The 72,089-nt window shown below is 26.6% G+C and overlaps 3 protein-coding genes, 1 long non-coding RNA gene and 1 pseudogene across 6 annotated transcripts in view; 3 read left to right on the top strand and 2 right to left on the bottom strand.

Moving 5' to 3' along the window:
• Positions 1-17,084: 17,084 nt before the first annotated feature.
• LOC132923755 (calaxin-like) lies at positions 17,085-17,954 on the bottom strand. Its single transcript, XM_060987714.1, has one exon. It carries the CDS (start codon positions 17,952-17,954, stop codon positions 17,085-17,087), a length of 870 nt encoding a protein of 289 aa, XP_060843697.1.
• Positions 17,955-22,582: 4,628 nt separating this feature from the next.
• Positions 22,583-45,712, top strand: LOC132927554 (uncharacterized; annotated as a pseudogene).
• Positions 32,667-53,503, bottom strand: LOC132927555 (lachesin-like). Its single transcript, XM_060992102.1, has 6 exons — positions 53,129-53,503; positions 34,100-34,338; positions 33,747-34,003; positions 33,378-33,641; positions 33,168-33,307; positions 32,667-32,975 (listed from the first exon to the last, which is right to left on the bottom strand). The coding sequence occupies exons 2-6, from the start codon at positions 34,262-34,264 to the stop codon at positions 32,938-32,940; spliced, it is 864 nt and encodes a 287-aa protein (XP_060848085.1). The 5' UTR covers positions 34,265-34,338; positions 53,129-53,503; the 3' UTR covers positions 32,667-32,937.
• On the top strand, positions 47,622-48,820 carry LOC132925317 (F-box only protein 44-like). Its single transcript, XM_060989725.1, has 4 exons — positions 47,622-48,005; positions 48,104-48,377; positions 48,440-48,575; positions 48,650-48,820. Exons 1-4 carry the CDS (start codon positions 47,681-47,683, stop codon positions 48,818-48,820), a joined length of 906 nt encoding a protein of 301 aa, XP_060845708.1. The 5' UTR covers positions 47,622-47,680.
• A 13,564-nt stretch (positions 53,504-67,067) lies between the features above and the next one.
• The window catches only part of LOC132927723 (uncharacterized), a 10,273-nt gene continuing 5,251 nt past the window's right edge, over positions 67,068-72,089 (top strand). Inside the window, exons 1-2 of one of the 3 annotated variants that reach the window (XR_009661817.1) lie at positions 67,068-67,691; positions 67,874-68,007. This is a non-coding gene — a long non-coding RNA (uncharacterized LOC132927723). The remainder of the gene's footprint in view (positions 67,692-67,873; positions 68,008-72,089) is intronic. The other 2 variants (XR_009661815.1, XR_009661816.1) reach the window with 2 other exon arrangements.

Here is a 72,089-nt window from a genome sequence, read left to right on the forward strand (position 1 = left end):
CCATTATGTACTAAGATAGTAACTGTTATACTTCGTGGTAGAACAATATCGAATTTATAACTTATAGTTCGCGTGGTCTTTATATACTAAAAGTATTATAACCAATGCCAAAATCACCTGTGGGCAAACTGCGTGATATTCTGCCAAATTAACATTATACAATTTTACCTTTTGTACTTACTGAATTGATTTTAAATTTGTAATATATTATAATATCATAGATCATAAAGATCTCAATTGCTGTGGTACCGACTATAATATCCGCTAAATACCTATAAAAAAAAAACTACCATATACATTGATAAGCTATATTTGGCCAATAGATTAACGAAAAATTTAAATTTAAAAATAAAATATATTTTTAATACATTGATAGATTTTTAAAAAGGTTGTTATTTTAAAATCGAAATTTGGTAACGGTTTAACAAATAAAGGTGAATAAAATAAAAATAAATTATAATATTAAAAACCATGCAACTAAACATTTTCAAAAAAATCAACATTTTGAGTCTTTGAAGGAATTTATGTTTTTACGTTAAATAAATCATTCTGTAGTATACATAATAGTTTAACGATATTTACTATAATTAATGACGATATTGTGGTATTGGTTTATAATTATTATGTGTGTCACATTTGTAACTACAGTTACATCGCAAAATTAACTTTGTCCATTTTTGGTGCAGAAACATATATCATAATTAATTATTATTATTACATGTATTTAAACTTGTATGTCAGAAGATAATATATATTGATGTTGATATTGAAGTAACTCAATGTAAGTTTATGTGAATAATAATACACTTCAAAGGAATACGAAATCAACTAATATTTAATACTTGAACAATCAACATTTCTGGTTTTGATTTCAATGTATGTTTTAAATTAATCTTTCTACATTAAACAATTCATAATTAACATTTTATAAATGTATTTATTAGTTGTAAATGTTGTAATATGTATAGTTAGTATCATAAGAATTCATAACATTTGTACAAGATGAAAATAATTTAAATCATTTCAATAAAACAATTTAATAATATATTAAACGTTAACAATAATATGATTGTAATTATAAAATTTCCAATAAAATATAATGTATTAAAAACTAAAGTAAACTAATAAATTGATTCGATATTGAATATATTTTATTTGTAAAAAATATTAAATAAATAACTGCATACTACCTTTTAATTAGAATTTAATTTTCAAATAAAAATTATAATGCATAATTAAATTTAAAGATATATTTTAACAAATACAAGTATATAGTATATAGAATATACCCTTTAAAACTGTTAATAGTGCATATAAAAAATTCGAATGTATTATGTACAATGATTTGGGTTTGAAAGATACAAAAATGTATGATAATATAATATCCTAATTTCTAGTCAGCTATAAATAATTCCGTTATAAATTATCATAAATTCAAATCTCTCTTAAGTCTATTATTGTGTAAATGATGTATATAGAATAGAGATACATATTATTATACCTATATGGCTATATATGTGTGTTTATGGGGTTGTACATAACCGTTCGTATTTTTTGACAAATTGCAGATATAACCCTCATAATATTAAATAATATTATATATTATAATATATTACAATTTACGTATTAGAATATGTTTATATTTCAAGTAAATTTATTGCAGGACTTAGAACCATGAGATAATCCATAAATTAAGATAAGACGTATAGAGTATAATATATAAGCTATTACAATATAATAAAAAAGTATTAATCTGTCAGTCTATATTTCTAAAGATGTTTTATATTTTTTCATTACAAGTAACGCGGTAACAGTAGTTTTTATTGTTTTTAATAATATTTTGAAAATTCCATAGTATATAATAAGTTATAATATACATAATAGCGAGAACAGTTTTAAGTCCCTACGAATAACATTTCATCATTACAACGAAATAACGAAGATCACTATTCATCGTTTAATTATTCAATTCCGTAAAAATTTTAATCTGAAATGTCTGTATCATACAAATAATTATTTAAATGATTATATGTATTTTCGGTGTTTTTAAATGATTTTAAAAAATTTGGATAGATTAAAACAAGTTTTCCATGTAATTTATAGTATATATAATATTAATCAAATACAAACACAAAGTAAAAATTACAGTTGAAAACTGGAAAAATCAAGGCTTAAAACCAAAGTCGTTTGTCAAAAACCTTTAAAAAAAAAAATCAATGATTTGAGAATATTAAATTGAATGAAAGAAGACCTATATGTGAAATAACATTAAGGAGTAGATATATATTTTATGCCTTCAACAAATGTTTGTATACCTATGAATTGTAACCATGAAAGAGAAGTAACACTAATGACAAATAATCATATAATTGCGGAAACTCTTATAATTACTGAAAGATAAATAATAAAAACTTCATTAATTATGTAGGTATATTAAATTTATGAAACTTTAGTATTATAATTTAAGTCAATAAATATATGTATTAAGTTTAATGTCTTACTAATTATTTTGGAAACAATTTTAATTTTAAGTATTTAGTTTAAATACATTTTTTTTTACATACTAATTAAATATAAATATTATTTCTAGATTTTAGGTTAGGTTAGGTGATGTCAACTAGTTCAAACAATATTGCAGAATAACTTAAAATAAAATATAATTACGTGGACACTAAATAAAATACCAAAAAATTACAAATAGTATTAATTTGAATTAAGAAGTGTTAACGCTTTCAGTGGTTCTGTAGGAAAAATATACGATAACCCAATGATCACTATACTGTTTTTTATTTGAGGTCAAATAATTGTTGGGAAAGCTGTGGTGACACAAAAGATCAAATTTCCCGGAAAAAATAAAAACCAAAAAGTAAATATAGAAATTCTTATGTTTACAATATGAAAATATGAAATTGTTTTTACTTGTTGTAACCAGCTTTTTGTACAAAAATAAACGATGAGTGTACATTAATCACGAGGAAGTTGGTTTTTAATTTGACAGTTACCTAAACTTTTTAGTTTTATAACATACAATTTAAATTTAAAATAATCTAAAGTAAGTATACCAGATACCTATTGAGTAAAGATGATAAGTGCAATTTTGTTTATCAAGAAACTGATTGACTCAAGAAAGTGAATATTGAATTTTACAACACAAACTATACATACTATTTTTCTAGTTTGGTTTGAAATTAAAATTTTTATTTTGGGATACTCAGCTGAGTATTTCTTATAGGAAAACATTTATTTAATGGTTACAATTTTAGTTATAAATTCTGATTTTTCAATTACAAGTTATTACAAATTGGTTACTAATTAAAAAAAAATAATTCCACTTTCAGAATGCCATGCTGCTGACGGACCTCTAAAAAGTATTGATTTTGAATTAGTTCAATATTTCAGAACAGTGCATTTATCTACTTTAAAATACATTTTTCATTGGGCACCGTACACAAAAAAAACCACACACAACATTGTAAAATCAATTATTATTTCCTGTTAAATGATAGGATTTCCGATTATAAATTATGATTATTATATAACCATTTATTGATACGTCGCAGTCTTTTGTAAATATATTTTAATTTTATTTCAGTATATTTCTGTGGTTGAATTTTACTTACTGCATGCGTTAATAACATTAGGAATTTCCCCTAAAGCGGTTAATGGAAATGTGCTGCGTATCAAACTTTTAAAATGTCGACAATTAGTATATAATATGTGTAAAACAATATAGTAATAATAATTTGTTTCGAAAATAGGTATGTAGGTCAATAGTATTTAACATGTTTCTTACATTAAAACTCAATTATGGATTAATATATTAGAAGAAAATTCTAAATATATTTTGATAAAATTACGTTATTATTTTAATCGAATTGTTGTTTTAATTTCGAACTAAAATTTTTATAACTCTATTATGTTTTAATCATTTTTGATTTATTATTTTCATATTTTATAACCAATTTCACTATTTCAAACAAAGAAAAATCATGATAATAATAAAATTTAGAAAATATTTATAAATAATTATTAATTATATTTTTAACAACAAATAAGTACATATTAATACAAACATAGTTGTTATAAAATATGTGGCCATATTTTTAATAGATGATATAGGTATAGGTCTATAAGTATAGAGTATAATATAATAAACATACATAAACGATATCTAAATTACATCAGCTGAATCAATTACGGTAATATAAAAAAGGTTAAGTTAGGTTAATAGGTATAATAGTGATAATAAATTAAGCTAACAATATAATAATATGTTTCCATAGTAACTCGTGGGTAATCAAAATTATTAATTAGATACCTAAGCATCAAATTTAAATAATTATAATTTATTAAATTCTAGAAAAATATTAGAAAAAAAAATATATATATAAATATTATACTTTAATATTAGAAAATTATTGGAAGCATTAAATTACGTCTTAATATAATAATAATAGTTTATTGTCGAAATAATATTTTACTAATTTTTAGTAATGATACTTATTTTTATATGATTTTAAATTAATATTAAGCATATAATGCATAAACGAATGTCGACATTAATAACAATTTTTCTATCAAATTCCTTATTGGTTACTGAATACTGATATATTCAGATTTACTGATTGCTTAAGACGTGTTTGATAGCTAAAAATGGTGGGTAATAATTTTTTAAATCTAAATTAAAAATATAATTAAGGATATTCCTTATATACATATAAGCCATTGAGGTTTCTTACATTAAATGTATTGTAAAGGTCATCTACGTGAAAATCACACGATTTCAATAGTATAAATGATAAATCTCAACAGTGAGTTCAATGTAATAATAAGCGGATTTGAAGCAAACTTTGATGCATTAAATTTCCCAAAACAACAATACCATAGCTAATAATAGATTGTACAAGTGCTAAATAGACTGTACTCAAGGTGTTGGTGTTGAAGAAATCTTTAAACAATTAAAATGTATAAAACAATTTTCGTACTAACTACATGAATAATATGTGGTCTATCTCAAATTTCCTTCTATCAAAAATCATCCCAAGGTATTTAATTAAGTCAACGTGTTCAAGCTTATCACATTTACAAGAATCTAAGGATCCATTACAATTTGAATAGGTTGTGTAACACTAATGGATTGTATATTAAACTTTTACTTTTATAAATTTCAAAAAACATTTATTTTGATTTTTTAATATTGAGTTCGAGTAAATTAATTTCAAACCAGTTATTAATAGTTTCCAAATAGAGTGTAGCTAATATTTTAACTATATTATTTAAGGCACCACTGACCAAGATTAAGGTATCATCAGCAAAACTAATTATTTTAGCATTTAAATGTAAACCAAATAAACCATTTGTATAGATTATAAAAAATAGAGGTCCTAACACTGTACCCCATGGGACTCCGTAGTTAATTTATACAATTCACATAATTTTATGTTTCCATAGTAACTCTTAGGTAATCAAAAATATTTATTAGATACAACCTAAGTATCAAATTTAAATAACTATAATTTATTAAATACTAGGCAATAATAGACAATAATTAGAAGCGTTAAATGACTGAAGGAGCCTCGTTACTGCTGTCAATTTGAGCTCAAAAGACGTAAAGTTTTGACAAAATTAAAGTTAGTTTAAGATGTCCGATTTTGATTCTGAAAAAAATTCTGACCTCTGCAGAAAATTTTCTAAAGATTGTACGGAATACTCTGAAAAACACAAATCTTATATTTTAATGAAGTGGTAATAAAAACCCGAAAATATGAATTTTTTCAAATCATAATATTAAATTTAAAATTAAAATTAAAACCGGAATGTTTCGTACGATCAACAGACATTTTTCTGCTGACTTTAAATATTATTTTTTCAGAATTAAGATCAGACAACGATAACTAACTTTAATTTTGTCAAATCAATAAGTAAGTTGTCGTCGAATTCGTATAGTGAATTTTTATTGTTATCGAGTTACATGTGCATGTGCGTACGAAAATGGCAACCGTCAGTGACTCCAGCCGGTACCCACATTTCACTTACACTAATAATCATTTACAACTAACATCTACGAGTAGACCTCGGGCGGCTAAGACGAGATTATGATTTACCTAAAATGTTGTCCCTTGAATAATAACCGAAGCGAGGCCCCTTAAAACTTGGAAAATTAAATATTCATTAACCAAGTTAAAAACTTATATTACATAAAGACATTTTTCACTTAAAATTTACAAAATGTTTTAATTACATATTTATTTATTTGATTAATTCATTAATTGGTTTGCAATTAAGTTAATATGTATATATATATTGTGTAGTATACGATGAGTAAAGTAAAGGCATATATTATAAATTATAAACAGATTAATAATTGTCAACATTTGATTTATAAGCTAATTTACTCATGATAAAATATTATGAATGGAAATAAAAATTAATTTGTTGTTATAGATTAAATTTAATATTAAAAACTGTATGCGAGAATAATGAATAAAAACATATTATATTAATATAAATAAACAAAAATAAGTTATTTAAAAGGTTTGTATAACACTAATATGTAGGTATAAGTTACAGGTATACTCGTATAAGTATAACTTAACAAGTTAGCGAAGTACATTTGATCTAAGTCAGTTAAATCGAGTTTTTAAATAAATATAATACTTTATTTTATTTTATTTGTCATCTAATAAAAACGTTCAGTATTCAGTTATTATTAATTTGACATATAGTTGCATGAAATTCGTTATATACTTCTGATGTGCATCATGCTAAATCATAAATTTGTCTTAAATTATTCTATCTATGTATTGAAATTAAAGACATAAGTAAATATGAACATGTAAATTATTATTATTATTTTATTAGATGTATGCCAGCTTTTCATATTTATACACAAAGAGTGTGTTACTGGTGTTTTATCCAGTAAAGTTCTCGAACTTTGAAGATGTTGTAGATTTATACGACCATGTTATGCAATGTGCAATCTTTCAATGGGCTTTAAATAACGATATAACGCAATACGATCTTTGTAAAAATCACATCGTTTGTATATTTATGACGAAATTTGATAAAGGAGAATATTATTACAACGTCCCGTAAATATAATAAAATATTATATTATATTATAATCCGGTGTATCGCAGTCATATTGTAGTTAGTTTTTCGAAAAAAAACCACGAGAAATAACCTTTGCAACAAAACACCAAGTTGAGCATTCTGAACTATTAACGACTACGCAAAAGTTTTGAAGTAGGTTCAATAAATGTTCACATATGAACTTAAAAAAATATTGCATTGATTGATAGATATATAATAATAACACTTAGAGGCTATTTTGATTTTCTCAAGAGCCATAATAGAACTTTTATGTATTAACATCAAAAACTTTTGAAATTTTAACTTAGTATTCATTTTCTAGACCGTTTTGATAATATCTATTACTTATAATTATTTTTATAAACTAAACAGCTTTTTGTCCACTCAATAATAACGTCATCGTGTAATTTGTTTTTTTGATCTATAAATCAAAGAGAAATATCGTGTCCATACAATGAATAATGTACAACAAAAGGTATAAGTAATGACTAATAACAAAAATACACAACTATTATTTGGATAATTTTACCAGAGATAAGTACCTACTCAACAAACACAAGGTTATTTTGTCTGGCTACTTAGACAAACATTATGAAAAATTAACCAATTCTTAGTTTATCTATGTACATATATGTGTTTAAATACATAACGCATAATATATATGTTATATTATTTATGAAAGTTGAAAAATGTCAATAAAATGAAGTGTCAATCATGCAAATGTTAGTTTTCTACACAGACTTGTAGCTGTTTTGCCTATACATAATGCCGTGTAATACATCATGTTAGTATAATATATTTTAGATTTTGAACTGATCGATGAATGTATAATAAGTTTTACAATGATCTGTTTTATTTATGTTAAGACAAGGAGGGGAGAGGAGATCAAAAGTTGAAATTTTAAAATAATTTGGGAAAAGTATAATTTTTTTTTTAACGTAATACTATAATTTTCTTTAGTAACTTTAATTACCATAAATGTATACTGTATCTGCTCAGAATAGTTTTTCGTCGTATATGACGACTTATCATTGAATTCACAATTCATTTTAACACGTCCGTTACAGCAACCTACTAAACGATGAGGTACATTTTACATTTAATGCACAGAAGAGCAGACAGCAGTGAATTTTGAATTCTTATATTTTTATAAAAACTATACACGTCTTGTGGTATACATCGTAAATAAATGGTTACTATAGAAATATATGAACTATATACTAATAAATTATCAGTGCTATCAATTATTAATTTATTACATTGAAATACAATACGTATTAACAATAGGGGGATAATACGTGTTATGTTTGTAGAGTTCTTATTTCCCGATAAATTAGACACATAAAACATATTAGTTTTGTTTAATTTAGTAATGAAACAATGTTTAAAAACGAGTTTCCACCTAAAATACCTATAGTTATAAAAAAATCTGTTAATTTTATGTAACTATATTGAAGAGTTTCACGATACAACTTGTATTTCATAAAATGCATGATATGTCATATATTACCTTTATAATGTACCTATTTAATATCTGTATATTTTTATATTTATATGTACATAATTTATGATTAGATAATTAACTTTGAGCTATAAAATGATAACGAATAGAAAGCTATTTTTAAAACACAATAACGGTTTTACACGATTTACTTATAAATTATATGGTTTAAATGCATTACAATATTTTAAAACGACGTTCATGTAAAATAGCTTATAAATAAAAATGTGAATGCTATTTTCTAAACATGACTTGTTTTTAATATGATAACTGTATTATATTTAAGATTTATGACTAATCAAAAATATTTCCATTTTACTGAAAAGAGTTACTTATTAAAATGAAATATTGTCAGTTTATATTATAATAATATATGTATATATAATATTTAATAATTATTAAACTGGATTTAAGTGCAAACAAATATTTGTTTTTGTAAGAGAAATTGCCATATTACTATGTCATTAAAAAAGCAAATACAAACGGCTAATTACTCCAAAATAAATAGACCTATGTACATTTTTTTAAACCTAAGGTATACAAATTAGAACTTAAGTTTGGGCTCCCACGAACGACAAATTATTTTGTATAAAATTAAGATCAATGTACAATAGTAAGGGAAGCTGTAAAATATATATTTAAAATTAATTTATAATCAGGTTTATCTAAAAAATACTGATTCCAATGATTTTGCATAACATACCAGTATAATAACAGTATAACGAAAAAATATTAATGAATTAATAAATAAGAAACGGAACTTTAGTTTATTACAATAAATAATTATTATGAACGTACATATTTTTATAATAATATATTATAAAGTGTTATACCTATACTAATATAAACGTTTAAAATTTAACTTTTATTTTTTTTATTACTTTATTACTTTACTGTTTCTTGGTTATAAATATAATAGCAAACTGCGTGAAAATAAAATAAATTGCCATTTTACTTAAGGTTTTAGTGGGGAAGTTTTATCATAATATTCGTGTAAAAAGTACCTTTTAGTTATTAAACTGTTTGCTAATGTGAACGTCCCAAGATATTGTATAATAAATTTAATATTTACTGTACATTATTTTATTCGATTTAATATTATTCTAACCAATAAATAACACAATACTTGTCTTAATATAAAACTCTAAGGTTCAATCACGTCGGCAATTTAAAATATTTTAAATGACATTATTTTGTATTGAGAGTATAAATACTTAACAGCTCAGAAGTATTTTATATCGGTAAGAATGGTCGATAAAAACAATTATAGTAATAATTATTTGCTGGTTTAATTGTTCATTTATATGTACAATGTACATATGGACAATTTAAGACTCCGTGGAACCACTTTCAAAAACCATTATAATAAAATAATGTGTCTTAAAGAAAGAAGAAAAGATTTCAAGGGGATTACATCGATTCCGCCAGACCTTTCATTATTTAGCGAAAGTACATTGATCCAACAAAGCTCAGAAAATATTAAGTACATCGATTCCGTCAATTAAAAGTTCTAAGTCTAAACAACTCGATTTTAAACTACTGTTTCTCGTGCCTAAAATATTGACAACTATTCGAATCAAGATGCATTAAAAGAAAATTACGAAGCTCGAAAAATTAATTGTTTGCATTCCATTAATTTAGCACGATCACATCATGAGAAATAATATTTTATAACTAAAGTGCTTTGATTTTAAGCTTTGAAGATAGTTTCTGGAAGGAAAGTAAATTTAATTGGTACTTTAAAAATAATTTATAATTTTATATTTATTATTATTATTTATATTATATTGATTGTTACATTTTGGTTTTAATATTTATAAATGATCCGGTAACTGATTTATTTTTTTGTATATTATTAATATATTTCAACTATTATACTAACTATAACCAACCACATGTATAATATAGTAATAATTGAATTATTACACTTTAGAAATTATTGTATATCTATTTTTTATATTCCTACTTGAATATGTATTTCAAAAATATCAATACTGTATTGAAATAAATAATTATACTATCCATAAGCACAAAATAAAATAAAAATTGTATTAAACAATTCAATTAAGTATAAATTTATTTTTAATTAATTAATACAATGAAGAATCAACCAAATAAAAATTGGTCAAGTAGCGGGAATCAATAGGTCGTTTTAAAACTACTTGTATGCGCGGAATAGATGCTAGCTTGTACCTTATAAATTATTTCCACTGATTCTAGGTTCTAGTACAACCGAATAATGATTTTATTTATTTATAATTTTTTTTTTTACATACTTAATATATAAGTACAATAAGTACATACTATGTATGTACAGGCCGTAGCCAAATTATAGGGCTTTACAAATAATTTGGTGCAAATAATAATACATATTATATTATAACGAGTTACAAATAAAAATAAAAACACAGTAATTTCAATAACACACACACACTCAATTCAGGAACGCAAATATTATATAATATGATATAAAAATAATACTACAAAGAAAAAGACGGATCATTATCTATTAGCCATCCGCATCATCCTGGCAAGGGGACAATTTCTTTGGTAGTAAACTACATAATATAAAGGACTATATTATAAAAATTATATGTATGACGAAAGTTACGTCCTGGTTGGTAAACGAAAGTAATTCTATATCATATATAATATTAACTCGAAATATTTTATATTATTATTCATGAATTCGTATTCATTAAGAGACTAATTAATTTTTATCAAAGCAACCTACCTGACAAAAATAAAGATATTTTCTGAAATTCGTTTTTTAAATATTGAAAACATGTTTGATGATTAAAACTTATTTTTCAAACATAAAACATGTTTTTAATTATTAACTACCTATTAAAAATGAATGGAATTTTATTAATAATTTCTTATTAACATTAATAAAATACTGCTTAAATTGAAAAAAAAACTCCAACCACTGCAAAGTATCCTTTTTTATGAATAAATTGCTATACATTTTTGTCAGTTGTTATACTCGTAGATATTTTGCGCTTTTAAATCAGTTTAAATATTAGAATAGGTAGGTATTTTGATTTACTGCTGTTGTGACGTTGTGCATGTTGCATTCTGCTTATTACCTGTATACGCGTAACCGATTGATGCGGTAATATCGGTCGTGAGCACACACACTACACATTAACGATAATTTATTACTCACACTCAAAAAAGTATACATTTATATTTTATATATTATTTAAAGTGGCGTAAAAACACATAGTGAAAAAAAAAGCTTAAAAAGATTATATAATAAGATTATTACTTAACAATGAAGTCGTTAGGAATGCGTTTGGAACGCATCGGCCAAACTTTGATTATACAACCATTATTATAATATTATTTACCGTCGCGATAACGAGATCTAGCGGATTTCCGCCGATGCCGTTTTATAGTATCCTACTCGCCCGTCTGATGGCGCCGGTAGTTTGGTCGCGCGCAAAAGTCGTGAACGTCGCTCTCTGGTCTCCAGTAACAAAATGCTTCGTTCTAAACACAAGTAAATCGGTGGTTGTCTGCGGGGTTTGCCGACGTGTGGCACTGTGTCACGGTTTCGGCGGTGACCATCGAACCGCGCGCCGTCAACTAGATGTCGGGGTGTACACTAAAAAAAGAGAAAAAAAAAACAAAATCAGGAAAAGCCGCTCGGTTGTCTGTCATCTGTGTATGATGGGTGTCGCGTCATCGAGAAGCCATTTTTTTAGAGTGGTTTCCTCCGCACAATCCAAAAGCAAACATGAATAAATTCGTGCAGGTATTGTACAAATACAACACATCATTAATAATAAACTGAAGGGCAACACGCGAAATGTATTAATCGGCAGTTGTCATCTAACACCACTACAATTGGTCCCAAATGTACTCGAATTCGAGTAAAAAACCTATCGTGTGTTTATTAATGTCGGTCTGGAAGTGCGTTTTTATTTTACCGTTTTTAATGTATTAATACACCTGTCATATAAAGACCATCATCAAATACGCGCGTATACATATTAAATATAATATTATACAATATTTAATCGGGTACTTTTGTTGTAACGAGCTAATAAAGCTAATAAAGGTCACCATTATTATAGATATTTACATATAATTATAAAAAAAATGTAACTTTGTATACAAATATGTATATTCCAGTATAACTGGGACGCCTGGGACAATTTAAATCAAACTTATTGACTATTGTTAGGTGGTTCTCACACCGATGCAGTGCGACGTCAGTGGAACGAGAATTTTGTTAATTATTGAGTGTATATTATAATTATTTTCATACTTATTCGCCCAAATGGTATTTTTAGTTGAATAAATCCTAGTCCAAATGGTATATTCACCCAAACAGACCATATTTTTGGTCAATTCGCCAAAACGGTCTACGCCCATAAAGAGTTTTGGAATAATATTTTATGACTAATATTAACTAATAAGTAATAAGTATTTTAAATATATGAGTGGAAGAGAATGGTAGACAGTGGCGGCTTTGGGGGTATTTTTTTGGTGAGGCGACTTATGTATCACCCCCCCCCCCTCTTCATAACAAAAATTAAACTTCATAATAATGTAATTTAAAAATATAAAAATAATTATAACTATAATAATATACTTGTTACGTATAGTAAATAATATAATAAAGTGAACATTTTAAAACTTGGTAGTTCTGAAAAGGACTTTTTTAAGTATACATTATACCTACCTAATACCTAGTCTTGAAAAAGACTTTTTAAGTAAACCTAGTCTTGAAAAAGACTTTTTAAGCAAACCAAGTCTTAAAAAAGACTTTTTAAGTATGCAAAGTTCTGAAACTATGAATTAAATAAAACTATATCAAACTATTATGTTTTGTATGTTAAATTTATACTCCTATCTTTTTGATTAGCATATATGTTTATAATATTATCATAAAATGATTCTGTCTCTAATAATATAACAACTTCGTCTGTCACTAGATTCATATTCATAGTGTTAAATGTTAAATGAAAAGCACAAGTTGACAACACAAGTAAAATTTAAACGAATTTAAACAAAAAAGCACGACACGAGCGACGACTGCTGACGACACGATCGAGATATAAACTAATAAACTAATAATGAAATTGGTTTCATTAGGCGCTGTTACAATAATAACGGTTTATCGGTTTATGATTATGCAATAATATCTATATTATGTTATTGTTGAACGTGCCGCAGACATGATTGCGGGCTAACTATCTATTTTTAGTATTAGAGGCGATGAAAAAGTCGCCTCACTAAGATCATTGCGCATGCGCTATTCAGCTTATTTAACAGTCGCGCGCATTCGCGTACATTCGCATGTGTGTGTAATTAATGTACACAAGTTACAATTCTGAGGCGACGTTGAACGTCGCCTCTCTGACGTCATCGGAATATTTCCGCCGGCTGAAATATGAGCGTTGGCTTACGTAATTATTATTTCGTGCATTTCTTATCGGTTTATTGCTATTTTTTGGTAATAAACACGAAATAATATTATACTATAATAAAATAAATGATAATTCATATTATTAAAATTCGTAAAGAAGAATTTTTTTCAAATAAAATCATAAAAATGTTAAAAATTATTAGCGAAATGTTATTGTCAAGAAATATACTTTTAGCGTATAATTTGCTACAAAATTTTAGGTGAGGCGGCGCCTCACTTGCCTCACCCCCAAAGCCGCCACTGATGGTAGAGGTGTAGTACCCCTCAAAATGTCGCTCCTCTACCCCAGTCATCTATACTTCAAATACTTACCTATATGGCTATATAAGATATAACTAATAAACTACTTGTCCGAAATTTGATTTTCATATATTAAATATTCCAAATTACATACTTGTTGGGAATAAAAATTAAAAATGTACCTATATGCTAACATATGAAAGAGTAAAAACTAAAAACATAAAAAAAAATTATAACGATGGAAAGCTGTAAATAATTTTGTTTTGTATAATAACTTTAAATTATATACAAAAAATATTTTTAAAACGTTAGTGTTTTCTAAAAAAAAATTTGCGTTTTACGTAAAATTAATTATTCCGTATGTATAAATAAGTAAGTAAGTTTATAGGTAAATATTTAAGGTACTGATATTGTACTGATATAGATATACGGTATCTAGTACTTAAGTTAACGAGTACAACAACTCGTACAAATTATATTTAAATATTTTAAACTTAGAAAGATGACCGAAAAGCTGGAATATACCATGTACGTTAATAAATAAAACCTAACTTTTAAGAGTACGTGATACAAGATTTCGGAGGGAACCTCATTGTGGTTTTGTATTAATCTAAGTACACAGCTCACAATTAAATGCACAAAAACCTCTTTTTTTACATTTTTTAAATAACTAACTTTTTTAATACTTGATATTTCAAAAAAAGCCGATGAGGTTCCCTCCTAAATATTGTTCTCTATAAATTTCATAATAGGTATTTTTACTCTAAAACCACTTTTTGATTTTGCATTAAAAATAAGGGGGTACAGGATATCATGCACTGGAAAGCTACCGAGTATCGTATGTTTTTGTTATATTTAGGACCAATAGTACTTAAATTAGTTTAAAATTATGAATGTTATCATCAATGATAATATTAACAAATTGTATACTAGTCGTATTTGATACGGCATAACAGAATGCATTTTACCACGACCAAATGATTGTATTTCTATATTATAAACATTATATTTTTGATAAAAATGCCGTCGAAGGGGGGGGGGGGGTCAACACCTAACACCCGCCCCCCCCTCGGGTTACGCTAGATAATTGTTCCTGTTTATGAGACCTAACTTCATCGACCATTTTTAGCGAAATGTCCAGTGTCAAAAATTTTTCCTACAATGGTTTCTGTTACCAAGTCAGCACTTGTTTTAATAAGTTCATCTTGAACTTTCCAGATGGTCAAGTTTATTTTTTTTGATAAAAGCTTTGAAACTCTGGCATAAACTTTGCAAAAATTACATTGCATAATTCTTTAAAATTACCTATGTATATTTATAAAATCTTACATTAAACTAAGCTCAAGTACTAATTTATTTTTAAACATCATTTTCCTTCATTATGTCCTCTTAATGCAATGCCTTGTTTTGCAATATATAACATTATTTCAATTAAACTTGACATATACTTGCAATTTCTTCGAACTTCTTTGTGAAAACTAGATAATTGAGTAACAACTTATCCAGTTTTTTCACTAGACTTATATGCCAATGTCATCATATGATGTTTTATGGTTAATAGTAATTAGTAGCTAAATTACTTTAAAGTTCCCCAATATGCTGAAATACAAATAGGTAGCTTATATTTTAATAGAAAAACAAGAATATAAGTACTTATATCAATATAATATTTTAAATGTTTTTTTTTTTTTGAAATTAATAAGAAACATTTTCAATTTTGATATTATTTAATATAAATAATATTTAGATAATATATAACATGTAATTATTTTTAAAATGATTACTTTTTCCTTTCAACACCCCCCCCCCCCTGGCTACGCCACTGGTACTAATAAATAATACTAAATTAAATGTGTCTTGCCTACCAATTCTAGTATTGCGCATGCCGTGTGATGTAATTGAAATACTTACCATAAAAATATATTATAATATATTTATTAGCGCTATTGTATAATTGTTTATTTCACCATTTCATTAATCAATTTTCATGTATCTATAATCTATAAATTAATAATGTATGGACAGATATGATGACGCATTATCGATAAACAAAATATGTGTGAAAAAACCTATTATTTGGTTTTTTGGGAAAAGGCTCAATCATTACCATATTTTAGGAAACAGTTTGTTATCATTTAATACAGTTTGTAAGATTAAAATAAACGTGTATGATATAGTTATATTGAATAGGTAATATGAAACTAACAATAAGGGGATCGAGATAACGGAGTTCGACGCTGGTTGCCAATTAGCTTTAGAAGGAAAAAAAATTATTAGGTGTTTTAATTACGAGTATGCGACGATAGTCTGAACGATACATACAATTTGAGCTTTATTCTAATATTGTGTTTGTTTATTATACATTTATAAAATATACATTAATATGAATATTAGTCTCGGATTTGTTCTCGTACATACACGCACATTTATCAATATAAAATGTTGAACATAAACTTTATTCTTATTACTGATACTGAACAATTCCTTATGATTAGTAATTTCTTAGATATACTATTGGTATTTGGTAATCAAAGTTGAATTCTTTAAAAAAAACATTATATTCTTACAGATACTTATTTTCTATTTATATAATTGAAAAAATAATATTTTTGAATACTCTACACATTTAAAAAAGCGTTTAGTATATTTTAATTGATCAAATAATTTAAGTAATTAATATTTTAAATATTTAAATATTTTTTCAATATTAAAATTTGATAACGATAGATCAAAGTAGAGAATGATTTATATAGAAGGAAAAAATGTACATTTATTATGTATATTGTATATTTATCACTCATCTGTGATTTGTTAAAATAATGTTAAATAATTTCCATCTGATTCTGTTTGATTTTTTCTTTTTATAGATAGAGGAATACCACGATTAATCATCAAACAAGTAGAATCACTGGAAAATGATGTACTACTAGCGATGTTTTCGATTTGGCTAACCGTTGATTTCAATCTGCCTATACTCTCCCTGTTTTTTCGACTCATCGCTGCAGCTGTAGTCTGTATATTATTGACATATGGTCGAGTCGTAAATAATCGCATAAATGATTCTTTATTGGTGGACGCTGGAAGGATTTGTCCCAAGAATTGTAACCAAGCGACATTTTCGTGCACAGCCTTACGGTAATCTTCCAGTGATATTCTATTATCACGATCTTTATCCACCTCGGTCATGACGAAGTCCACAAAACTCTGATCGTACTCCTCCATATTGATTATTTTACACATTTTCATACTGTTTCTTCTGGCCATCAGTAATACATCCTCTTTTTTAATGTATTTCGGTGACCTAATCATTTCCGTGTAAACTTCAAAGCAAAAGTTTATCAAATCGGGTAGTGTTCCTTTTAACATCATTGACAATACCTTGACGAATTCTGCCCCAGTAAGGTGTTCCTTGTTTGTTTCGGCAGTAAGTAGAAATATTTTATCTATGGCATCTATGTTTCTTAACCCCAAAAAAACGTCCATGAATTGTATGAAACTTAACTTATCCATAGGTGATGTATTTCCTTTAGTTAGCATATAATGGAACTGCAGTAATCGCAATACTTCTATTTTATTAAAATGTGTTGTACGTGAAAGATTCGTTCCAATGTCTGCGTACCTGTGCTGCAGACGTATGTCCACAGTCACTGGTAAACACTTATTTATCGGTGTGTACGGCATTTTGATTTAATTTGAAATTATGAATATTTTTAAATCATACTGTGGCTCAAAGAGTATTTTAAAATTAAAACATAAATAAATATTTTATTTTCACTGTATTTAACGAACCAAATACAATAATTAATTTTAATATCTGTTGTCATGACAACAAAAATCTAAAACTATGATATGTGACTGTATCAAGCTCGTGACGATTCTATCTAAATTTATTTGTTTAATAATTTTAGATCTAAGTGCACTAGTGCATCGAAGCTAGAACGAGTATAAACATAAATTTAAATATTCAATATCAGACGCGACTTTATAGGTGGTGGCCGTGAGGGATTTTTACATTTATCCAATATTATTATATTCATTAATTTAAAAAAAATAATAGAAACTTATTTTATTATATTAAAAATTAGTCATATTCATTTTTTATGGATTATCATACTAATATTTATACCGTCTGAAAGCCAGGAGTTGAGAAATGTATTAATATGATAAATACTGAACATTTTTTTATTTATTTATATTATAAATTATTTATGTTGAAAATAATTTGATTTAAAATACGGGAAAAAATGTATAGCGGCAACGTTTATTACCATCTTTTATATTAATAATATATTTATTGGTTTTTCAAACGGGCGAATAGTTATAAAAATAAATTGGCTTATTTTGCTTACCTTGTACGTAGTATTTGTAGCACAGCTATTCTAAATTAATAATATCTTAAAATAAAATATCAATAATATCTTTGTGTATAGTAAAATTCAAAATAATATATAATATAAATATACGTAATACGTAAAAGTTTTAAGTTTTCATAAATAAAAATGTTTTTAAATTATAATAAAATGATGAATATTTCATTGTTATTTTTTTTTAAATGAGTAAGCTCGCCTAAATTTGAAGTTATAGTGTCTATAAAAAATTATTGTCTATACACTTTTTACGCCATTTTTTAAAACGGTTATTCACCTGTATTAACTCATATTTTAGATTCTGAACGAAGTGAGAATTGTATTGATTTTACAATGATGTATGTTTTTTTTTTTTTTGTGTGTGTGTCTGTCATCACATTTTGGAGTAGAAATAATGCTTTGATTTTCGACTTCAGCCCCTCTTTGAAAAGGAAAATTCATCTAGTTGGTACTTTGGGGGGGGGGAGGGAAGAGTAAAAAATGTTCAGTATTTTTCAAAAAAGTCAGGAAAAACCCTAAAAAAAGTAACGAAAAAACGGGAATTTTTACGTATAATCAGTTTTAGACAAAATCGATTTTTTTATTTTGTGCTATAACTCAAAAACGAATTGTAAATACTTGAAAACTTTACCAAATGTTTATATTAGCATTATCTATTTACGATTAAATTTTCAAAATATTTTGACCTTTTTTAAGCTACTTATAGACAGTTGACATTTTCGACTTTTCTAAGTTTTTATATTTTGAAATGACTATAAAAAAAAAATTGGCTATCCAAAAAATCTTTAAAATTTAATACAAGGTTCGTTAGTCAACATTTTTGTTTATAAGCATTTAAAGTTCAAATGTTTACGAAATATATCAAAATCACGAATATTTGCAAGGAATTTTGATGTTGAAAATTCATAAAATGTTTGTGATTTATACTTAATGTTAAAAAACCCTATACAAAGTCATATGGATAACTGTCCATAAGTTTTCCTTCAAGTAACTGTAAAAAAAATTCCAGCGTCAATATAGAAAAAGTTTTATGAAATAAATAAATAAATAACGATATATTACAATTTAAATATAGGTAATAAATAATATAATATAATATCCTACTAATTATCATTGACTGACAACTGACAAACCATCTCCGTTCAGAATCGTTTTTCGTATACGCAATGATACCTGTCATTGCATTCGAATTTAACACATCCATTATAATGACCAGTGACATATACTCTCCATCTCTACTATACATCAGAGTGATACCCACTTGCCCAAATTTATTTTTAATAATTTTTATAATTTTCAAAGTATTTCGAATTTTTTTTTATCTATTTATACTCGTGAGAAATGTTCAGTTTTTTTCAGTTTTTTATGTATTAATATCATTAAAAAATTATCAAGATCACATATAAGTTGTTCTTAAATCTGTATAAAAATATTAAAAATAAGTAGGCAAAATATTTTTATTATTATTTGAAGTAAGAATTTTGACGAAATTCGTTAAATTCATAAAAAATTGCAAACTATTTTTCAATTAGAAATTCATAAAAAATTTCCTTTTTATACTTAAGTTTTGAAAATGTAATTCAAGATTTCTCATAAGTATAGTCCATATTTGAACCATATACAATTTAAAAAACAAATTAAGACAATTATTTTGTTTATACATTTTAAATTTAAATTTGGATGAACTTAGTATTCACTTATTTAAATATTTAGTCCAAAATATTACATTATTACCTCTTTAATTTTATTTTTAGTAATAATGGTATTATGATATAACTGACAATTAAAATAATCCTATAATGTCCTAACTAGACTTTGTCTGTTGCGCGTATCATTTTCAATTTTAAGTAGTGAAATATAAGAATTATTCGTTTACGACAAAAATATGAATGTAGAAAACTAGATAACGTAAGTTGAAAGAGTTTTATAATAAAAGAGCATAACATGATTCGTCATAATAGTGTAGTATACTAATATACATTAATTATCTATGTGTGGCGTGTAGACTAGGTGTATTTATACTCTCTGGGAAATAGGAATAGGTCTACATATTATCTATAGGAGTATAGGACTATAGCAAATGACTATTCGAATAATTTGAACCTCAGCTAACGGAAAAAATAAGACAACTTACTATTTGTAGACCATGTTTTGAAGTAGACTCTGATCCGGACATAACATTGTGGATTGTTTAAGTACCTAGTATGTAAACAGTATTTATTGTTGTTTATTAGTTATTAGTTTATTACAATATAATATTACACATTAAATGTATAACCTAACCGATCGGCAAGAACTTGTGTATTTCTTCAGTATACCATTTTCATTTTCATTTTAACATTATGTAAATATCGGGTACAAAATGTATTAAGAGGACGCCATACCCGCATGTGTTGTCTCTGTCATACTAACCGTACATGGTACATCAAAACAAATTTTCGCTCAGCAGAATACATTTTGTGATGTTAGCTTTAATATTAGAGTAAATTTACCTATTATCAAATTTAAAGGTAAGAATATTATTTAGTCAATGACATATGATTTTATTGATATTATCATTTTAAACTTTTAAAGTGAGTTTTAAACATTTTAAAGTTGTAATATTTCACATAGCTGTAACTCACTTTAAAATAATAATATCATTAATAGCATATGTCATTGTCTAGATAATATTCTTACCTTTAAATTTGATAATAGGTAAATTTACTCTAATATTAAAGCTGACATCACAAAATGTGTTCTGCTGAACGAAAATTTGTTATGATGTACGTTAGTAAGACAGAGACAACACATGCGGGTATGGCGTCCTCTTAACTATATTATTTTACCTACGCTAGTGAAGGTACGTTATCTTCAATTTTTATAATTTTTTTTTTTTTTGTATTCAACACGACTTGAAAAAAAGTAAACTGTAATACTTGTAGGTACTAAATTTCCCGCCGTGTAAGAAACTGTTACAAAAAATTCTTGAAATATATATTTTGAGGTCCAATGTAAACATAATAATGTAATGTTACCGGAAAGTTTCTGTAATGTTCCACAAAAATATAAGTTATGTTCATTTAATGTTCCAATGTAAACATAACAATAAAACGTTCTTTATATACCTACATTAATGGTTTTATAAAAAACATATTGTTTTATGTTTTCCAATACGTTACGGGAATATTTCAGAAAAACACAAATAAATCTGACAATAATATTCATGGGTAATATTGACGGTTATATTTCTAAAAATATACATTGATGTAAACAATAATTTTTAATGATAGCGTATTATCCTATTGCGCGCGTACTCTTGTTGTTGTGTTAGTGACGACGACATCTCGCTCCGCTGCATTTGTCTTAACACTCCTTAAACATTGGACATTGGTTATTTACTCGTACCTAATACGTAATCCATTGCAGTATTGCACATTTATTGTTATTCCATCATTAATATAACATGGTTATTATAATTTTGTGTTGAATAATTTATGAATTGTTTCTATTACTTACTTTCGTGTGGTGAAAGCTGTGTTTTGGTTAAGATTTTAGAACCTATTGTAAGCAGTTATGTCAAATATTTCTGATAAAAAGGTAAGTTTTTAAACAAAATTGTACTATATTTTTAAAAGCACTGTACAATATTTAATTGTATTGCTGCATTCGGATTGTTTGTATTTGGGTGATATACCTAATATTTCTTAGTTGGTAGGTATTTAGCGTTTGTGCAAAAACCTTTGTATTTCCCATTGTCATCACTCATCTTAACAGACTTTTGAATTAAGATGTATGTCTAACCACAGATATGATTAAAATTACATTTGTACTAAGATCACAGTACAGCAGTTGTTTTCCAAACTCCGAAAGACGTAGTAATAAGCCACTGATTTTTTTTTTTGCGTTCGTGTTACAAAAGAAAATTACCTATTAGTTATCATCTAAATGCACATACAAAATTTCAATTATTAAGTCCAAACACATTATATGCCTTAAGAAGAAAAAACTTAGTAACATAAACAAATGGTGGGGCAACTTATATACTAGGTATTTAATTAATGACATTAAAAACTTAGTTTTATCATTGCAGATGTTTAAAAAAAAACAGAAATGGGTAGTTGTCATATTTTTTATGAGCAAAGATTATAGTGTTATACCTATTAATTGGCTTTTAGAGACAGAAATTGATAATTTATCTAGTAGTTCTATAAAGTATTGTTACTGGCCACCCTTCAGAGTTACTAGTATTCATTTAAAAGAGGCCACAGATCCAGATTCATCATGGCAACAATATCAAATTAATGTTGTTGGTGGTAACAAGACTTATGGTATGAAAAATAAAACAATTTTAATTGAATACTTTTATATAAATACTTAATTCTAATATAATATTAATAATTGTAATTGATTAGAATTGTTTACTGATTTCTTTTACATTTTGATTAAAACTGTTTTACATTTTTATACTCAACAATAATAATAAAATAATATATTATTGTTAGTATGTAGGTACTTTACTTTTAAATATAATTTATTTATTTTTATCAATAATATATAATATGTATACATGTTAGTTGGTAATTTCAATAAGGCTTGGTACAAATGATTAGAAGTGGAATCAACTGATACTGAAAATGTTTTAAATGATCCATTACTATAAAAAAAAAAAAAGAAAAAAAGAACTTTGACAGTAGTGATAGTGATATTGAAGGTATAAATATTACTATTTTATGTTTTATTTTTATTTCGTGTATTATAGCATACCTAACTATTATTTTATTTGATTTAATTTAAAGATTCTGGTTACACTGTTGTCTGTTATACCTAACATTCAAGGGTCATCAATGTTAGGAACTTTCCCTAATGGGTCATTGCAAACACCTTCAAAAGTCAATAGTAATTCTGTGTCATCAGCAGTAGCCTCCACATCCTACAAAGATAATAGTTACACAAATTTGGAACTTTAACATTGTTTGATTCAAATTCTATAGCATCTATGATGCAAGATTCAGATTACATGCATTCATTTTTAGCAAAAAAAAGAGAATCTTCAAATTCAGTATCACAGGTAAATACATTTGGGTTTTAATGTCTTTATCATAGTATTTACTAAACAAAATCTAATTATTATTATTATATACACAGAATGTAAAATCTATGGCATCTCAAAATCAACCCTTTCCAAATACTTATAGAGAATTCGTTTCAAGGTAAGATCATTTAAATATGCTTAATAAAAGTGACCAAACATAGTGTATTTAAAATTATTTTTTTAAAATTAATCTATATATCTATATAATTATCCTTAATAATATAGGTGCCTAAATCTAATTATTCTTATATCTGTATCATAACAAATTATTGACAAAGATAATTACAATTTGAAATTGGTGACTAATTTAAGTCCAATTCACTATTTATACATTAAACTTTTAAAGTGATTAAGATTGAAAAAACATACTTAATAATTTACATAATTTTATGTTATTTTAACGTTAATTATTATAAACACACTAAAATTAAATTATTAATACTTTTAATGATAAAATTAACAACTAGGTAATTGTGCAATGACTGTGCAATAATAGTTGAAAAATATTATATAACTTATTAACTAAAACATGTTTACATCATGAAATACATTATTATTTATGTATACTTAGTTTATCATAATTTTGTATTTATTTATAAGAAATGGGTATCAATCCCTGATAAAACTTTTATTACTTAATTATTAGTTTGTATAGTAGGTAAAGAGTAACAGTGTTATTCAATAATACAGAATTGTAATAAAATATCTATTTTTCTCTAACATTTAATATGGGTACTAAATGTGTTAGACAGAGCTGGTAGCTTGTACGTTTTTATTGTTCATCAGTTAAATCCTAAAGTCCCATCAAATTTTTGAGATTGGATTGGTTTTTTTTGTTTATTTATTTTTTTTGGTGAGCTTAAGCCCTGAGGTTTTAGGGCTCTAAGCCTCCCAAAATTGTTAAAATGTTAAACACCAACTAAGATATAATAAGTAGGTACATGAAGTATCTAAATTAGTGCTTATTAAAACTTAAAATACATAGACTAAAACCTACATATATTAAATTATATATAATAGACACTGCTGTGTATATATCATAACAAAGGCATATACAAGTCATATAATTAAGTGCTACACAATATTAAGCATCTCCTATAACTGAAAATAGTAATAGGTAATTTAATGATATGTATAGGTCATAGGTAGGTATCATATTTGATAGTTTTTTTTCCGCTCTTTTAGTTGATGCTTAATATGTATAGACTTATATAGACATGTTTATGATCAAAGTAGAGAACATAAATATTGGTGCTAAAAAAAATATGAAAAATAATAATAATAAGGTTGGTGTTCAATGTACATTTATCTATATCGTCTTGGGTCGGGTATAAAGCAGGCACGGGTCGTCAGTGGTTATCTAAACGTTGCGTCGGTGACAATACCGTAAAATTGCGACAGTCACCTCATTAGTGACAACAAGTGTACTCTTGTATTATTTTTTTATTATTATTAAAATATTATTTTAAATTATTATTATCCAATAAATTACAATATCATACAGTCCACTGGGTCTTTTTATGTGTTCAATTACATCTAAAGCCCAAACATTGGTCCAGACGAGCCGGATCGAATCGTGCGCGTCAATATTATTACACGCATTGTAATTTGATTTACAAATTCACGGTTGACTTAAAAGTTCAAGGAAGAAGATCAATAAAAAGCTTCAAAAAAGAAGACAGCATCAGGTAAGTGAGTCTCAATTTAACGCGTATTAAAATAAAAAGTGGCCTTTTCCATAAGTCTTATTAATTTGTCCTTGACTTAAAATAAATCTGTTAGGGAAATTATACTCTATATAAGTCTATATCCACAACATTATATCATTATAACATTAAAAACAGTAGATAGTGGGTAGAGGTCGATCACAATGGCCAACGATAATAATGAATTAGCGGTATACGTTCTACGTCGTGGTCAAATAAAAGGGCAGCTTACTCGGTTTCAAACATTTCTGGACGAGCCAAAGTCCAACGTTGCTACGCAATTAAGATTACGGGCTGAAAAGATACGCGAAGCATGGAGCGAATTTGATGCCATACAAAATAATATAGAGATATTAGATGTTAGTAATGAACAGGTACAATATAGGTCCACATTCGAAGACTTATACTATGATTTAATGTCACAAGTCGACGATAGATTAACGGGAAATAACGCGCCTGCGCAAGGCCAACAATTAACACAGGCTGATCAAGGGGAAGCTACAAAAAGTCACAATTTTTCATTTGTAAAACTTAAGCCACTCGAAATTCCTAAATTCACGGGAAAATTCGATGATTGGGTCACGTTTCATGATATATACTGTGCAATGATACATACAAATAATTCATTATCAGATATACAAAAAATTTTATTATTTAAGAAATGCGTTAGAAGGCGAAGCCACTTCGTTAATAAAAAATTTGGAAACGTCCTCATCGAACTATGCAATTGCGTGGAAAATAATTACCACAAGATATAATAATACACGTATGTTGATACAAACGCATACGAAACGTATTTTTTATTTAGAACCAATCAATAAAGAATCGGCAATTAACTGATTCACTAAACGGACATATGCAAGCATTAAAAGCTCTAAATCACGATCCGTACAAGTGTTCAAAATATATTTAAAGTACCTAATGAAAGTTTTAATTTCAAGTTTAGTTATACATATTATCAAATATTCAAATCTATTTTTACACTACAATCAATGACAAAATAAATGCAATATCTTTATTTTTATAATGTTTAATGTTTAAAAAAATGTAATCCAAACTTTTGTCTTGTAGATAAAACTTAATATAATATAATAAAGGTTTTAGGGCTCTAAGCCTCCCAAAATTGTTAAAATGTTAAACACAAACTAAGATATAATAAGTAGGTACATGAAGTATCTAAATTAGTGCTTATTAAAACTTAAAATACATAGACTAAAACCTACATATATTAAATTATATATAATAGACACTGCTGTGTATATATCATAACAAAGGCATATACAAGTCATATAATTAAGTGCTACACAATATTAAGCATCTCCTATAACTGAAAATAGTGATAGGTAATTTAATGATATGTATAGGTCATAGGTAGGTATCATATTTGATAGTTTTTTTTCCGCTCTTTTAGTTGATGCTTAATATGTCACCTCATTAGTGACAATAAGTGTACTCTTGTATTAATTTTTTATTATTATTAAAATATTATTTTAAATTATTATTATCCAATAAATTACAATATCAAACAGTCCACTGGGTCTTTTTATGTGTTCAATTACATCTAAAGCCCAAACAGTTGGTATAATCCCTGGCACTGGATTCGACAACAGGTTTGGATTCTAACCATCTGTCGACCTGACTGACATCACCGCCGTCATTTGTGAAGTGTGTTAAACAGGTACTTACCGAAATTCATACATAGCAATAACAGTACGCCGTAGATGAACTTCATTTCGGAATGTCAACAGTAATAACGAGATATATATTAATAAACTTAATTGTCTTTCACGGAAAGGGATTTAGAAATATGAAAATTATTGTTAGTTTGAACAAAAAAGACACGAAGAAACAATATGTCTAGCCAACTAGCGTTTGCCGTAATGGCGTAATGATAAATGCTGTTCGAGTAAGCAGGGCGCAGACTAGGTGTGTTGTTTTTGCTTTTACCGAGATTTAAGGTTAAGCAGTATTTCCAAAAAAATGAATCACAGTAATTCGTAAATTATCGGTGAAAATACTGTATTTAGAACGTTATTCCAGGCCCATAAACGATCACTTAAAATTTGAAGCGCCTTTTGAATGATTCAGTGGTTCATGACTGATCCCACGAATTTGAGTAAACAATAAATTTATTGAATTTTCAATCGGCAATAATGAGCTTTTTAATATTGTGAAAATTGATTAAATGACTTAGATTTGGACGATAAACGATTTACAACTAATGATGATGAGCAATTCACGAAATTATAGACATTGGTTTGAGATTTTAATCTTCTGTCTTCGCCTAAGATCCCACGACTTTAGATGCTTGAATTTTTACTTTGAAGTTCACTAAATGTAGATATTAAATGAAAAAACTCGTACTAATATTTTATACATTTTAATATATATTTAAATAAACTAGTGATGGGTCGAACTGTTCGAATCTCGAACCGAACCGAACCGAACCCTTGATGTTCGGTTCGGTTCGAAATTCGAACTCGGCACGAAAAAAATTCGAACCGAACTATCAAACATCTTTTACTGTTCGAAAATCGAACTTGAAAATATTTGTCGAACCTGACTTACTGACCACGATAGTTCAGAGACCAAATATTTGTACAATTCTTCAAAATTTATTTAAAAAAAATAAAAATTGATAATCATTTTTTAGAAATAATTAGACTATTGGCGATAGAAAGTTATAAACTGTAACAGGCACCTTATGTATCATTTATAATAATAATGATAAAAAATATTGAGTTCGAGTTCGAGTTCGACTTAAAATGATTCTAGGTTCGTTTCGGTTCGGTTCGGTAGAAAATATGAAGGTTCGGTTCGGTTCGAGTTCGAAAAAATAATTTAAAGTTCGGTTCAAGTTCGGTTCGATTTAAAAAATCAGAGTTCGACCCATCACTAAAATAAACTTAAAAACACTTCCAATGTAATCTTAAACAAACCCAACAATAAAAAGGGTTAATTAGTGGCTAATTTTGTCAATATCTGAAGAAACTGTTTTGATATTGACGAATCTTTATCAAGTATAGATTTTAGTAAAAATTATAAAATATTGGGTACAATTATTGTTTGTTTTTAAATATTGTACCAACACCTGTCTATTATGGAACCCCTGCGTGATACTATAATATCCTCCATGAAATAATCTATGCATTTTACCATTTCTTCCAAGGCAGGGTTAGACAAAACCCTGCTTATCGCTTTCGGGCTTCGGAGTAGTATCATACAGTTATAGCAAGACTAGATATTTATTTAATATGATAAGTTCATTATTCGACAGTTTAGTATTGCAGTCTGCAGGCTTTTGAGAGTGTTTAATAATAGTTTATTTAATACCTCGTGTTTTGTGTACTCATTTCGTTGGAATAAATTCAAATTCTTTTTATATCAGTATCGTTTACATTATAAAAATATTATTTATTGTTACATTTTTAATAATGGAAGCGTTAAAAAATCATAACCAACTTTTTGATTTACTACCGAATGAAGTAATTGTAAACACATTTACCTTTGTAGACGCAGACACACTTTTCGATTGCAGACTTGTGTGTAAACGATAGAAAGAACTTATAGACGAATATGCATTTCAAGAAAAAGCTGTTCGAAAAAACGAGTTTATGAATGATGGCCGAGGGTACCACAGTTTCTCACAAATCAATTCAAATGACATTAGAAAACTGGATTTACCGTGGTACGTGTTTTACGCGATAATCAAGTATGATCCATTCAACAGAAATTTGGTGAAAAACCACTGTGGGCAGGGTAAGTAGAAAATAAATTATATACCAGGTATATACCTGTTTCTTATAAAAATGTAAAATAATTTATACAATCTCATGATAACTATTTTATTATATATAGACGGATTGAACCATTGGGGAAATGTTACTAATACATTATGGTCTATGCCTGGCGATTTTGATATGTTTAACTTTGTTGACATGTCGTGTATTCAACAAATACTACAGGATAAGTGTCATGTTTTATCTGATCCAGATTTTGATGGACATACAAGTTGTTTTGCTATAGATTTTCAGTATTTACGAACAATAGATCAAAAAATTATTTTAAAAGATTATGGTTTAAATGAAATCTTGATGAAAACTCTTCGACCTAAAATTTCATTTAGTGCATGGTACTGATACTTATATTTAAAATATTTTCTGTATATCACATAAAAAAATTAATATTTTACAGGTATTATAGAGATAATAGACAACATATCATTTATACGTTACGCGCCACTGTTCACAGTAGAACAATCATAGGCTTATGTGATAATATTGATACTGGTCTACAAACGGAATTTGGATGGAATAAAGTTTGTATGATAACACCTATTCTAAACTAATATTTTAAAAGATTCTAACAAAACTATCATTAAATATTATTTTTTAGGTTTCAAATTCATTTGACACTCGAGGCGATGAAACTAACTTAATTCTACATCATTCTATAATGGACTCAAGGTTTTCATATTCAATGACCAATTTTAAAATGTCCTGCTCCGTAGTTAAAATTCCGCTACCAATAAAATATAAAAATGTTAACTCTTACATGTATATCTAAATATATTTTAATGTTTTACATTTTAAGTTGATTTGTTATTATTTTTAAACATTATATTGTATATTTATTATTTTAAATATTGTTTATTACTTATTTGTCACTTTTAGTAATCTTTTACACAGTAGAATTAATAAATTTATTTTTATAATTTGTGTGCTGTAATTTGTGAGATTTTTAATTTTGTATTTAACCTTTTTCAAATTCACAAAATATTATAAAACAAAGACATTACAATAAACATATAGGTTCTAGCTATTTTATAATAAACGAATACATTAAAGGTATAGTATGGTTATACTAGATGATGTATATTATCAAAATCTTAATATTTATTTTATTTTGAACATGGATTTATGCAAAGACTATTAGTTTTTAACTATAACATATTCATAATATGTATATAAGATCAAACAATATATTGTGATTGTTTATCTTGTTGATGAAAATAAAAGAATAAAAAAGTAAAAGTGTATATAGTTTAGACCGGCAAGTAAATTTTGTAGTTTACGTCATATCTATTTAACCTAATGACGGCAGAGTAAGTTTAATAATTAATAACATATTTATTCTATGTACCTATAGTTATTAATTACTCATCAATTCTGAAACAAAATAAAATGATTTTAATAGAATAAAATATATTATCAAAGTAAACCAAAAGTGAATTATGCAAACATTTTAAACAACTTTTTGGACCCAACTAGTCACAGAAGTATACTGATTAGGTAGATAAATTTAACACTGTCTATTGCCTAAACCACCTAATTTACAATTCAAACTGTTTTTACATTGTAACTTATTGTATATTATACATTTATTTTTACATAATAGACAATAGTTTATATTTATCCAAATTAATTAGTAAAATTATTGACTTCTGTTAGAAATTTATCATTTAATATTAATATTGATAGGAAGTTATACTTCTTATTCAAATAAAGTATATCCAAGATTAATTATATTAACATTTATCTATATAATATGTATATAATTTAATATGATAACATGAAATTGTTAGTGAAAATATGGCCAATTCATATACATAATACATATTACCTAATACCTATTGATAATAAAAAAATAATTAAATCACATATTTGATGTACATATAGATTAAATCCATTAGACTTATATCAGAATCTATACAATGTATACGGATATATAAAGAATATACTGAGATTGTATTCTACGATTTACTGATAATTAGTTAATGAAGGGTATATTATACAATAATACATTTTATAAGTCAAGCGGTTCTTATAAAAGTAATTTTAAAACTATTTTTCTTTGGTATAATTAAAAATAAATATTAATATTCTGATTCTAAATTTGAACTAGTAGTACAAAGTAAATGTAATAACATTCCTACTTTTAAAAATTAGTTTAATACATTTTATGAATACATACCAAATACCTATATGATAAATGTATATATATATATAATAATTAAGTAATAAATTTTATGAGTAACCTTTTAAATTAGGTATTTAAAAAAAATGGATACTGATTTTAGTGTTGTTAACAGTTCACAAATGCATTACAGATATCGGAACTATATCTAAACATCAGTTTCAGAGGCGCATAAAAATAAATTACAATTACTACATAATAATCCAACAATAACTAAACATTCTAATATTCAGTCTTCATCACAAGTATGTTTTAAAATAAAAATATTTCTTGTATATTATACATACAAGACATAAGTATATGTTTTTAGGTAACAAATTCTCACACTATTAAAAGTGTTTTCTGATGAAGAAATTAATTCCACAAATTGTATTGAAGCATGCAATACTAATACTATGAATATTTTAACTAATAATGTGCAGACTAATCAAAAACAAAGTTTCATTGCAAGAAATAGGTATATTTAAATCTATTTTTACCTAATAATTTTTAAAAATTATAAAGTATATTAACTTTAATTTTTTAGAATTTTTCTGAAGATGTACAGCCCATTGAAGACTGTGCAACTAGTCCGATTAAAGATAAAAACAATGATTTAGTAGAACATCTTTGAAAATGGGCAGTGCCGTTTAACGTATCTCATGTGTGTGCTAATGAAATGCTGAAAATTGTATATCTAAATATATTTTAATGTTTTACATTTTAAGTTACTTAAAAAGTACATAGAACTAAAATATTGTTGATTTGTTATTATTTTTAAACATATTATACATTATATTTTATACATATTATTTTAAATATTGTTAATTACTTATTTGTCACCTTTAGTAATTTTTTGCACAGTAGTATTACTAAATTTATTTTTATAATTCGTGCGCAATAATATTATGATAATAAATTGTTGTATGATTTATGTGACATGTTATTCGTAAAAATTAGTTCAACCTACCATTTTATTAATAGAGAAATAAATTATAGGTACTATAAATATAATACCTTTAGAAATGTAGATTTTTAGTTTCTTAAATGTTATTTTATCATGTGTATGCAGACAACAAAAAAAATAACATTGAAAATCAATAGGTATAGACGTATATTCATTGCTCCGTTTAAAAGTTTAATAATGTGTAATATATTTTTTATTAATGTCCATCAATTGTTACAACCTAATAAACATAGGTATTTAGCAGGTATATTAATGTTGTAACCACCTTTGCAAAATCGATCGTTTTATGAAAAGATGACCATTGCATGACATTTATTTTATGATTTTTTTACAGTAATATATTTATAAATATTTTTTTAAACGGTCACTTTTTCATTAAATGGTCAGTCCAATTTAATATTGTGTAATTTTTTTCACAATGCGGTCGTTTACTTAGTTTACAGAAATACAACATTTATCAATTTTATTATTCCAATCATTGATATATTGTTTTTGAATTGAAAAATATAAAAGTTAAATGTACATGATTAAAACATTCAGCACCTATAACTAGAATCAAACAGCAGCTTGCTTGGCCAATTGAGCACGATGATATTTAATCACAGACAGGAGGGCATTCTGGTAATAGTGCTTCTGTAACACAAAAAAATATTATAATATGTTAATTGTCAAAAAATTAAATTGTGTTAATGTCAAATTATGAAATGAACAAAAATTAAAAATTGTATTTAAAATCTTTTCATATTGCCTAGTATAAAACTTAAGCTAATAAAATTGAAAAGCAATTGATTTTCTGTATAATATGTTTATGTAAACAATATTTACCATAAACATTAATTGTCATTTCGGTACTTCCTAATACATTTGACGCACTGCAGGTATAATAACCATATTGATGATTATTAATTGTGATAATTTGTAAATTAGTATCCGATATTTCGTCTGAAGTAGTAGAATGTGATATACTAAATGTTAAACAAAAATCACATTAAATTTCACTTCAACAATAAAAATAATCAAGATTAATGAGTATACCTGTAATGTTTATTATTGTGTATTTCTATTCCATTATATAACCAAGCAATAGCTGGTTGAGGATACGCCTCAATATGGCATACAAGATCTAAGTTAGCACGTAAAACTTGTCCCAAACTAGTATAAAGAACAGTGATTATTGGTGCAAATTCTACCTCTATGGAAATTCTACGTCTGGCACCTTTTCCAACACCATTTTCAGCGACACAGTAATAGGTTCCACGATCTTCTTTTGTTATAGCAGGCATTTTCAAAATGTTACCTCTAGAAGATGAAATGTATGCTTAATTTATGTAATTATTTGTATATAAATTATGTTTAAATTAATGTTTGACTTGTTTATATTGTATTTTCTATTATTTTTGGTACCTATACATTGATGCACCTATTGATAAAATTGCATTGTTAGCTCGCCTCCAGGAAATTCTTGGACTAGGATACCCACCAGCATAACATTCAAGTTGCACTAGTTGACCTTCTTTTACAACAAATGATCTTGTCGAGTTATCATAAATAAATGGGGGTCTACGCACTATTAACTCGGTATAAGCGGATATTTTGTGGTTAATCCCAATTACCACATCGCAGCGATAGACACTGGCATCGGTTTCCTGAATATCATTAATCTGAAAATATATATTATTTCCATACTTAATTGTTATTAAATAGGCACATGGTGCTTATAATTTTTTTTTTAATTGTATTATTATATCTCTAGTTACTTGTAATATGTATCGATTGCTATTCATGTCCTGTCTCAATGATAATCTTGGATCATTGACAATAAGTTTGTTTCCAGATGAGAGTGCAATAGATTCAGAACTTTCTTTGTTAACTTTAATCCATAAAACATTGAAATCCTTGCTATTTAAGGCTGTACATGCCATTTCTGCTGCTCCGCCAATATCTTTTACAAGTTTTTGTGTAATATGTGTTATAACTGGTGTTCTTTGAGAATAAGCTAAAGATAAAATTTTAAAATATTTGTTATTAATTAGATTATGCAACATTTAATAACTAAGAGTAGGTGTACATTGTATTCATTTTAAAAACACAGACAATTTTAATTCAGCAGAATCTATATTGTATTGTTGGTTTTAATAATACAGTAGTTATTTTACCTACCATCACCTTAAAGGTAAAAATATTAAACATATTGTCTAGTGGATTTTTTTGAAATTTTAATTTAAAGCAAGTTATAATAATATGTAAAATACAAAAAATTAAAAATTAAGCCTTTAAATTTGATAAAAAATATTCTTGATTACAAATTGAATTTACCTAATTCCTTAAAGCTATAGCTTGTGTTAGAAATAGGGAGTTATAATAATTACTAAATATTAAGTATTATTGATGAAATATATACTTCAATAAAATGAATTTATATTTTATTATCTTTGAATTTTTTTTTTGTCTTCTTAACGCGTTATTAATTTTAGAATAAATAGTTAAATCTGGTAATTATTAGACACCTGTTGATTCATGCTCTATCCTATTAGAAATAAAATCATAATACGTATATATAAAAAATACATTTTAAACTTTGGTTTTTAATACTTTCAAAAAACTGTGGTATGCTTATTATAAATATGTTTATATTTTATTATTTTGATATTTAAAATAATATACTGAAGATGTTCTTACACAGTTACATCGTTAAAACTGAACAACAAGAAATCACAGTTTTTATAAATAAAAACCATTAAAAGTTGCATTTAGTTTTTAGTTTAGTTCTTTTTTTCTAACAAATAGTAAATTTACATTCTGCAGAATTAATTTTGTGTTGTTAATAATTGTATTAAAATCAATACTATAATCTGAATAATATAAACATAAAATATTATGATAAATAGCTGTAGCCAGTTTTATTTTAGGAAATTTAATTACAAAATTATATTTACATAATATATTTATTATGTTTAAAACCTAATACATTTGTATGAGATATGTCACTGTTTAAAATTAGAATCTTTTTGTTTCTAATTTTCTATTTATTGGTTCTCTAATATCTAATTTACTTAAAAGTTCCAAAATATTCTTTTTACTCTCTTGCATCCTTTAATATTCCTTAATAGAGTGCAAAATACTATATTAATTATATAAAAAGACAAGCGAATTATGAGATATGGATAAGGTTATCACCTTTCAAATTCAAATTTAATAAATTTGATGGGATTCATTTCATAAATTCTTGTATATTTGTATATTATAAAATACAATTAATCGTTTAATTTTTCTCAAATTTATTATTATATATTGTTTAATAATCGAACTTTTTATAAAGTATATTATTGTATTATTGAGCTCAGCCTGTACAATTTAAATAAATAAGGATGAAAAAATTGTTTTATGCATTGAATATGTATTAACATTTCATAGTATATACAAAATGAAAAGTATTGAACAAAACGTAAAAATTAAAAATATTAAAATAGAATCATTTCTGTCATCAGACGCACAGCAACTAGGACATTTGAAAACATATTACATTTATTTAAACATTACTTATTATAAAAACACTAAAATTAAATTATTAATACTTTTAATGATAAAATTAACAACTAGGTAATTGTGCAATGACTGTGCAATAATAGTTGAAAAATATTATATAACTTATTAACTAAAACATGTTTACATCATGAAATACATTATTATTTATGTATACTTAGTTTATCATAATTTTGTATTTATTTATAAGAAATGGGTATCAATCCCTGATAAAACTTTTATTACTTAATTATTAGTTTGTATAGTAGGTAAAGAGTAACAGTGTTATTCAATAATACAGAGTTGTAATAAAATAATCTATTAATATTAAAATGTCAAAAAATTATGTATGAGTGTAAAATATCTATTTTTCTCTAACATTTAATATGGGTACTAAATGTATTAGACAGAGCTGGTAGCTTGTACGTTTTTATTGTTCATCAGTTAAATCCTAAAGTCCCATCAAATTTTTGAGATTGGATTGGTTTTTTTTGTTTATTTATTTTTTTTTGGTGAGCTTAAGCCCCGAGGTTTTAGGGCTCTAAGCCTCCCAAAATTGTTAAAATGTTAAACACCAACTAAGATATAATAAGTAGGTACATGAAGTATCTAAATTAGTGCTTATTAAAACTTAAAATACATAGACTAAAACCTACATATATTAAATTATATATAATAGACACTGCTGTGTATATATCATAACAAAGGCATATACAAGTCATATAATTAAGTGCTACACAATATTAAGCATCTCCTATAACTGAAAATAGTGATAGGTAATTTAATGATATGTATAGGTCATAGGTAGGTATCATATTTGATAGTTTTTTTTCCGCTCTTTTAGTTGATGCTTAATATGTCACCTCATTAGTGACAATAAGTGTACTCTTGTATTAATTTTTTATTATTATTAAAATATTATTTTAAATTATTATTATCCAATAAATTACAATATCAAACAGTCCACTGGGTCTTTTTATGTGTTCAATTACATCTAAAGCCCAAACAGTTGGTATAATCCCTGGCACTGGATTCGACAACAGGTTTGGATTCTAACCATCTGTCGACCTGACTGACATCACCGCCGTCATTTGTGAAGTGTGTTAAACAGGTACTTACCGAAATTCATACATAGCAATAACAGTACGCCGTAGATGAACTTCATTTCGGAATGTCAACAGTAATAACGAGATATATATTAATAAACTTAATTGTCTTTCACGGAAAGGGATTTAGAAATATGAAAATTATTGTTAGTTTGAACAAAAAAGACACGAAGAAACAATATGTCTAGCCAACTAGCGTTTGCCGTAATGGCGTAATGATAAATGCTGTTCGAGTAAGCAGGGCGCAGACTAGGTGTGTTGTTTTTGCTTTTACCGAGATTTAAGGTTAAGCAGTGTTTCCAAAAAAATGAATCACAGTAATTCGTAAATTATCGGTGAAAATACTGTATTTAGAACGTTATTCCAGGCCCATAAACGATCACTTAAAATTTGAAGCGCCCTTTGAATGATTCAGTGGTTCATGACTGATCCCACGAATTTGAGTAAACAATAAATTTATTGAATTTTCAATCGGCAATAATGAGCTTTTTAATATTGTGAAAATTGATTAAATGACTTAGATATGGACGATAAACGATTTACAACTAATGATGATGAGCAATTCACGAAATTATAGACATTGGTTTGAGATTTTAATCTTCTGTCCTCGCCTATGATCTAAAGTTCTAAGTATAGAATTGAGTAAAAATTATAAAATATTGAGTACAATTATTATTTGTTTTTAAATATTGCACCAACACCTGTTGCTATCTATTATGGTACCCCTGGGCGATACTATATTATCCTCCATGTAATAATCTATGCTTTTTACCTTTTCTTCCAAGACAGGGTTAGACAAAGCAATGCTTATCGATTTCGGGGTTCGGGGTAGTATCATACAGTTATAGCATGACTAGGTATTTATTTAATATGATAAGTTCATTATTCGACAGTTTAGTATTGCAGTCTGCAGGCTTTTGAGAGTGTTTAATAATTGTTTATTTAATACCTCGTGTTTTGTGTACTCCTTTCGTTGGAATAAATTCAAATTCTTTTTATATCAGTATCGTTTACATTATAAAAATATTATTTATTATTACATTTTTAATAATGGAAGCGTTAAAAAATCATTACCAACTTTTTGATTTACTACCGAATGAAGTAATTGTAAACACATTTACCTTTGTAGACGCAGACACACTTTTCGATTGCAGACTTGTGTGTAAACGATGGAAAGAACTTCTAGACGAATATGCATTTCAAGAAAAAGCTGCTCGAGAAAACGAGTTTATGAATGATGGCCGAGGGTACCACAGTTTCTCACAAATCAATTCAAATGACATTAGAAAACTGGATTTACCGTGGTACGTGTTTTACGCGATAATCAAGTATGATCCATTCAACAGAAATTTGGTGAAAAACCACTGTGGGCAGGGTAAGTAGAAAATAAATTATATACCAGGTATATACCTGTTTCTTATAAAAATGTAAAATAATTTATACAATCTCATGATGACTATTTTATTATATATAGACGGATTGAACCATTGGGGAAATATTACTAATACATTATGGTCTATGCCTGGCGATTTTGATATGTTTAACTTTGTTGATATGTCGTGTATTCAACAAATACCACAGGATATGTGTCATGTTTTATCTGATCCAGATTTTGATGGACATACAAGTTGTTTTGCTATAGATTTTCAGTATTTACGAACAATAGATCAAAAAATTATTTTTAAAGATTATGGTTTAAATGAAATCGTGATAAAAACTCTTCGACCTAAAATTTTATTTAGTGCATGGTACTGATACTTATATTTAAAATATTTTCTGTATATCTATCACATAAAAAAATTAATATTTTGCAGGTATTATAAAGATAATAGACAACATAACAGTTATACGTTACGCGCCACTGTTCACAATAGAACAAATGAAATCATAGGTTTATGTGATAATAAAGATACTGATCTACAAATGGAATTTGGATGGAATAAAGTTTGTATAACACCTATTCTAAACTAATATTTTAAAAGATTCTAACAAAACTATCATTAAATATTATTTTTTAGGTTTCAAATTCGTTAGACACTCGAGGCGATGAAACTTCCTTAATTCTACATCATTCTATTATGGACTCAAGGTTTTCATATTCAAGTACCAATTTTAAAATATCCTGCTCCGTAGTTAAAATTCCGCTACCAATAAAATATAAAAATGTTAATTCTTACATGCATATCTAAAAGTGTATATCTAAATATATTTTAATGTTTTACATTTTAAGTTACTTATAAAGTACATATAACTAAAGTATTGTTGATTTGTTATTATTTTTTATCATTATATTGTATATATATTATTTTAAATATTGTTTATTACTTATTTGTCACTTTTAGTAATCTTTTACACAGTAGAATTATTAAATTTATTTTTATAATTTGTGTGCTGTAATTTGTGAGATTTTTAATTTTGTATTTAATCTTTTTCAAATTCACAAAATATTATAAAACAAAGACATTACAATAAACATATAGGTTCTAGCTATTTTATAATAAAGGAATACATTAATGGTATAGTATGGTTATACTAGCTGCCCTATATTATCAAAATTTTAATATTTATTTTTATTTTGAATATGAATTTATGCAAAGACCATTAGTTTTTAACTACTACATATTCGTAATAGGTATATAAGTTCAAACAATATATTGTAATTTTTTAATTTTGTTGATGAAAATAAATGAATAAAAAGGTAAAAATGTATATAATTTAATCTATAGATCTGCAATTAAATTTTGTAGTATACGGTATATCTATTTAACCTAAGGACGTCAGAGTTAGTATAATAACATATTTATTCTATGTACCTATAATTATTAATTACTCATAAATTCTGAAAAAAAAATAAAATGATTTTAATAGAATATAATATAATATCAATGTAAACCAAAAGTGAATTATTATTCATTATTCAAACTGTTTTTACATTGTAACTTATTTTATATTTTACATTTATTTTTACATTATAGTTTATATTTATCCAAATTAATTAGTAAAATCATTGACTTGTGTTGTTATAAATTTATCTTATAATATTAATATTGATAGGAACTAAGAAGGTATACTTCTTATTCAAATAAAGTATATCCAAGAATAATTATATTTACATATATCTATATAATATATTAATATGTATATATATGGAAAATATTTATATTTAATTTAATATGATTACATGAAATTGTTAGTCAAAATATGGCCAATTCATATACATATTACCTATTACCTAATACCTATTGATAATAAAAAAATAATTAAATCTCATACTTGGATGTACATATAGATTAAATCCATTAGACTTTTATCAGAATCTATACAATGTATATATATATATATATTATAAAGAATATGTGATTTATGTTTTGCACTAATATCATATAACGTTTGAACGTTCATTATAGGTATAGTATGTTATGTAAAAAAATAAATATTACAGAACGGTATTATATTCAAATTAATAATATATTATTTATACTTATGACGTATCACATAAGACAATGAAAGGTAGGTATGTTTAGTATATACCAGTGTTATGTCATATCAATTTTATAAATCATAAGGTTTGTCTCAACATTTAAAAGTAGGCCTATGGTTGTTACATACTTTTATGTAAGGAGGAATTCATATTTTGTTCAAACAAATTTATGAAGAATTGATAGCTAATCGTATGATGAACAAGAGACTTTGTAAAAAAAATTGATAGTTTAAAAGATGATGTTAAAAAGTTTGCCAGTCAAATGGTACCAACATTAGGTTTTTCAAATAATACTGAAGATGTGTAATTTATATCACAGTTTCTATTGTCATCTAAAGAAAGTATTATTGAATGTGAAAAAGTGTTACAGATTGATTGTAATATTAAAGAGAAATTGGTACATTAATAAAATAATCTATTTATATAATTTATTCTTAAAATTGTAATTTATTGAGATAGTTCTGAATAAATTATGTTAACAGAAAAATGTTTTTTTCAATTGGCGGTAATGATGATAAGACACATCTTCGACATATTTTATCCAAAACATTTAGTAACAAATTTGCTATTGACTATTCTTGGACTGGAAGGGCTTTTGAAAAAGATATCACAAAATTCAAAATCAAAGATTTACTGATAATTAATTTAATGAAGGGTATATTATATAATAATACATTTTATGTGTTTTAAGCGGTTCTTATAAAAGTAATTTTAAAACTATTTTTCTTTGGTATAATTAAAAATAAATATTAATAATCTGATTCTAAATTTGAACTAGTAGTACAAAGTTGGTTTAGAACTACTAATACTCGATATGACAGGACAAAGTAAATGTAATAACATTCCTACTTTTAAAAATTAGTTTAATACATTTTGTGAATACATACTAAATACCTATATGATAAATGTATATATATATATATATATATATAAATAATCGCCAAAATCTCAAACATCTGGAGTTGAGTTAAGTTCAGCAAGCTCAATGGAAAAAATATTGTTGAGTTAACTAAATCTGTATCTTTTATGAGTTCAAAATTTGACGATTTTAGTAATAAAATTGATTATCTAGTTAGTGAATTAAAAAATATTAAGATTGTCAATGAGAAAATTATCACTGAAAATAAAAGATTATCTGATGAAGTTGCGGTTTTGAAATTTAAAATAGATGAAATAGAACAACACAATTTAGGAATTACTGTGGAAATATCAGGTATTCCTAAAACAACCAATGAAGATTGTTTTTTGATTGTTAACGAAATTGGGAAAAAAACAAATACGGAGTTGGAGGTACTTGAAGCAAATAGAATTAACTTTTTAAATTCTAAGCAAAATATTATTCTTGCAAAATTAGATACACTTGATATGCGAAAAAAATTAATCAGGAATGTAAAATCTATGAAAATAACAGCTGATAAAATTCATAATAAATGGCCGGCAGAAAAAATTTTCGTTAATGAACGTATTACCAAATCAAAGCGAGCACTTTTTGCTCAAACAAGATCTGCCGCGAAAAATAAACAATATAAATTCGTCTGGTTATCAAATTCGGATATTCTTGTGAGAAAAGACGAAAAATCCAAAATAGCTAAAATTAAATCATCTCAAGACATCGAGAACTTATAGTAAGTTAGTATGTATGTCAATGTATGTAAATCTAATATTTTAATTATGTAAAATATGTTTAATTTTGATGATATCTAAATGTTAATAATGTAAATTGCTCTTATATTGATTCTATAACTGACATTTTAATTCCTAATAATAATCTCTCTATTTTTCAATTAAATATTAGTAGTATAAATGCTCATATAAATGATCTTACGGCATTACTTAGTACAGTAAAATACTTTTTTAGTATTATTGTCTTATGTGGTGAAACATTGCTCATTCGTGATTTTGAATTTAAATTAAATGGCTATAAAACCATCAACTCTGTTGGAACTTTTAATAAAAGTGATGGTGTTACTATCTTTATCAAAGATTCTCTAAATATAGTACAAATTGATAAACAAGTTTTATTAAATTGTAATTCTATGCAGCTTATAATTAAAGTTGACGACCTTATTTTTTCATTAATTTGTATACATAGATCTCCTAATGATGACCTTGATAATTTTATTATTGGCTTAGTCTTATTTTTATCTCAAATAAAAAATATATTTTTAAGTATTTTTGTGGCGATATTAATATAAATATTTTAAAAAATTAAAATAAAAGCAGTGATTATTTAAATATTATGGCTAGAAATGGTTACCTACCTTGTATTAATAATTTTACTAGAGTAACAAATTTTTCGGGATCTTGCATTGATCATATTTTTATCAAAAACATTAAAATTAATAAAGTTAATTCATATATACTAAGACGCGATATTACTGATCATTATGCGACTATATTAATGTTATCAGATTTATACACAAATGAAAATATTCCCTCATATACCTTAAAATCTGATATGATAAATTCTAGTCATTTAGACTTATTAATTAAAACAGAAAATTGGTATTCATGCTTGGACCATGAAAATGTTGATATTATGATCGAAGTATTTAATTCTAAACTTAAAGAATTTATTAATTATTCTATGTATTCTAATATTAAGTACAAATCTAAAAAAATGTTTAAAATCAAAGAATGGATTACAACTATTATTACCTCAATTAGAAATAGACAAAAATTATACGCTAAATTAAGAACTAGGCCTTTTGACTCAAATTTTTAACAATATTACATTTGTTATCGAAATACGTTAAATTTATTAATCAGAAAGTCTAAACAATTATATTATCAAAATAAATTACATCGCGCACAATCAAATACGAAACAGGTTTGGAACATTATTAACGAGGTCACAGGTAAACCATATCAAAATACGAGTAAAATTAATAGGATAATCAATAAAGATGGTATTATTATTGAATCTAAAGTTGGTATTTGTAATGAACTTAATACTTTTTTTGTAAATGTGGGATCTAATTTAGAAATTGAACATTTTAAAAATCCTGATAAATTCCTATTTAATAATAATATTATTGAAGACAGTATTTTCTTAAAACAAATAGACGCTATTGAAATTGAAGCACTCCTTTCAAAAATTAAAAATTATACTTCTTTTTATGAAAATGATGTGACAAATTATATACTTAAAAATGTTCGTAAATCTATCTCCTTACCGTTAGCAATTATTTTTAATAAATCATTATTAACTGGTAAATATCCTTTAAATTTCAAAAAATGTACAGTTATACCTCTATTTAAATCGGGTGATAAATTATTATATGGAAATTATCGACCGATCACGTTATCTCTAACTTTATCTAAAATATTTGAAAAATGTATCAAGGTTAGAATAGTAAACTTCCTAAATGCAAAATCTTTTTTCTCTAAAAAAACAATTTGGTTTCCGAACCGGAATGTCGACTAATGACGCGCTATTTGAGGTTGATAGTTTTATACGGAAAAATATTGATAAAAACTATAAAGTATTAGGTATTTTCCTAGATGTACATAAAGCTTTTGACTGTGTAAACCATGATATTTTACTAGAGAAATTAGATAGGGCTGGTATAAGAGGAGTGGCAAATAACCTTTTAAAAATCCTTTTTAAGTGGACGAACCCAAAGAGTTAAAATTGATGATACTTTTAGTGAATCTTTAGTAATATCTTGTGGAGTTCCTCGAGGTACTGTGTTAGGCCCATTATTATTTATAATTTTTATTAATGATCTTTTGAATTATACTGCCATTTTAATATCTGATCCAACAGTTAATAATATATTCTATGAAGCTAATAATATCTTAAATACAGTTTATGGGTGGTTTTGTAAGAATAAATTAAAATTAAATTTAACAAAATCTAAATTTATTAAATTTGAAATTTTATCATCTAATGTTTGTACAAATAATAATTTAGTAGTTCATTCATTAAACTATTTACCTAATCTCACTTCAACCTGCAGTTATAATTGTATTCATCTTGAAAATGTATTAGAAATTAAATATCTGGGATTAATTATGGATTATAGACTAAAATGGGATAGGCATATACATTTTATAAATAACAATTTACGTAAATTCTTCTACATATTTAAAAATACTAGATATATATTTAATAATTATTATAAGAGAATTATTTATTTATCCCTAGTACAATCTTTCTATTCTTATGGTTTATCAATTTGGGGAGGAACCTATAATATACATTTATCCAGTTTAAAAGTTACTATAAATTGTCTTATTAAATATTTATTTAATTTACCTTTTCAAACTAGCACTATAATTTTATATGAGTCACTAAATGTTAAAAACTTCAATTTTATTTATAATTTGTCTGTTCTGATAGATTTATATAAACACAAACATTTAATACCTATTTTTAATCATAATCATACAACTAGGTTTAAACAAAATATTAATATATGCTTACCAAATTGCACCAAAGTTTTTGGTAAAAAAAGTACTTTTTATATTGACTTACATTTATGTGTTTCACTTAATATTAATATAAAAAATTTTAAAAATCTTTATACTTTTAAAAATTATAAAAAAAAATTAAATTTAGATTGTATTTAATTTTGTTACTGACTCTTATTTATTGGCCTCTTTATTATATTATTTTACTCCATTTAAAGATCTTTATATTTTTTGTTTTTTAGTCTAATTTAAGTCTTCTTTTACTGTTATATTGTAATTTGTATTTTTTAATTATCTTTTACTATTAGAGTACCTCTATTTTACATAAATTCTTTTAGGAACTGGCTCTCCCAACATAAGCTCTGCTTTCTGGGAGTATTGGCAGTATTGCAATATTATCATATTTTTTTTTTTTATTATATAAATTTATAAAGTTATATTCTATGTATAATATATTCCTACATATATTTTATTATTTTGCTTTAATATGTAAAGTTGTTATTGTTGCAATGAAGTTATTATTATTATAAAAAAATTAAGTAATACATTTTATGAGTAACCGTTTAAATTAGGTATTTAAAAAAAATGTATACTGATTTTAGTGTTGTTAACAGTTCACAAACGCATTAAAGATATCGGAACTATATCTAAACGTCAGTTTCAGAGGCACATAAAAATAAATTACAATTACTACATAATAATTCAACAATAACTAAACATTCTAATATTCAGTCTTCATCACAAGTATGTTTTAAAATAAAAATATTTCTTGTATATTATACATACAAGACATAAGTATATGTTTTTAGGTAACAAATTCTCACACTATTAAAAGTGTTTTCTGATGAAGAAATTAATTCCACAAATTGTATTGAAGCATGCAATACTAATACTATGAATATTTTAACTAATAATGTGCAGACTAATCAAAAACAAAGTTTCATTGCAAGAAATAGGTATATTTAAATCTATTTTTACCTAATAATTTTTAAAAATTATAAAGTATATTAACTTTAATTTTTTAGAATTTTTCTGAAGATGTACAGCCCATTGAAGACTGTGCAACTAGTCCGATTAAAGATAAAAACAATGATTTAGTAGAACATCTTTGAAAATAGGCAGTGCCGTTCAACGTATCTCATGTGTGTGCTAATGAAATGCTGAAAATTGTATATTCAAATATATTTTAATGTTTTACATTTTAAGTTACTTAAAAAGTACATAGAACTAAAATATTGTTGATTTGTTAATATTCTTAAACATATCATACATTATATTGTATACATATTATTTTAAATATTGTTAATTACTTATTTGTCACCTTTAGTAATTTTTTACACAGTAGTATTATTAAATTTATTTTTATAATTCGTGAGCAATAATATTATGATAATAAATTGTTGTATGATGTATACTATAAATATAATACCTTTAGAAATATAGACTTTTAGTTTCCGAAATGTTATTTTATCATGTTTTTACAGATAACAAAAAAAAACTCATTATAAAATCATTAGGTAATTTAATTAATTCAAATGGAATACAAAAAACTGTTCAAACTGAATTAGAAAATATTCACCATTACCTGGCTATTATATTACCATAATATATTTTTCGATCGAATAATATAATTGTAGAAAAGCTGCAGCTCATAGATAATATTTTTTGGGGGGTCCTGGGCTATAGTCCGCTGAGCCCTACCCTTAATCCGGCTCTGTAATAGACGAATAGTTAAGTACAAGATAATATTATATAATTATATCGTGTACGTAAATACATTTTATTACAGTATAAATGTTGTTTTTTAAGTACTAGTTAGCTTTTAGGGTACCCAAATTATAGTCTCCATTGATTCTGCAAATGGTTAATATTTTCAAATACACATGGTGTTAATAAACAGTGCTTATGCAGCCCAATCGTTCATCAAAAAAACAAAAAAAAATATGTAGTGACTTAACAACGATTAAAAAGAAATTGAAGCCTGTAAACTTTTAATATAATATAATTTTTAGCAAATAGTAGGAACGTGAAAAGTGAAGATACTTCAAAAACTCGGGGGTAACTTTTAATAAAATCAATAAATTAAAAACTAACGAATAAATAGGATAAAACTACTCCAATAACATTTTTATCGAAAAAGAAAAAGATTGGTCGAGACGTAAAAATAATTTTGGACTCAAATTGTAATTGCTTGGAACGCTGATATTGACGAGCCTTAGGTTTGGAAGATAAACGATTTACAACTAATGATGATGAGCAATAAATTCACGAAATTATAGACATTGGTTTGAGATTTTAATCTTCTGTCTTCGCCTAAGATCCCATGACTTTAGATGTTTGAATTTTTACTTTGAAGTTCATTAAATGTAGATATTAAATGCAAAAAATTTGTACTAATATTTTATACATTTTATAAAATATTGAGTACAATTATTATATTTGTTAATTGTTTTTAAATATTGCACCAACACCTGTTGCTATCTATTATGGTACCCCTGGGTGATACTATAATATGAAATAATCCATGCTTTTTACCTTTTCTTCCAAGACAGGGTTAGACAAAGCAATGCTTATCGATTTCGGGGTTCGGGGTAGTATCATACAGTTATAGCATGACTAGGTATTTATTTAATATGATAAGTTCATTATTCAACAGTTCAGAATTGCAGTCTGCAGGCTTTTGAGAGTGTTTAATAATTGTTAATTTAATACCTCGTGTTTTGTGTACTCCTTTCGTTGGAATAAATTCAAATTCTTTTTATATCAGTATCGTTTACATTATAAAAATATTATTTATTATTACATTTTTAATAATGGAAGCGTTAAAAAATCATTACCAACTTTTTGATCTACTACCGAATGAAGTAATTGTAAACACATTTACCTTTGTAGACGCAGACACACTTTTCGATTGCAGACTTGTGTGTAAACGATGGAAAGAACTTCTAGACGAATATGCATTTCAAGAAAAAGCTGCTCGAGAAAACGAGTTTATGAATGATGGCCGAGGGTACCACAGTTTCTCACAAATCAATTCAAATGACATTAGAAAACTGGATTTACCGTGGTACGTGTTTTACGCGATAATCAAGTATGATCCATTCAACAGAAATTTGGTGAAAAACCACTGTGGGCAAGGTAAGTAGAAAATAAATTATATACCAGGTATATACCTGTTTCTTATAAAATGTAAAATAATTTATACAATCTCATGATAACTATTTTATTAAATTTAGACGAATGGAACCATTGGGGAAATGTTACTAATACATTTTGGACTATGCGTAGAGATACTGATATGTTTGATTATGCTGACTTGTCGTGTATTCAACAAATACCACAGGATAATCGTCATGTTTTATCTGATCCAGATTTTGATGGACATACAAGTTGTTTTGTTATAGATTTTCAGTATTTACGATCAATAAAACAAAAAATTATTTTTAAAGATTATGGTTTAAATGAAATCGTGATGAAAACTCTTCGACCTAAAATTTCATGTAGTGCCTGGTATTGATATTTACATTTGAAATATTTTCTTTGTTCCACATAAAAAAAATAATGTTTTTCAGGTATTATAGAGAATCAGAATATAGTCGAAATATCATTTATACGTTACGCGCCACTGTTTACAGTAGAACAAATGAAATCATAGGTGTATGTGATAATATCGAAACTGGTCTACAAACAGAATTTGGATGGAATAAAGTTTGTATAACACCTATTCTAAACTAATATTTTAAAAGAGTCTAACAAATCTATTATTAAATATTATTTTTTAGGTTTCAAATTCGTTAGACACTCAAGGCGATGAAACTTTCTTGATTCTACATCATTACATAACGAACATAAGGCTTTCAACTTTGTTGTACAATTTTAAAATGTCCTGCTCCGTAGTTAAAATTTCGCTACCAATAAAATATAAAAATGTTAATTGTTACATGCATATCTAAAAGTGTATATCTAAATATATTTTAATGTTTTACATTTTAAGTTACTTATAAAGTACATATAACTAAAATATTGTTGATTTGTTATTATTTTTAAACATTACATTGTATATATATTATTTTAAATATTGTTTATTACTTATTTGTCACCTTTAGTCATTTTTTTACAAAATATCTAGTATTATTAAATTTATTTTTATAATTTGTGCGCAATAGCATTATGATAATAAATTGTTGTATGATGTATGCAACATGTTATTCGTAAATATTATTTCAACCTACCGTTTTACAAATAGAGAAATAAATAAGGTTCTAATATGATACCTTTAGAGATATAGACAGTTAGTTTCCGAAATATTATTTGTATCTAACGATTTTGACTAGGTGAACCTCTATGTATCAGAAAAATTTCTCAATTTTTTTTATTTACACATAACATATTTTAAATTTTGTAGATTTTTATTTTTGTATTGAAACTTTTTCAAATTCACAAAATATTATAAAACATTGACATTACAATAAACATATAGGTTCTAGCTATTTTATAATAAAGGAATACATTAAAGGTATAGTATAGTTATACTAGCTGATGTATATTATCAAAATCTTAATATTTATTTTTATTTTGAATATGGATTTATGCAAAGACTATTAGTTTTTAACTATTACATATTCATAAGATGTATATAAGATCAAACAATATATTGTGATTGTTTATCTTGTTGATGAAAATAAAAGAATAAAAAGGTAAAACTGTATATAATTTAATGTATAGACCTGCAAGTAAATTTTGTAGTTTACGGTATATCTATTTAACCTAATGACGTCAGAGTAAGTAAAATAATTAATAACATATTTATTCTATGTACCTATAGTTATTAATTACTCATCAATTCTGAAACAAAATAAAATGATTTTAATAAAATAAAATAAAATATCAAAGTAAACCAAAAGTGAATTATGCAAACATTTTAAACAACTTTTTGGACCCAACTAGTCACAGAATTATACTGATTAGGTAGATAAATTTAACACTATCTATTGCCTAAACTACCTAATTTACTATTCAAACTGTTTTTACATTGTAAATTATTTTATATTATACATTTATTTTTACAGAATAATTTATATTTATCTAAATTAATTAGTAAAATCATTGACTTGTGTTGTTATAAATTTATCTTATAATATTAATATTAATAGGAACTAAGAAGGTATAATTCTTATTCAAATAAAGTATATCCAAGATTAATTATATTAACATATAGATATAATATTTATAAAATATTTATATATAATTTAATATAATAACATGAAATTGTTACCTAGTCAAAATATTTCAATTCATATACATACTACTTATTGATAATCAAAAAATAATTAAATTACATATAGATTAAATCCATTAGACTTATAGTAGAATCTATACAATGTATATATATAAAGAGTTGTGATTTATGTTTTGCACTAATATCATATAACGTTTGAACGTGCATTATATGTATAGTATGTTATGTAAAAAAATTAATATTACAGAACGGTATTATATTTAAATTAATAATATATTATTTATACTTATGACTTATCACATAAAACAATGAAATGTAGGTATGTATAGTATACCAAGATTATGTTATATCAATTTTATAAATCATAAGGATTGTCTCAATATTTATAAGTAATTTTAATAATTATTTAGGCATTATAATAAATATTATATGTATACATTTGTACGTTATGTATAATACTATAATATCATAATATAGTACATACTATATTTATATAGGTACAAATGAGGATTATAATATAACATAATAAAGTGATTTTTTTTTAATGACTAATTGTATATTTATTTAAAATTAAAAAGTTTATTTTTCCCATATAAAATTTGTAAAATTTTTCATTTAAATGTTTCATAGGTACCTACTACACGATTATTATACCGCTCGTACCTATTAGAAGTGTACGAATATGTGGACTTGATATAATTTCTTAAATTAAAAAATTGTACAATATACTGCACAATATGAACATAATAATAACATTTATTTATAACATTGATTATGGAAATATGGAGTCGTATAGTCTATTCTATGTACTCGAATAATCGGTTTTATTAGTTATTGTTTAATTTAGACATGTTGCCTGGTATATCACCATATACACGTAGAAAATTATTGTCAATTATACGTACTTTAATATTTTCATACACTATAATTCATATTTTTATCATTGACCGGCAACAGCGGTTGTTCACAAGATTTTTGCGTTTAACATTACAAAATTATGGAGAGGTAATTATTAATTAAAATATTTTTTTTATAGATGGAGAATTTATTTATTATTAACCCCCGTTAGTCGCATCACTGTTTAAAAGACCAGGCATTTATAATTTTTCAAATTACTCATTGTAAGTAATCTATATTATTTCGTATACTTTAATACTTTCATTGTCCAAGAAGTCAAGCTATCATTTAATGCTATTTAAAACAATTATCTATTGTTTGTTGAACTCACACGTATTTTTAAAGTCACAAACCTGTCAAAAAGACCGTGTGTGACAACTCGGATAATAATTAATTTTGTTCAATATTATTTTCGTCAGTGATTTGTTTTTTAGATATAAAAAAAAACCATCATAATCGTTTCTTGAGTTTCTTCTTATCGATAGTTATAGTTTATCAATTTTATCGCTTTTCTGTTCATATAATTTCATTGAAAAATTCAATATTTTCGTCATTTTTATTTTATAATCGACACGTGATACAGGACAAGTGTGTAAATTACCAAATTTAAACGAAAACAATTCGGAATAGTTTTAAAACTACCTATACAGAAATATAATCTTTCATTAAAAAAAATTCATATATAATATGTATTTTTTTTAACATTATATAACCATAGACATTTAAATAATAATAATTTAAATAGTAAAAAATAAAAAATAAATAAATTATAATTTGTGTATATCTTTAATAAATGTATTAATTATTAAAATTTTAATTTATTATTAAATATTTAAATGTAAAGAAATATTCATTATATATATTTTTTGTAAATTTATTTTTATTTTTATTAATATCAGTAAAGATTACAAGGCCTCACTGAGTTTAAACTTGTGTGGAGGCCTAGGAGTTATCTTATGTTCAACACATTCACATTTATCTTTTTCTAATTAAATACCTACTCAAATACACAATAAAAAATCAATAACAGAAATACAATAATATAAATTTGAACAGCAAATATAAATAAACAAGTGATGTGTAAAAAAAGCAAACAATGGTAGTGTAAAATAAAAATGTATATATATATACATTAAACAAAATTGCTATAAAAAGTTGTCAATAGAATTTTTTTTTATATTATTCATTTGGCCTGCCCTAACAAAAGTGTCTAGTTTCGCCTATGGGCCTATGTTTGTGCTTTGTCAATGATTTAAATTATTAATGTTCAAGTATATGACCGTTTTGGTATGTTTTACTATTTCAAACTGTTTAGTGCTACAAGAATAATATTTTATATTACAGAAGAATTGATTTTATTTATAAATAAATAAAATGTGAAGGTAACTTATTTTGACAAGTCAATTTAAATTGTAATAAAGAAAACATAATTTAATAATAAATTGAAAGTAAAACTATATTTTTTTGTTTAATATTTAATCTTGAGATAAATGTGTAATACTATAATCCATTATGATAAAATAACGTGCATAATATCCATACTTCAAATTACTACAAATTTATTAAGAACGTGATTACTTTTACTTTTTTATTCCAAAAATATTTGTTCACTTTTCCTTTGTGGCTTTACTTAACTAAATTAGGATCATTATTGTGGTGAAGTAAATTTGTATTATAGCGAATCAAATTCAGATACCATAAAGATTATAATATAACTATATAAGCATAAGCTTTGAATCACTTTTCTTTAAACATTTTTTTACATAATTATAACAAAAAAAAATAATAATAATAATAATTACTAGGTATTATTTTTTCATTATCTTAATTTAATAAACCCAGGGTCGGACATGATTGTTAAATGTAAAAATAATTTATTTATCCAACTATATTGTAGACTGTAGTACTTGTTAAAAGAACACAAATCATTGTAGAAATATGTTCAACAACTGATTGAACCAATGAACAGTTCTAATAGAATACAAATAATTACAAATACTCAAAAAAAAAAAAAAAATTTTATAGTAGGTACATTAAAATATTTGAAGTGTAAATCAATATAATTCTACTCACTCAACTGAATTGTTAATCATTATATTCAGTTTTTTTATGTAGTGGTACCTACCTACAATTGCCGATTCTAAGCATCTATCAATAACTGATTATGTAGTATTGTTACATCTTATATTTTTCTATCTTAAATTTTTTTTCTGTTTCTATTGCTGAATACTATTGGCCTCTTCGTGCATATTCAATGTATTGTTTATAACATCTATAATCTGCGTTACTTATTTGTATAGAACAGATTGTAAACATAGGTATGAAGTCTAGGTTAAGACGAGCTAGATTTGTAAAAGGTGTAACTAACAAGTAACAAGAAAAGTGCTATTTTACTATATTACTTTATGATAAAAACATTCACTAATAAAATCAAAAAAATCAAATATAATACAAACAATTTTAACAGAACGTCCGAACGCGTCGCGTGTGTAGTCGACCGAGCAACTAAACTAACATAGCACTAGTAACATCTACCCCGCGCGTCACCGTCTCGGATTAGCGTATGGCAATCTATCTATAGGACATACAACGGAATTACCACAAGTATTATTTAATAATAAAATAAAAGTTCTTATTTTTAAACTCAAAATAACAAAATGAATATTCAAGTTTCTAACGTAGGTACTATATTTTATGTTTGCTATACCTCAGTGCCTCAATACGAGGAACCTTAGAAACAAAATAATATGTAATATATACCGACTGCAGTAAATGTTGTTATAATAAACCTAAAAATTAATATTTATAATGTTGAGGTGTATCATGCTGCAGGTTTGAAAAAATATACGATTTAAACGTATTATATTGAGTTTCAAAAAATGATTGAAATACTATAATTTACACCATATTGTCCATATTATAATAGAATATTATCATATAATATGGGTAACTTAAAATAGATAAAGCTGCTTTTACGGAATATTTTTTTAAAACTATTATCTGCATACTAGAAGTTTAAAGCAATCATTTTTAATTTGCATATTTTTCATCTTCAGCTCTTTTTTTCTTAGAAGTGTATGTTTTTTTTGTGTTGTGAAAAACATTAAATCGGTTGATAAGAAATACGACGAATACGATTATAGTAGTAAGCACCATATAGAATACCGCTGGGCGCTGGTATTGATGTCAATAATTCGTCTATTCGTATCATACCTTCAACCTTGTTTTTGTCTTGCGTTAATACAATTAATATAAATAGAACAATATTCTATACTAAGTACAGTTTTTTTTTAAAATTTAATTTTAAATACCTAAAGAAAAATTCCTTATTTAAAAAATTATAAATGTAATTTTTGATTTTTAATTAAAAATAAAATATTTTTAAGAGCATATTTTAAGATGTTTGCATACTTAAAACTTTTAAGGTATAAAAGCATTAAAAGCTACGTATTTAAAGGTGTTATAGAGCATGAAATCCCTAGATATACACTTACAAGTATACTATACATCGAAACATTCAAAATTGCATTGTATTATGTTGGTATATATAAAAAACAGCTCGGGCACACAGTTAAATATGTTGTTCATTTGATACGACTCGACTTCAGTGTCATACTTTTGTTCTAATTACACAGATGTAATTATATTATTACATATTTATAATTATATTACATGTTCGGGTTGAATTAAAAAATAATTAAAAGTGGACAACCTACGTCTGTAATAATATATCCTTTTTGACCTTTTTAAATACTGTTTCATACCCTTTTTAATTTCCAAAATACATCAAAATGTTTCAGTTCAATCTCAACATTACAGATAAAAAGACGTAATATAGGTATATGAAATTAGATTATGCATAAAATAAGAGATATTTTATTGAAAACTTATGAATGTTTTTTGAATATAATTAGATATTAGGATTTTGGAATTTAATATCTTTTTGAGAATCATCAATCATAAATAAAAAAAACTCTAAACCTTGGTTCAGCATCTTCGTTTTTTAATCTAGTATTCTAGTGATCGAAATTCAAACCCGCTTATGTGCTTTTTTTCGTAACTAAACATTAAAACACTCATGTAGTAGAACTAAAAGTTTATATTAGATTGATGACGACCGTAACTGATTAATAATAGATAGGTACGCAAAATCAAATATTGACGTTTTTGGTTATTACCCCGGAGAACTTTGTTAACAAGTTCTACCTTCTACGAGTTCTACGCATAATATACTGTTATTAAACATTATGAAAGTATATTCTTAGAACATAATATTGTTATTGTATACTCGTTTACTCGTTAAAACTTCTAAGTCCCACACTCCCACCTCCCACTCATGATTTCAAACTACACAAGTATACGATGTGAAAAGTAACAACCTAATTTAATCTAAGTAATCTAACCCTACCTATAATGCCAAATTCCTTCTGGCTTTTTTCATCATTCTTATTAAATTTAAATATAAATTTTATAAACTTTCAATAAATAATTTACCTTTTGTATTAGTGGGCGGATAGTACAAAACAATTTTTATGTTTAAATCCAGAGTCCATTTGGACGCACACCTTCGTGTATAGTTTAACGTTCGAAGTTTCCATAACTTGGACGTATGTTTTCTATATACTCGAAAAAAAATCTTATATAACAATTTATTATTTTATGAGTGAATACCAAATGTCATAAACTCATAAACATTTAAACTTGAAATGATAATAAAAAATTAATTTGGTTTTCCGGTAGCATTTTTTTCTCGTATTTACGAGTATATAGGTTGGAAAACTTTTAAAGAACCTTGTATTAAATTTTCAAATCTTAAAGAAGATTTGAACTAAGATAAAATAAAATAAGATTTTACTTATATAATAAAATACATAAAATATTAATATTGGTGAAAATAACATTTTTTTTTTATATCTTTGCGCGTGTGTCATATATTGAGTATAACTACAGCTATATAATATTAGAATATTAGATTGGCGCTTGTGTTCTATTAATTTTGGGGTAAATTATATATTATTTTTGCACCTTTATTGGCGCTTATGTCATAATATTATAGCCGTAAATTCCCTCGACTTATAGTCAATTTTAGGGTTGGATTTACAACATGTAAATTACACTGATACTTTTTTTGCCTGAAAAAAGGTAAGTTTCACTAATGGTAAAATCCACGTATAGATCGCGGTTTGTTCCTAGTTCACTGACACCTAGTTTTTCGACCAAAATACTAGTTTTTAATGGTTTTTAAAAACAGTCAAACTCGCCGACAATGATGATAATATTATAGCTACATGCTGCTTGGCATAGCGATTTATACAACTATATATATAGTCTCGATTAACTGTTAGTCTCGGGACCAGAGCTTTGACGGATAATCAAAAAGACGGTTAAGCGAGCAACAACATTTTTTTTAAACATACATACATATTATTTATTATTTTTTTTAGTAATTATGACATACTTAAAATATTTGCACACAAAAACACTAAAAACGCGAACAGTCAAGCGAACGAACACACGTGTAATGTATAACTAACTGACTTTTCAAAAACATAATGCCATCGCCCATCACTATCGCAATTAACTGTTTTTATCTCACCCATAATATATATATATATATATATATATTCATATTATGTACTTATCGCGTATTCGCGTATCTAGTAGATATTGCCGGAAAGTTTCGGATTATATATATTATTAATTATTATTTATAACCTACTCATACACAAGGCGATAAGATTTTACCGCAACGCGTAAGTAGTTCATGAAAGTGTGACCTGACGGTTAATCGGGGGACGGGTAATCGAGGTTCTATTGTATACAGAATATAAATAACTGAATTTTCTATAAATTCCGCCCGAAATGAACAGGTAAAAACAATATCCCAAATAGCATTAAGCCACGGACTCCCTAGCTAAAACTTAAATTCGATGGGGGACCCCTTATTTGTGAATACTTACTTTGACTACTACGTGTTTAATAATTCCACTAAAATAAAATAAAAATATCACTTCAGTACTACATAACATAATCATGGACCCCCTAACATCAACACGCGGACCCCCAGGGCTCCGCTGACCACCAATGGGAACCACTGGTTTATGGTAAATTTCGCCCGGAAAAATATCCAAGTAAAAAACGTATATTTAAATTCCACCCGAAAAAATATCCAGGTACAAAAATAGATTTGTAAATTCCGCCAGGAACAATAAATATATAAATATATATATATATATATATATATATATATACATGCAAAATATAATTAGAAAATATAAAAATAATAAAATATCTATAGATGATTATGTGAAAAACGTGGCTTATTATTTTGGGGATTTTGAAAAAAATAAATAATATGGAGGTGATATTTTGATTCATTTTTACAATTTTATATAATATACATGACACATATATGTAAATATATTGTGCCAATTATTGATTATGATTTAATTTTACTATAATATTATAATTATATTTACTTTTATAATTATTACTATTTTTACGATTAATCATGATTTATGTTGTAATTATTGACTTAATATGTGAAATATATATTTATATAAATACCTACTATTATAAATTATAATGATTAATGATTAATCTATGTTATGTCAGTAATAATAGGATTAATAAGACACATTCGGAAATTTGTTTATTAACAGTAAGTAATAAATGTATTCTTTATAAACCTATCGGCTATTATGCCTATACGGTTTTGTTTGAAAAATACAAATAAAAGCAACTTTAAACTTTTAAACTTCATTAAGTAATAAGAACTTCTTACTCATAATTTGTAACTTATATGTAGGATGTGTTTATTAATTAATTATCAATTTTTTTTCTGGCAGAATTTACATGCACCCGAAAATTCCACTGACCACTGCGGTTAAAATAAAAATAATGATGTTAGTTTGTACTTTTGTTGTAATATTTTACTGCGTCAACTTCAGCGCAAGCAGTATAACATTCAGATATATATTATATAATATTATACAATAATATAATATATAAACCTTTTTTATTTCATTTTTTCCCCCGTTATATGAAATGGTTCGAGATTAAGTTGGAAAAAATCAGAGACTTAGGTACTCGTAATAAAAAAATATATTCATAGAATAGACCAAAAAACGCGAAGAAAACGAGTATAAACATTTTTCAGGTTAATAGAAAATGAAATTACTCATCTGATTGAGTATATTTTGATACAATAAAATACCATATCCGCTTATATTTTTTTATTATTGTTGAAAGGTTATATAAAATAGTAATTCTTTTTTTTATATATATATCTTATTGTATGTTCATATCATAGACTTATACTATTTTGTAGTTCAGGTTAGTTATGTAAATTATGCTATAAGTAATTTATGTAATGCTAGGAGAAAGACAAAGCTAAAAATAACTAAAAGTTTTTTCGATGTTCATAATTTTTTAAATGAAACCCAATGTATGACGAGTAGTAAGTAGTAACGAAAAATGTATTCAATATAATAATAAAAAAAAGGTATTATTATGTTCTGTTGTAAAATTAAGTTTGAAGCTATGTATAAACTATAAAGCATAAATAGTATACTTGGATGATACATTTACGTAGAACGTTTGTATTGCGTAAAACATTTTTATAGCTTTTCACTATATATGCATATTTTAATGACCATTGTGTTGCTTTGTTTTTTTTTTGTGTACTAAAAGATAAACATTTGTTTTCTTATATTTTATATGGGATATTTTAGAATTATTAATGAAATAAATGCATCCTATAATTTTATTTTTTTGACCAAAACATGTCGTTATTGATTTTTCAAAATCAATAACCAACACATGCGAAAACAATGCGAAGTTGATACTTGATAGGTTGTTGATTTGTGTTATTCAAAGTTAGTGAAAACAATATAAAGATTAGATTTTACGTGAGATTATAAAACAAGAACTGAAATAGGTGATAGGCTTAAAATTTGCTTTGAATTAGTATTTTTAGATTCTGAAGATGTTTCTAGTTTTTATTTTACTATAAAATTAATGTTTATAAAACTGATAAATTCAAAACTTCACAATCACAGATTCACAGTTCGTTGATTATACATATATTAGACATTTACGTCTCAGAATACGCAGCATATCCAGGATTTCAAATATCGATAAATATCGTTAAAAATATTTAAAAAATATAAGGTTAATATATAAAAACCGAAAATTTTTGTTAATAGTATTCATAATTTATATTTAAATTTAAAATGTTTGTTTCTGATATTCAAAATGTATATCGAAATTGAATCGATATAATAGTCGACATTCAACAGGTAATAAATGAAATATAAATTTCATAATAATAAAATAATAATCATCGGTAAATCGTAAATCGGCCGTCGCCCCGACGTACATTAAATATTATCGAATTAATATAAATATTTTTTTATTTTTTTTTTTATTTTCATTAATAAATACACAATCTGTACACAATAAGGCACAATAAGAGTATGGGCTATATATACAAGGGAAGAAAATCTTGAATGAAGAAGCCACCCACTGATGACACTTTCGTCTTTTAATTATGTTATTAATATATTAAGGGTTTAATAGGTCTCTGCACCATTGTCGTTTAAGGCGCCGGGGGAGGGTTACCAGGGATGGTTAGTACAGCTAGATTTTTTATAAGTGCGTTTTGATGTGTGTTAAGGTGTAGGTGGAACCGTTTATAAAAATGTTTTGCCTCTTCTTGGATTGTTTTTATATGTATGTCTTTGTGTAGGGTGTGATTTGATACATATGGTGGTGAATTGGTGATTTTCCTTAATGCTATATTTTGGAACCTTTGAATTTTATTTAAATTAGAATTTTTTGCATTGCCCCATAGCTGTAGGCCGCAAGTAATTGGCTTTAAGAGGGATTTGTACATAAGTAATTTAGTATTTAGTTTTGTATGTTTGTTGTTGACTATTAGGGTTTTTAGCATTCGTAAGCGGGAGTTTAATTGCAATCTTTTAGCTTTGATGTGGTGAGCCCATGTGAGACGGCGGTCGAGAATTAGCCCGAGATATTTAGCAATTGGGGATGGGGGGATTTGGGTACCAAAAATCGTTACTTCTGGACATGGTGCTAATTTAAGTGTAAATGTAGTATGTACAGATTTGGATTGGTTTATTTTAAAACGCCACTTTTTGTATCAGTCTTCCATTAATGAAAGATGGTTTTGTAGGTTTATGGAGGCTATAGTAGGATCTGGACTGGATGATAATATGACTTTGTCGTCCGCATAGTCTGCTACTAATGTGTTGGGCGTGGTCGGTTGGTCAGATGTATAAATATTGTACAGAATTGGAGAGAGGATTCCACCTTGCGGAACACCTGCCGCAATTCCTGCTATGTTAGAGTCTGAAGAACCAAAATGGACCCGGAAGTATCGGTCTGAGAGATATGATTTAAGTATAATGTAGTATGTTGGGTGTAGGAACTTTTTTAATTTATATAGCAGACCTTCATGCCACACTCTATCGAAGGCCTGGGATACGTCAAGGAATGCGCAGGTGCAGTAACGTTTTTTTTCGAGGGCAAAGGAGATAGCGTCAACAACTCTATGGACTTGGTGAATAGTCGAGTGTTTAGCACGAAAACCAAATTGATAGTCTGGTAAGATTTTTTTATCAAACGTGATAGGAAGGATACGTTTAAGCAAAAGTCTTTCCACTATTTTGCCGAAAAACGGCAATAAACTGATTGGTCTATAATATAAATATAATATAATATAATGGTCCGTCGCCCGTCGATAACGACGTACTGGAAAACCATCCATATACCATACATAAATAAATATTAATACAAGTTATCTATACTAATATATAAAATGATAGCGTTTGTTTGTATGTTCGGGATAAACTCCGAAACTACTTATTCAATCGTCGTGCAGTTTTAGGCATACATTTAGTCCGATAAAGTTAGTAAATAATTAGTTATCTTGGGCGGAGCCGAGACGCCCGAGACGGGTATGCTAGTTTAATATAATATAATATTATACATATATTATATAACATTTTACAATATTGCCACAACATTTTATCGAAATTATCAACTTGTATATAATAAATATCTTACGTGTAATATCTTATACTGCATAGGTACTAGATTATATACTCTAGATATTAAATGATATTGTATTATAATTATTGTGACACAGCCGTTATCCCTAAATTAGATTAAATAATATCGGCATCTCTACATAAATAACCAATACATTTATGTCTACATAAATGTCGACATTCACTAGTGAGTATTAACTAACAGTACAAATTTAATCAATATGCCAACATTCACCAATAACTTTGGTGTGCGACGACATTAACCGGTGACTGTCAGCTTTCACCAAATGCGGACATTCACAGTAACATAATATACGTATATAATATATAATAATAAATCTGTTTATAACTGATAGTATAAATATACCTATTTATCTACATAATATTAAATTTATTCAAGGTAAAAAAAAAAATCTGGTGAACTTAATATTTTTTTCAGATAGTATTTACAGATGGAATCTACATTAAAAACGTTTATAAAGGTCACAATCGGTGGAATTTACATGCGCCCCTCTAAAAGATAGCATGAAATTTGGACGCTTTAAAACGTATGTTCGTTTTTTTGGCATGCAATTCGGATGTACCTATACCGAGTTATGTTTTATGTCTGTAACCCGTTGAAAATTATTCGGCTTAAAATTTGTCGGAGGAAAAGCATTTAGCGGTGGCAAAAATGTGTTATCCTCAAAGATTCAGGTAATCAGGTGATCCTGTCATTACGAACAACGTATCTAACGCCAGTGCGGCTTCGCAACAACAATAATAACAGCGCGGAATACGTCGCGCGTGTGCTGCAATTTATTGTTACGCTATACATATATAATATCAAACGGAGTTTTTTTACCCCGTTTCCATTCTAGACATAATAATATAATATAATATTATTTTATTGTTACGTTTATTACATTTTACGATCGTATAGAGTCGGGTCCGGACGTGTTTCCCGGGGAGGGAGATCGGGGAGGGTGGGAATATGTGTGGAGGTCAGGTTCTAGGGTCCAGCAGGGATTTATTTACAACGAATACCACGCGCGATCGGTGGCTGTGGTGGTGGCGGCGGCGGCGGCGGTATTTCGTGGTTCGATATAAAAATAGCGTAGGCAAAAAGAAAAAAAAATCCAAGAGAAATCCGCGTAGGACGGCGAAAAACATTACGCGCGTCGGCGGCCGCCGCGTGGTCTCGTCGCGCCCGCTGAACTCTCCGTGCAGCGCGCGCGAAAACGATTTGACCACGACCGGCGACGACGACGACCCGTAAGTATGAAACTTTATATATTATTATTATATCGTACCACGCCCGTGCATTAGTGCGATATCACTCACAAGTGTTTCCGCTCGCGGACGCCGCGGACAATATCCGCGAGTCGTTCGTTCCGGAGACGTGCACATAATTGTAGTTATTAGGCTATATAGAGGTATTCCGTTACCTATTCAAATTATTATCGTACTGTTCGATATTTCGATTCGATAGTTATTAGTTTATTACATTATAGGTTATAGTATTATATTGGCTAAAAATTAAGTATGCGTGTGAAAGTGAAACGAGCCAACCAAACATTAGCCTCACTGCAATAAACTCGCCGAGTGCATGCCATATAATAAATTAATAATAATTATTATCATCTCGAATGGTATTTCAATGGATATTCTATATTTAAGACTCGACAGAAAAAAACAAACATCTCAAAATATCGTGCTTGTATAGTTTTATTGTATATATATGCTACACGGCGTCTCGTAACTGCAAACCTATTATTATAACACTATCATAACACGATGATATTATATTATTTATAATACTATAAGTCTACATGACTATTAGTAATAAGAATAACATATACGATATACCTATACTATATTGTTAACACAATAATATTATAATTGTAAAAAATATATATTTTCATTTATAATATTAAATATTATTCAATTTTTGCGATCTGTAGTATAAATGACAACCTTGTAATTTGCAGGACGATACAAATATTGTAAAAAACTTACCTCTACAGCTCTACACGTGTATAGGCATAAATTCATAGACGCGTGTACTTCTGAGTCATAGCAAACTTCCCAGGGCTTTTTATCTGATAAAAATAAATAGGGCGTTTGTTTAATCACTTCTATTAAATTATAAATAATAATAATGTACACATTATAAATTATAATGATACTGCGCGAATGAGTACAATACTAAAATTAATTGCTATAGGTATTTAAAGAAATATTTTTTTAATTATAAATATTGTTTTAGCATTTTAAAAATACATAAAAACAATTCTCGATGGTTGACACCTTGTACGATAAATACTATAATTGTGAAAATTATTCTGTTAAATTTACTTTTAACTAATGAAAAAAAAAATGTTATTTATTTTATTAAACTATTTAATTATTGTACTTAAGTCATTTTGTCCAAAATTAGACGTAAAAAAATGTTAGTAAAATTAAATAATGACGTTACCTATCTAGTATAACAACGTAATAATAATATTATGTCTAACTGTATATTAGAGAGGATCAATTTTAAAAATGAAAAGATTTATCTCTTAACTGTGTGTAACAGTCAAATTTGTATCCAAACTCATCCTTATATAATACATATGTGTATACTCACTTGAAAATAAATTGTAGAATTAAACAAAAGTTTCAAATGATGAAAGAACATCTCGGCATATTTCTTTGTAAAAATAATAATAGATGTAATAGATTAATAGTAAATATAACTAGTAAAGTAATAAGCAATATCATCCGTTATTTTTAAATTCTGCGTTTATAATGTATAATATGATTTTTTCATGGAGACATTATACCGATGTGACATTGGCCAATTTGACAGCCTTTTTGTAAGACTAGAAAAATCTAATAGTATTATACATTTATACCTAATAAATTAATTATGACACCCTATTTTTTCAACATGCTAACATCAAAAATAAATTCCTATAAACTATTTGTTTATTAAATCATAATAAATTATATTATATTTCTTACTTTATTGTACCACAGTAAATTAATATTATCTTAATATATAATATGTCATAGGTACTGAAAAAAGTAATACACTTGAATTTTATATTCTTAATTTTATTTTTTCGAAATAAAATGTACATGATATAATATTTAAGTGACTCAAACTTCAAATTTTTATGTAGTACCTATACCTGTAGGTACATAAATAGATTATAGATACTTTAAATATTGTTATTTTAGTCTAGTATTAAAATATAAATAACAATTTTAGTTCAAAAGATGAATCTGCGATGAGAATTACAATGTTTATTGCTTGCATTATGCCTTAAATTCACGTATATAGTTTTATATTCGTAATAATAACAACAAGTACCTAATAAAAATGATTTTCAATTAAACGATTACACGATTTTATTGTATTATTTGTATTACTACTATTACTTATTAGTTATTATATTTATCATTTATGTATATACATACGAAGGCTTGAAATTATTAAATGTTTAAAAACATTTTTGAATGTATCAAGAAAATTATTAAAATCAAACTTTAAAAAACCATTAGATATAGTGTAATGTATTAATATCAAATCTGATTAACATGAATGGGAGACTTAACCTATACAATAAAGCTACAATGCTATATAAGTGTTACTTGATTTTATCAAAAAAATACGGACTGACAATGTCCTCCGATCTCCAATGTGGTATGATGCACATAGGTATGTATATTGGACGTGATTATATTATCGTTTTAACTTATAACGCTCTGTATGACTGTATAATATACAAGATATTATTATTTAATTGGTTGTTACACTCGATTGAAGTAAGCACACTAAAATAACAATTAATCTATTTACGACAAAACAATATATAACTATAAATTATTTATGTAATATAAATTGTAATATTGTTTAACAGTTCATTGAAAATTACGTTAAAAAATATAAATCAAATTGTGACTAGAAAAACGTTTACCTAGTGCTATATTATGATGCACATTTTAAGGTAAGTATATAATTTATTTTAATCGGAAAATAACCCTTAAAAAAAATTATACAACGATAGTTAGTAGATATGTATTTTAGTATTTACATTTTACAGTTCAGACCTGTTTCTGTATATATAGTTATGTAGCATCACGCATTATTATCCTATGTATAACTCAATAAACAAACTCAACTTTATCACGCGTGGTTTTAAATAGTTATGTATAGGTGTACGGTATGGCATAACTTCTTTCGAATTCAATATCATACAAATATTTGACAAATTTATTATTTATTATTATGAGTGTATCACGGCAGGGATTCATATATTTTTGTATTTTGTCGACGGTAGATTATAATTATTAGTAAAACCATTTTCAAATGTTGTCGCCTAGTGCAGAAGTAATCTCTCATAGCATAAGACTGAAACGTTTTCGGCGAAAAGGAACGAAATTATTATAACCGTATTATTAAATAATATTATGACTATTAAAAGTACTATGATTTATACGCAATAATAAAAAAAAAAAAAATAAAATAAAATATGCAACTATAATATGAAACCAAAAATACGACACTGGTATAACAGATTGGTTGCTGTAAATAACCAAAAAATAGTGTATTTTTATAAGTCTTGAAATCGTTATAGATTTATTTTCGATATACTATCATATAATATTTATTATTTTTGGAATTTTAAAGACAAAAGTAATTGTTATTTATTATGATGTAATAAACAAATAGTTTATATGAATTTATATTTGATGTTAACATATTGAAAAAAAAGGGTGTCATTACTCATTTATTAGGTATAATACTATTAGATTTTTCTAGTCTTACAAAGAGGCTAAGCTAACTGTCATATTGGCCAATGTCACATCGGTATAATGTCTCTATGATAAAATCACATTAAACATTATGAACGCAGTATTTAAAAATAACGGATGATATTACTCAAATTAATTCGACTTACAAACAACAATTAACTCACTCTCAATTCACAACGACGGCTATGACATAACCACATAACACATACTAATTTTATTGCAATTAGTCTAGTTATAGAATAATCTTGAATTCTTGAATATTGAATCTAAAGCAACTGTCGCAGTTGTACGATTATACGAATATTTAACAATATCAATATAAGATATACATTTAATTACTATCTCTATTTAATGGTCAATTAAATATTTGAGTATTTTTTGAATAGATAATATTATATTTTTTTTTCCCGCTGACCATCACTGCTAAAATATACCATAAAAATGCATTTTAAATGTTTGTATAGTTTAAATATACAATTATGTGCATTTTATTCAAAAATACACAAAATAAAATAACCTCAATTTACTTTGACCTGACGGCTGACGTGATTTGTGGACATAATCGGAAGTTACAAAAAAAAAAAAAACATGTTAATGCATATATTAATATAAATCCTAACCTTAATTAATAATTATTATAACTTAATATATATATTAACTATATTTAATAATAATATATGATGTATATATATATATATATATATATATATATAATATAATATAGTAACTAATGTTATTATAGTTCTAAAACGGCTGCGGCGACCTGCAGGTGAGACTTTGGTCGGGAGGAAAAAAATAATTCTAATATATGTAGAAAAAAAACGCTCTTAAAAGTTTTTTTGGCAAAGCCCGTCGGCCGTCCGAGTTATTCCTGGTCTGAACGAGTGTGCGTGTACATATGCCCACCGTGTACACGTGCACACACACATACACTTACATAATATATACATATATACATACACACATTCGTATATATGTATAATACATATTATAATATGATTTGCGCGACGGTCGACGATCGCGCTCGTCGTGCCCCGAACGCCGCCGACGACATCGCGTTGGCCAAAGGTGTCTGCGGCGACGGCGGCGGTACGAGCGGTTGCCATCGGGCGGCGAGCTGACGGACGCGACCGATGGACGGGCGGGGCAGAGCGGTGCGTTGCGTACGCTGCGCACGTCCCAAGGCGACGTTCCGCCGGCAGCCGGCGCACAGCCGGTGCTGCTGCGGCGGCGGACCGAACGTCATTTCGGGCGGACCGACACTTAAAATAAGCATACACTGTATGCCACCACCGCCGCCGCCGCTTTTGAAACGCGCCAAAAAAGCTCGTTGCCGCCGCTAGTGATCGCCAGTGCGCTTTCGGTGTGCGGTTGTCGCGGACGTCTGCTGCAGCGGCTGCGCATCTCCTCGGCCGTCATTACTATCACGCACACACACACACACACACATACACACGCGCGCGTGCGCGTGCGCGTACGCACTCACGTCGAGGAGTTTGGGTTGTCGAATTTTCCACATCCCGCTCGCCCCCCACCGAGTCAAATTTAACGTCGTACCGGTTTCTTTTTCACCCTTGTCCTTGTGATCCATCACATACACATTATTATTGTCGGCTGCTAAATTAATATTATGTATAGCCCGTCGTATATTATGTAAATTTTTTTCGTCTTCGGAACCGACGGTCGGATACGAGACATCGTCGTCGTCGCACAGATAACGCGCCAGGTCGACAAAAAAAATAAAACAAAAAAATACAACGTAAAACACCACCGTAATAATATTGCACCTGGTGACGGAAGCGATGATCCGCGATCGGCTGTACACGATGTGTTCGTATTCATTATCTATATTATTAATTATAATTATCATTATTATTATTACGATCGCCACCCGCTCAGTGCCCATTTAATATTTTATTATTATCATTAAAATGATATGACCGAAAACAGAATATTATGTTAAATATGATATCGTTTAACCGTTTTATGCCATGTTTTGCTTGCCCCAACAGCTGACTGCTGCGTTGACCGTGTCGAGCCAACACTGTGACTTCTGCAACTTTGATCCTGAAGAATTTCTACAACACACGTGGTGTCTGATACCTACTACCAATATATTATTATACGATCTACCTATTTTGCAGAGGTACGTACGATGTTTGTGTACAGTATAATATATAACTATTTAAATGGCATGCCAGCCGGATCTTGGGGCACACGTTGTATTACCAGTACCTATACTGGCTATACTTACCTATACCTAGTATACTTGCTGCTACCTTTACCTGTATTTAATGCATTTATTACCAATTATAATATGAATTAATGAAAAATTAATTTTGGCACACAGCTGAATATATAATAATAATATAGTGGTTATTACACCTTGATAACGATATTATGTAACACCAAAATTAGAACATTAACCCGTTTTGTCGTCTATGCGGCATATATTATATTCTATGATGTTATATTAATATTATCATATTTAGTGGCGCCGAACTCAGTCTGTTTTTCGAAGCGGAATCTAAAATTATTGTCCCAACCACCCACTTAATTTATATGATAAACTCATTTAAAAAATGAAGCGATCACTTGATTCGCGATTCACATAATATTATATGAGTTCGGTGCCACTGATCATGTTATTATGGTCTGTTCACGTGTCGTCAGGATAACTGCGATTTGAAATCGGCGCGCAATTTCAAAACTGGAAGGGGGGATTCACGTTTTCCCCCGCAAAGTGTACAGCTGGTACAACTGACACAGACACAGACACACAGACACACAGACACACACACACACACACACACACACACACAACGCGTGCACAAGCATTATTAATCGTATATGAATTATTACTAGTACGTGTGTGTAAACACGTAATATGTGTATATTAATATATTTTTATAAGTTATAATCATTGCTAGTACTGTACTCGTGAATCGTGGTACAGTGGAGATGTATATAAATAATATGTGTAACACGTGTTTTTCACATCTGTATATACGACGGAACCGATGCTGCGTGCACGGACGGTCGTTGCAACAGCAACAACAGCGGAAAACTCGAACACGTCGATATAATAACTATATAATAATAATAACATAATACTGCGCGATGTATGTGGCGAGTGCATTTTTAGCTTTGTCTATGACATCGGTGTCCCCCACCTCCTCAACCATAGCGGCAGCAGCAATATCAGTAGAAGCAGCAGCACTCAGTTGCAGCAGCCACTCTGTCCGTTTGAAATACCATTATACGCACGCTAAAACACGCCGGTTTGCTCCGGTTTCTTCAGCTGCCCCCTCCGCGTAAGGTATTTTGGCATTATTTCATGACGGATGGAAGGATAAAGAGTGAGAAGGAGTACACAGCCTCCCTCCGTTTCAGTTTGCGCGCACAGTCATCGTCGTACTACATTTTAGTATAATATATACTTAGTCGTCAGAATTTGTACATGTGTATATATATAAATAAATAAATATATAGGTGCAGTATAATATAGCTACCGCATAAGAATAACGCACAAACTTGCTCTAAAATGTATATTTTATACAGGGTGAATATTTTAACAGTTACCTAAAATTAGTTATAACAAAAACTAAAAAGTATTAACTATATATTTTTTAAATTTCTCAAATGAAAATGCAGTTGTATTATTTTTGTATTTTTTTAAATGACAAAATATTTAATACTTTACATCTTTATATCTTATATTTTTATCCTATTTTTAATATTATAGATCAGTGGAGTAATGCCTAAAATTGTTCTGGGTAATTCAGCTGTTGTGGAATTCCACTAATCTAAACTTAAATTGTAAATATTTATAACAACTAATGTATTAAAATTATTGAGATATCATAGCCAATGGTGCAGGAAGCTAATAATAATAAAAAAATTGGTACGATTTTTATAAACCAAAATTTTCAGAAAATTATTTTACTTTGAAGTTTATGAAATGTTATTGTCATTTAAAAAAATAAAATTTAAACATTTTTATTATTACAAATGTTAAATAGTATTATAATACAAAAATAAAATGATAAATTTTCATGTATTGAAAATTTCTTTTCAAGAAGGTAAACATTTATCGAGATGTTAAAGTCATCACCTAGTATAATATATGAAATGTGTAATATTGTCTCTCTGGTCCGGGAATTTTAGTCTAATTTATTATATAATTATATTATATTATCATAATGTCGTCACTTGACTGGCTGAAGATTATATATTTTATTATATACATACGTTTCTATGTTATTGTTGTCACTGGTGAGAGGAGAGGTGGTGATCAACAATCACTGATCCAATTATAACGTAACAAATTTCTTTGCGTGCGCTTGCCCTACGAGAGGGTAATATAAGTGCGTATCCAATGCGTGCATGTTTTGTTGAAGTTAAAAGATAAAGTTTGAAGGATTAAATTGTTTTTGCAATGTTCCGCATAACTATGATATACATAAAAGTGTTAACGAAACGAATTCTTTTCAAATGAATCTTATGGATGTCGAATGCATTAAAGGTGAACTTTTATACATTTTCTACGAATGTATTGTATAATTTTTCTATATATATGTAATTTGTATGATATTTCTAAAAATTGTAAAGTTCAATCGACTGTTAGTTCTAGAGTGGTTGTATATATAAGTATATGACTGTAGTGACTTATATCAGTTATACTCCATTTTTATGCTTAAACGATCAAAGTATAAAATGTGGTGTGGAGTAAACGTGTAAGATCTAAAATAATTTACTGCTTTTTCTGTTCAGGTTTCAGTTTCAATTTAAAAAATTTATTTTTATCATATTTTACTTTTGATTCAAAATAAATAAAACCAATACGTGAGTTCTAGTATCAGTGAATACTGAATACCATTAATTAAAGAAACAAAATTGATTTTTAAAAGTGTAAATAAAATACCTAAATAAACATTGAATGAATAGTAATAAAAAGTAAACTATATAGTTATAACATAGAACTTATTATACTGCAATTTTTATCAACATTTATATTTAACAAAAAAAAAAATATTTAATAGCTAGTGCTAATAAATGGCAACAACCTAATATTTTTTCTTAAAATGTAAGATATCAATATGAAAAAATTACCTGATGTATAATATATCACCTATATAATCTTATAATATTGCCAAAAGTTTCAATTTTGGTACTCTGATAATTAGTGTTCGGATTCTAAGGCAATATAAACATATAAAAAGCAGTTAAATTGTGAAAAAACGTAAACAAATCAATTATTGATAATCTTAAATTTATTCATAAACAACATATTTTAATATATAGGTAGTATAGACTTTGATAAACGCCACATAAAATGTATTGAATATTTTTTATCGATACGCTTAACTATAGCAACAATAAAGCATATCTATTAAAGGTAATTTTAAATATAACTCGACAACGCGTCTTCCTCTAAAGCTTTTAAATATGTATATGTTATGGGTAATGTTAAAATTTGGATAATATCGACATTATCCGGCTAATGTCAACATTAGCCGTCTGTTTTGGCTAATGTGTAATTTTTCGTTTATAAGCATGAATTATTAACATTATCCGGGTAATGTTAACCTTAACCAGTCAATATAGGATAATGTTAAAAGTTGTATATTAAATAGACTATTTAGCTATATATTTAAAACTGTTATTTCATTTATATTTTTGAATTATTATATTATTCTTTTATATTTCACACTATTAAAATGTTATTATATTACACTTTTTTTTATTCAGATAATAGGTACTTATGTAATCATGTGAAATGTCTTTCTATAAAGGCTGCTTTTATTATGTTTTCAAGTCGATTGTCTGGTATAGCTAACAATATATTATCATTTATGGGTAATCAGACAGTCTCTTATTCATTTTCTATTTGTAAATCTAAATTATAAGTTAATGCTACATTATGAAGTATAGCACATGAAGTTATAATCAAAGTAGAAATTTGAAGTTTTGTACGGAGCTTTCTGCATAAGCAACGAAGTCGACTTTTGAGTACTTACTCCGTTCATTTTTTCTATAACATTCCTGGTTTTTATATGTGATTTATTATATTTATTTTCTGCTGCAGTTGTGGGATTGGGTTTTGCTGTGTATAGAAATTTGCTCTGAGGGTAACATGACTATTATTATATTATTGTAGACTATTATTATTATTATATATTTTTTGTTAATTACTAATTTATTGTATCTTAAATCTATTTAATATTG

The sequence above is a fragment of the Rhopalosiphum padi genome, chromosome 3, assembly GCF_020882245.1.
Source record: "Rhopalosiphum padi isolate XX-2018 chromosome 3, ASM2088224v1, whole genome shotgun sequence".
NCBI classification, from domain to species: Eukaryota; Metazoa; Arthropoda; class Insecta; order Hemiptera; family Aphididae; genus Rhopalosiphum; species Rhopalosiphum padi.

Coding starts and splice junctions, on each gene's coding strand:
- LOC132923755 (XM_060987714.1), bottom strand. CDS start 17,954: ATGCCGTACACACCGATAAATAAGTGTTTACCAGTGACTGTGGACATA.
- LOC132927555 (XM_060992102.1), bottom strand. CDS start 34,264: ATGGCATGTACAGCCTTAAATAGCAAGGATTTCAATGTTTTATGGATT. Junction 33,642..33,746: donor ATAGGTGCATCAATGTATAG/GTACCAAAAATA, acceptor TTCATCTTCTAG/AGGTAACATTTTGAAAATGC. Junction 33,308..33,377: donor CACAATAATAAACATTACAG/GTATACTCATTA, acceptor TTTAACATTTAG/TATATCACATTCTACTACTT.
- LOC132925317 (XM_060989725.1), top strand. CDS start 47,681: ATGGAAGCGTTAAAAAATCATTACCAACTTTTTGATCTACTACCGAAT. Junction 48,378..48,439: donor AAAATTTCATGTAGTGCCTG/GTATTGATATTT, acceptor AATGTTTTTCAG/GTATTATAGAGAATCAGAAT. Junction 48,576..48,649: donor CAGAATTTGGATGGAATAAA/GTTTGTATAACA, acceptor ATTATTTTTTAG/GTTTCAAATTCGTTAGACAC.